This window comes from Lytechinus pictus, chromosome 7 (genome assembly GCF_037042905.1).
Source record: "Lytechinus pictus isolate F3 Inbred chromosome 7, Lp3.0, whole genome shotgun sequence".
NCBI lineage: Eukaryota > Metazoa > Echinodermata > Echinoidea > Temnopleuroida > Toxopneustidae > Lytechinus > Lytechinus pictus.
This window is the reverse complement of record NC_087251.1, coordinates 8,898,200-8,970,288: the sequence shown is the minus strand read 5'-3', so window position 1 is coordinate 8,970,288 and position 72,089 is coordinate 8,898,200. Positions and strand designations below refer to the sequence as shown.

The following is a 72,089-nucleotide window of genomic DNA, read 5'->3' as shown; positions in this document are numbered from 1 at the left end:
CTTTTCCTTATTTATATAAATGATTTATGTTCAGCATCTTCATTCTTTACTTATGTTTTATTTGCTGATGACACTACTATTATTTCTACCCATAGCAATTTTATATATTTACTGGAAAAAACAACAGATGAATTATATAAGATTATTGATTGGTTTGATGCAAACAAACTCGTTGTCAATCATGAAAAAAACTAATTTTATGTATTTTCGAAAACCTCATTTATCCCACAATGTATCTTTTGACTTCAATATTAAAATAAGAAATGTAACTTTAGAATTATAGTAAATTCCGTAAAAATTCTTAGGATTTGTATTTGATGACAAATTGTCTTACGATGAACACCGCTTTTTTGTTAGTAATAAAATGTCAAAAAATATACGTAATAATCTTACAGAAAAACATTTGCTTATGCTCTACAATTCTTTATTGCTTCCTTATATTTATTATGGTAATATCACTTGGGCAAGTTGTGGCACTACAAAACTAAACCCCATACACATACTCCAAAAAAACGGCTTTACGTATTTGTTCTAACTCCCACTACCTAGCTCCGTCACGCCCATTATTTTTTTAGATTAAACACGCTGACAGTTTTTGATATACATAAAATTCAAATTGCAATTCTAATGTACTACGTAAATCACAACTTAGCACCCCTTAATATGATTAATCTATTTAAACATAATAAAGACTACCATCAATACAATACTCGTTCCCATTCTAAATTTCATTATCATGTAGCATTCAATCAGTCAACCCTTTATTCATTTAAATCCACTGGTCCTCGAATATGGAATTCCCTCCCTTCCAATGTAATTTTTCTAGCACAAATGTTACTGCATTTAAAACAAATATCAAAAGTTCACTTGTAATTATGTATGCCAATTAATCACTTAATTCATTTCCACACACTTTTCCTGACCCCCACCCCCACTCCCCTGTAGCTTTAAAGTCTTATTTCTTATGTATTGTTTGTATTTATTATTGTTACCTTTTCACTTTTATGTACGTTTATATATATATGTTTTGGGTGTCCCACTGATCAAGTTTTTGCTTTTAGGGGCACCCTAATCATTTAAACTAGTATATATTCATGTATGATTTTTCTATATATTTTGGTTTGTATATTGATTTTTTAAATGATTGAATAAAATGAATTGAATTGAAAAATTGTTATGCATGTGTCATCAAACTGTGCATGCTTTAAGACATAGTTTATCGAACAAAACATCGACCATAAAAAACATTTCGGGATATACACAGGAAAAAAACTTTATATGCAACCTTGTTTACTGTTCAGAATTGATTAAACATTGTTCAAGTTCTAGTCAGCATTGCTCAATTTAAAGAGGATTCATAATTTATAACGTTGTTTGAACTCTGAAAATAAACCGGTTTAGTTTATGTTAACCAGGTTCTACAATGTTGTTAGATTTATTTTCAATGTGTAGATTTAATCTGCCAACACTAAATAATGAGTAGAAGTATAGGCCTAGTGTTGTTTACTCCTTTAAGCTATATAGGCCGACCCACATTCATTTTATCTAGAAATAGCCGCAAAAAAAAACTGCTGTTACATGGACACTGAATTCATGAAGCATAGGGATATTTAAATTTGGTCCTAAAAGTCAAATTATAAATTATGTTGACCAAAACTTGATCGATACAATATGCACATTTACATTTTAGGTCAGATTTAAATGAATATCTAACCTCTGATTTCCTATGCATAGTTTCAGAATTGTAAGTACGCTTTTGGATGTCCATTAATGACACATAATGGTCATCTAACATTATAGTTACAGTTTTGAAATTTTCTTGTAAAAAATAGATATGCATAGGAAATCTAAGGTATATCGGCCTGTTAAAATCAATACAAAAAAGTCATATTTACGCCTGGATTCGTGGATTTTATCATCAACCTGTATCATTCAATAATCAATTGGTATTTTCAGCGGAGGTCAAAAATGGTTTCACCGTCGCAAGCTACTCACTCCAACCTTTCATTTCTCCATCCTACATACTTTCATGGAGGTGTTTAATGAGCAGAGCTTCATATTGGCCAAGAAACTCGAAAAGTTAGCGGCGGAAACTGAGACAATCAACATCTTTCCTCTGGTCACTCAGTGCGTGTTGGATATCATTTGTGGTATTTTTCTGTAACTGTTATTTCTAAAAATCTTTTGTCATCGCTTTTTCTTGTCTCCAATAGATGAAAAAGACACCCCCGTAAAAATACATGGAATTTATTTCTGACAATTTGTTGCACAAATTCGCCATAGTGAAAGTAGTTTTATAGGTTTTTAAAAGTCGGTAGAACTATATCAGACGATTAATTTTCAAGTATTATTTGAAGATTTCTTTTCTGCCCAAAGCATGTGTTGTAATGAAGACAATTCGGTACAATTAAAACTATAATGAATTTTTTTACAGATATTTATTCAAAATGTAAGCAATGCCTTGTGGCAACAGCGCTATCATGCTCGATTCGAATTTTAACGTATAAGTTTAAGATTTATGAAATCAAGAGAACTTCAGGAACTTATCCCGAAGGGTATGTTTCAGGGCGGTGTGAATGCAGGAATAATTAATGGGTATTTTTCAGCCTAAAAAAGTTCTCGTAATTTAACGGGGATTCTTGTGATCGAGGCGGTTTGAAACCACCTATAGGCTGAAAAATACCCATTAATTATTCCTGCATTCACACCGCCCTGAAACATTACCCTTCGGGATAAGTTCCTGAAGTTACGAGCATGCGCAGTATGGTCTGATAAGCAGCAAGGCGCGAAATTCAAAATCACTAGCCCAGCAGCAACCCATGCACGGCGCCGCACCCAACGACACGCTGGGCTAAAAGTTCCCGTAATTTGCTTTCAGACCGCCAAAATACCCACGACCTTGGAAAAATCCCTGCGAAAGTTCTCGTAATTTCGCCAAGTACCTAATATTTATCGGGTATTTTCTTTCGGGGATATTACGCGTAGTTTGCTTTCACACCGCCAAAATACCTGGTATTTTCTGATCGGGGTAAATTTCCCGATCAGAGAATACCTGGAACTGGGGAACTTCGAGGCGGTCTGAAACCACCTTATGAATATATCGACCACGTCCCTGATCTGAGAACATTGTTTAGGAGGAACAGTATAATGTATTTCAGTAATTATACTTCTAAACGTTAACACATAATGAAATATTAATTAGTAGAAATAAACACTTTTATTAATATTTGAATAATGTGTTTTCAGTGTCTCAATAAATCGTGATCTTAGATATCTGCATGTGATTTTTATGACTTGATGATATTCACAGAAAATTGCGTGTAGAGACGCTTCTGCCTTCGAATTAATCGCAGGAAAATCGATAACTCATGAAGAATTTCGGCATGTTTCAAAAATGTTGTCTTCTAAGATATTTCTTGTCTTAATTGTATACGGAAGGAAGATAATTTAAAAAAAAGACAAATCTCTTTGAAATCTATCATAGGTAAATCTGAGCGACCTGTCACATCAGATGACCTCAAATGTCATACGTAAATTGTGTTGTCAAGGAATCCCTTCGTCTAATGCCAACTGTCCCAGGTATTGTTAGAAACCTCGAAGATGATATCATCGTGGGTAAGTGTACTTCTGGTTGCTTTCACAAACTTTTTCATTATATACGAAGGCATTATTTACTTCATATATTTTTTTTCATTTGATTAATAATTAATCAATCAATCAATAGGATTTTATTTGCAGTCGAGATGGCAGTTTCCTGCATGTATTTCCATTTCTGACTGTAAGTAGCAGAAAATCCTCTCCTATCCACTGCAATTACCTTGATCTATTGCAGATGGAAAAGTAGTCCCAAAAGGAACATCCATCTTTGTGAATATCGTTGGCGTACATCGTGACCCGGAACAGTTTCCTGACCCAGCTCGGTTTGACCCTGATCGATTCTTACCAGATAATTCGGCTAAGCGACATCCTTTTGCATTCATTCCGTTCTCTGCAGGACCAAGAAACTGCATTGGTATGAAAATAGATATATAAGATAATGAATGAATAATTGATAAATATATAGATTAATAAATAATTCTAATAGCAACCTTTCCTAACGATTCTATAATGACTGATCCATGATTGTATGTTTTTGTGTTTGTTGTATTTTTAATATCTGAATGTTTGAAGATTAGATTAAGTTATTTTTGGGAGATTAAATCGTAGCATTGCATAAATTGTAATCAAGAACAATATGAGAGATAAACGGATAGTATATGGAGCATATCAGATTCACACGTTCACAATAAAAATATATAAATTTCATCCATCGGCAATAATAGAACGAAAAACAAACAAAACATACAGCTACATGGAAGAAGTTATGGTTTGCGTAGCATAAGTAAATAAATAAATTCTTCAAAATCAATATTGTAGAGCTATTCAAATAGAATAAAAATTGAATGTACAGAATTAATATATAAATACAATTGTAAAGAGTGATCAAAATTAAAATTTGATTGAACTTGAATTGAAATGGAGACTAACGAATGATAGGTTTTAGACAATTTTAAGACTGAATATGATTTTATTTGAATCTACTCAATGTAGGCCTATAAAGTGTGGTAATGCACTCTTATTAAAACGATCTGTTTTGCATTTCAACTGCAAAAACTTTAGAATACTTTTTAGTGGAATTAAAACGTTTACCTTTTCGGCAGCCAGTTTGCAATGAGTATGTTTTAAAGTGACTTTGCAAATTTAGTACATAATTTTTTTCGTCTTGTTTCTGAATATTGTAATCAACACTGTGTCGATACAATTTGGTAGTTTACATAATTTATACTAAGAATAATTTTCTATGTACTTTTTATTTTCTCTAAATATTATGCAGGTCAAAGGTTTGCAATGATGGAGGTCAAAGTTATCATTCGAAAGTTCTCTATCAAATCACTTCAGACTCTGGATGAGGCCAAACCAGGAGCACAAATTACCATCAAACCTACAGATGGCACTATTCTTGTTAAATTAATTCAAAGAATGTAGTACAGGCAATGATAGACATTCGGTAGTTTTACATATATAAGTTGCATTTTCTAATGATCCTTCAGTTTCAGTGAGGTCACGCGTAATAGTTTGATATATTCCAAAGCCTATAGAAAGCGGGTAGGAATTTTTTTCCTCTTTCTGCACGAGTGCGAAAGAAAATCATCAGTTTAATGGAATTTGAAAGTGAATAAAGATATATTATACTTACACATGGGTGGAAATCCCGGGGGTCGCCCCCCCCCCAACTTTTTGGAAAGGGGGGCACAATATCAAATGCCCCCCACTTTTTGTGGAAGGAGCGGAAAAAAGAGAGGAGAAAAAAAAGGAAGGAAAATAAGACGATGAAGACGAGGGAATAAGATAAGGTGAGGGGAAGTCATCTTTCATGTCACTATATGAATTTTTCTTTCACGTTTCGTCATGTTCGTGCTCGCATTGCCTGTTCTATATATGGGATTCATAACTTGCTCAATAGGCTGATATGGAGCTTAAAATATAAAGATTTGAAGTCAATGTACAAAACTTTTCTCGGACATCGAGCTTTCATTATTTTGTTTGATTTACAAATTGATTTTTTTAAATGTTCTGTAAAATGACCGTTTTATGGTCTGAATATGATTTTCAGCGTTGCGTGCCATTATTTGATTTGTCAAGTATCTATTCTTTTCGTGTATTCCAACCCTTTTCAGGTCTGATTGTCAAAACGTATAGGCTAGCGCTGCATGCTCGCATTTTGATTGGTGAGTCATGTATACTGTATTGTACGGAGCCTTTAAAGTGCCATCGACTTGATGACTTGGCGAGATACTTGCGAGATACGTTATCTCGCCAAGTCGACTTATAAAAAGTTGTATGTCAACATGGCGAGATACGGTATCTTGCCAAGTTGACTTATAAAACGTTATATGTCAACATGGCAAGATATGAAGTGTCCAGGCCCGGTGAGAGTCCAAATATCTCCCAAGTTGACATATAACTTTTTATAAGTCGACTTGGCAAGACAAAATATCTCGATGTTGACATATAACTTTTTATAAGTCAACTTGGCAAGATAACGTATCTCGCCATGTCGACATATAACATTTATAAGTCGACTTGGCGAGATAACGTATCTCGCCATGTCGACATAATAAGGTTATTATGTCGACATGGCAAGATAAAGTATCTCGCCAAGTCGTCAAGTCGATGGCACTTTAAAGGCTCCGTAATATTGATTCTAACAAACTACTGAAAATCCCCCTTTCATGACAGTTTATCAAGAATTTCGGCTCGCGATTTGCGCTAGCATTATTTTTGTTAAAAATATATCAACCCATGCATCCTATTCATAATTACAAAAATGCTTAAAATGTTCCGTTTTTTGGCCTTAATATCAACAAATTTCGCGCTCTCATATATATATATCGTGTACTTACATGATATTTACTTATAGCGTGATAAAGATTATAATTTCGAAAACATGATTTATTTTATAGCACTATCTCGTTAGTGCATTATTTTATCCTAAGGCAATACCTACGACACGTTTACATCTTATTCTCTCTAATTTCCTTCTTGTTTCATCATTAATCATCCGACCATTTGAAAATCCCAAAGGGCAGCCTTCCACTGCACTAAATTGAATTTATAGCCGTCCAAATTATTCATCTTTCGAATTTTCTCGTATGAGTTCTATCGAAGTATTTTAACCCATAACAACCGTCATTTCGACTGTGTCGAAAATGTCGAATTTGTAACCATTCCCGTTCAAGAAACCGATTACAGCTGACACTTTCACGATAGTATCGAAAACAAAATGTTAAATTACCAAAATATTACCGAGAAATGTTATGTATTTGGTCTGATATGAATATTTTTATTAAAAAAGATACAAATAGTAAAAGAAATGAAATTTTCTTTAATAATAAGTGTATTTTGAAGAAAGGAAAAACGTTTTTTCATGAAAATCTGTTCCTCAAAAATATTTTTAAATTTCATCACATTACAGATGTTAAGGGGGCACTTAAGCCGGATAATTATTTCAGATGTATGGGATTGGACGAGGAGGAAGTATCAGTTATTCAAGAAATATTTGCACATACCCCCAGAGAATGGAAATACAGATTAAGAAGGAATACTTCAGTGGACGGCTTGAATATTGAATTTGTCTTTTATGAGAAAAAAATTCAATTCGACTCGGTTACTTCCAAAAATCTATATAGAGGGTGTATAAAACAAATTGCTGAACAACCAGTCAGTTTTCATAACTTAGCATTATTATATAATCTGTCAAATAAAGAAATTGAGAAAACATTTTATCGTCCTAGATTTAGTACGTTGGATAACAAATTGAGAGAATTTCAATTTAAAATGTTATACAATATCATCTTTCTGAATCATCACTTATACAGATTTCATTTTATAGCAAGTGATAAATGTTCCTTCTGTAGAAAATACGAAGAAACATATAAGCATTTATTTTTTGAATGTGAAAAAGTAGGAGATTTGTGGGTACGGAGTAGTAATTTGTTTGGCCTTCCAATTCTAAAAAAACTAAGCTGGATGGAAATCCATATTGGTCTCGAGGAAACAACCGAAAACATACAATTACTTAATCATATCATTTTGCTAATCAAATATTTAATATATCAAGGGAGAGGGAAGGGTAAACCACCAACTCCTGAAGAGATAAAGGAAAAGTTACTTATTAGCAAAGAAGAAGAAAAGAAAATTTCATTAGAGCGTAATACGTTAACGCGACACTATAAAAAATGGGAATATTTAAAGGTTTTATAAACATTAACCAAAATAAAAAGGATGGGGAAGGGAGGGGTGCCCCTCGTCTGCCTGTGCATGGAATCGATCGATCACTGTCGCTGTAAACTGACCTCTGTCCTGTCTGTTATTGGTTCGTGTTTTTTTTTTTTTTTTTTTTTTTTTTTTTTTTTTTAATCCTTTTAATTGTTCCTGTCCTGTCCTTTGCTTTTTTATTTTTTATTTTTATTTTTTTTTTTTTCTTCTCTCTCTTCGTTATGTGTATGGTGTTTTTTTTCTGTCTTTTTCTCCCGTTTCTTGTTGTTGGTGTGTTTGTTCAGCTTTGGGGTCTGATAGGGGGGGGCTCATGGGACGGGAGAATGCTCATATACATTCATTCTTTAAATTTGCGTAGTTGTTACGTCTTTGTTTTATTATTTGCTTTATAGCTGCATACATAAGTTGTTGAAATTTTATTTTTGCATGAGTTCGGATTATGTCTCTTTTCTGATACAATTTGCCTGCTATGTTTATTACACTGTTATTTAATTTGTGTATTGCACTGCTGCAATTATCAATTTGTTCTATATTTTCTTGATTATGTATGTATGAAATTTATTTGAATGAATAATAAAGATCACTACAAAACAAAAAAATATAAACGAAAATGTAAAATTTCAATGATAAGCTCGCTACAGGTACGTGTATTTAGTGAAGGAACTTATTATAATTGATGATTCATACTTGTATGTATAGGCTAACATTTAAGTTCCTCATTCGCCTTACAACCATCCACTAGGTCATGCCAGATACACCTCACCTTCCAGACCAATTCTTTGCAATCTGCTGATCTTCTGTCTCACCCCCTCCCACAATAGTTTATCAGTTTGCATCGCCAAATACTACCCCCCCCCCTTCCCAGCCACTATTGATCATGCTAATTATCTACACCATTATTGACATGTTGTTTCCTATATACTAATCAACTTCTTGTATTTTACTTTGCATTGATTAAATGATTCGTAACTTTTGATTTCTGAGAAATTATGTCCTTCCTTATGTCGTTGTTGTGCTGTTTACATTATAATATGTATTTCCTATATCTTCGAAACAATAAATATGCGGCATGAGAAATTAAATGAACTGGTTACGGTGTTGACAATTACCATCACGTATAGGAGTTTTGCCCAGAATATAAATAATATATCTGTCTGTCTATCTCTATCTATTTATCTATATATCTATCTATCTATCTCCCTCTCTCTCTCTCTCTTCATCTCCCCCCTTCTCTCCCCCTCCCTCCCCTCACTCCCTCACTCTCTCTCTCCCACTCTCTGATCTCTCTAACGATATATATTATATACTTGTATATATATATATATATATATATATATATATACAGTGCGTATCAAAAAAAAAGTTTACACTCAGAAAAAATCCTGTAAAATTATACATTGGTAATATCCTGGTGATTTTTCCACATTTTAACATTGGTACAGATCCATTTAAGCAAATGACGATATAACTGTCGAAAAATATTTCCGCTTGAGTGAGCACCACTTAGTTTGGAAAAGTTAGTGAAAAATGATTTGCGCAGAACTTTGAAATAGTTATGCGAATAAAAGTATACCTTAATCATGAAGAACATGTGGAATTTAGCTAGTAAAATTGATTTGAAGATATCTTTTACCTGTTTAACTTGTTTCCTTGCTCAAAACAGTGCATTGCGAACCACCCCGCTCCCCCACACACCGAGGCCATCGTGACGATAATTGCTTTACACTGAGCTGTGATTTACATGAAATGGCTTAGGCACGATTTTCATTTTGTTAATCATTGTCAAGCTTGGGAAAAGTGTGGAGAAACAAGTATTAAATAAAAAATGAAATGTAAACCCACTTTAAATGATAAAAACTTAGTAAAAAAAAGGCTGGAGATGTCTGATATAAACTTTTGTTCAGATTCAGTTATGTCCTTAGATCCAGCTGGCACAAAAAGGGTAAAGGTTGAGCTTACTAAGTGTTGAAATTTCAGTTTAGGTGGCAAAATTGTTACAAAATGCTTGAATGTATTCGTTCTATATCAGTTGACTAAAGTACAAGGGAAATGTATGAGAAATGTTTCGCAGGGTAAGTTTGATTTCACCCTTTCCCATTGACACAGCGTGAAAACGAGCATTTCTGCGAGCTTTACAAAAATGGACAGTGCTCACTCAAGTGTAACATTCTGTCAAAACTTTTACTTCCATTGGATAGATGAGACCCAAACCCAAGAATATATGTGAAAAAACTTACCCACATTTTGTATATTTTTCGATTCCCAGGGGTTTTTCAAAGTTTAAACTTTTTTTTTGATACGCACTGTATATATATATTCAACAATTTATCCATCTATCGTCATGTTCTTTTTCATTCATATCCGACTTATATAGGTCAAGCAAATATATTCCATTTACACATGTTTACCTTTCGCATCACAATCAGTACAAGTTTAAACAATTTTAATTTACATACGGTGCTATACGTCATGTAAAGCGTAAGTCATCAGATGAGAGAAAATTTATTTTTAATCAATCATGTTATTCCTTAGAATTTTATGTATTACACAATTTTGTTTGACTGATCTTGATATTTTTATGATGTTTATATTGATATATTCATTCAATACGTATAACATTTCAATGGAGGTTGAGGTAATTTGGTAATATCCTCATTAAGTTCGGCATTTTTTCCGCGAACCTGGATCGGTTTTTTTAATAAACCAAATTGAATAATTCATACCCGTTTTCTCACCCCTCAACAATCAACGATTTTAAGGCCCAAAACAGATTATTTTCTCTATTCATTGCAATATTCGTCGTCTAAAACTTATCCTGGGTTGCACTTCTACATGACATAAAACTGCTTTTGTGAACACATTGAAGATTATTGGATTTGTCATATCAATCACGCGATATCAATATACAATGTGCAGTCTGATAGGGGGTCCATTATCGATTTGCCTGCATGAGCACACTAAAAACCTGTCATGCATATTTGCACAGTCATCCGCAATTTATTCTCTTTGCTCTATACTTTTACAATGTCATATAGAAAGTAGGACACAGTCAGTATTCGTGATTCTGTATTTATGTGAGAGACGGAAAACGAAACTTGCTTTCTCTTTTCATAAATCAGTGTGGGAAAAACGGGGAGGGGTTGGGGGTTCGCACCCCCTTCCAATAAAAAAAAAAGATGTGATTATTCATGATTGTTTGAGGAGAAAATGTTCAATGGTTTTGTGACGCACCTGGAATGATAAAACATGATATTCATGATATTTGTTTTTATATTATGTTGCTTGACAGGGCGTTATCATGATAACGATTATTATCAATTCGGGAGTCTTCCTTTGTGGCGGGGAATTGCAACAAAATGAATGTTTTCACAGACACAAGAAAAATTGTAAGGTAGATGCGGAGGCCTATACGCAACACCAACTTTTTTGTAAGTTGTAGATTTAAGCCTACTGTACTGCAACACCATTAAATATATACAGAAAGGGACGGAGGGTTAAATATAGAGATAGACAGAGAGAGGGGATTGAATTTGAGCCTGAAACATGTAGGCCTACCTTACAGAATAAATATCTCTTAGGGCCTATATACGCTCTTTTCTATTTTGCTACCCTGGTCCAACGCCTCTTTATTTGACGCCCCATGTGACTTTGTTTATGGCTGACCTAGATTTCAGTGTAGCTTATCCAGGGTAAATACTACGAGGGGCGACTGAAAGGTTTTGAGCCTAACATATAGAAAGGATTGAGCCATCAGGACCAAATTTACTCCATAAAATCTTTTTGTTCTCAGTCCTACTCACCAAATTTCTTGGTCATAGTAATTTCTAATCTGATTTTACAGGTTCCTGTATCATATAGTGTCTGATGAAAAATTGACAAACTTGAGTTGGCCTTCTTTGGAGTTGATGACATGAGATGCTTCCATTATTATCAGACTACTACTTGATCTCAGGCTGATAGTGAAGAACCCAAGTGTCATCAATAGTTACGAATCGTTCCAAGAAATGGATGGGTTAAAGGCCAAGTCTCTGCTGGTTCCACGCCTTTCTCATGCAACGATACTTAGGTTTGTCCATTCTTCATGAGACATCTCATCGATACAGAGATTTGGGGAACCTGTAAAATGACAGTAGATACTGCTGTGATCAAGAAATTTGGTGAATAGGATTGAGGAATGTGAAAGATTTTATTTTCCAAATGTGGTTTTCACATCCGCGTATACAGGAAGGAGGAAATAAAAATTAGCTTGATGAAGAATTAACTTGCGTATGGTTGAACTTGAATGTTGGCCATTCTTCTGCATTGCAGTCCTTTGAACCAGTGAATTTTGATCTGCGCTGTGCATTCCCTGGATGTGCATGCTTGCTATTGCCTCATACTTAGCTGAAATATTTTCATCTTTGCCATCATGGGGGAACATCTCTCTATCTACTAAACTGTAAGTGTATAATTGCTCTATTTTCATATAATTATTGTCTACCATTATTATATAGTAAATGTTAATATATATTTCCCCTGCTTTTTACTTCTTCTCGGGTCACCATACAAATCCTTTCCAGTGGAGGGTACACGATCTTGCTTTTGGGTTAAAACACTCCATTATATTAAGCAGTGCACGGCTCTGGTAGGAGGGGGCAGACCAAAAGGTGTTGCATCGTCTGACCCCCCCCCCCCCCCAACACGGCGTAAATCCGGGGAGAATGGGGGATACATCCCCCCACTTTTCGGAGAGGGGGTCGGCATGTACAATCATCCCCCTCGCCACTTTTCAAGAAAGCAACAACATAATTGTCAAATAATTGATACTACTATTAATGCGTGGATTCATTTAAATGCGGTCAAGGTGCTAAATTGCCCAATTTTGCATTTAAAAAATGCAAAATCTTTTGCGCGGCCGCTCCGGCGTTCCCGCGCTCAATCTAATCTGACAAGATTTTGCCAATGACAAATCCCTTCGTTTAGCATATTGCAAATGTTATATCACCTGCATCATATTAGAGTATGGTTATAATACGTCTATTTATGAATTATATGATACTAATATATTTAAAATATGGTTATAACTTTGATCATAAACCAATCAAAGCATCTTTTGAATACACTGGTGTGAATGTATGTGTGTGTGTGTGTGTGTGGGGGGGGGTCATGTTATCTGGAAGCAGAGGATATTTGTACAAAATTATATAGGTATACTTTATACTTCAAGATAAGAGTACGATGAGTTACCAATGACATAGACAAAATCATTGCCGTTAATGAGACATAAAGGCAAGTTAGGACAGTATTATTCACAATTTCATCCGTTTATAAGAGACTTTAAATCACATTAATTCCATAACAATCTAATAAATATTTCAAATACAAACTCATTCTGGAATCATAATATCTGTTTATCAAGGCCTAACTCATTTATAGTATAATAGTCATTTTCTTTCGGCGAATAAAACTAAATTTCATTAATGTGTACGAGTTTCTGTAAGAAGGCGAGAACGGAGAAACTAAAATAATAACACTGATGAAAAAATTGTGGAATAGTCTTTTAAACTACAATATACTGAATGTAACAAAACTAAATTATTTGCATGGTTATCACATCACTTCGAATAAAGAATGAAATAGACATAAGATAAGGGTTTTGTTTTACTTTACTATTTTACCCCTTCCCTAACAAATTGCAAAATAACCTATAATATATGCGTGTTATGTTTTCGATGAATATACTTCGTTCAATCATTCAGTAAGTCTGAATTGAATTTATTCAAACCAGTCAAAGGAGAACAAAATACAAACAAAATAAATGGTTACATTATAAAGAACTAAAACAAATGACAGGTTTGGGACCCCAAAGAAGCACAGCTTGTAATCAGGGGCCCCTGCATAAGATATTTTACTCAAACATGGAATAACTACGAAAAGAAGAAAAAAAAATACAAGGTATTTAAAGATCACAACAGGAACACTACCCACACGCAAGCATACACACACTCACACAGACAAACACACACATTCACACTCCAAACATGTCACCCCCAGGTGCAACTAACAACTGGTCTTAAATTTATCAAGTAGGTATTTATGACATAATTTCTTAAACCGAGACAGGGTACTGCTACTTCTTATATCAGCAGGACACATATTCCATTCTTTAACGCAAATTGTTCTGAAGGATTTCAATGTAGCATTAATTCTAGCATAGGGTTGGTGAATAAGATGTCTCTGACGTGTGTTATAATTATGAATCTTAGAATTAACCACAAAAGTTTCTTGTAAAAAAGAACAATGCAGGGATTGGTATTTAAACATGAAAATAACACAATTCAGCGAGACCATTTCATTAAATGGTAACATATTCAACTGCAAAAAGAGCGGGGAACTTGGAGCCAGATAATTTGAATTTGTTACATACTAAGTAGAATTTCAGTAGCCTTAAACATCTTGGAATATCAATTTGAAAAATATACATCAAATACCTAAACATGCTAAAGTACAGCTTGGGGTAGCCAATCAAAGAGACACGCACGTACACACCCAGACACAAACACACACAAAAAGAAACATAAAGGAGCACCAACATATGTAGATGAGTAAATATATACTGTACAATGAAAGGTAAATATAGCACACAAAAGTAACAAACATTGAGTTTGTATTACAAAACACCAAGAAAAAGTGATGAATGATTATTCAAGGTAAAAGAAAAAAAAAAGTAATACAAGGAGAAAACAATGAGTTTACCCTCTGGGAGACTTTAAGAAAGATTATTAGCAGTTTATAGCTACTAACATGTAGTGAAGTAAATATGATCTCAAGAAACAGTTTACAAGGCAGTAACTTGTTGCAGAGATGTAAAGACCTTCTTAACTTGTTATTTCTCTCCCCTTGCTTCATTTTCCCCTGCGCGCCATCCCCAGTGATCGCGCTATCCCCTCTTTCACGAGGGTAGGAAATCGTGGGGCTGTTTTCATTTCGGGCGTAGAGGTCGAGGATTGTGTTATTGATCAACTGAAAAGCAGAACAGTCCTGGCAAAGGACTAGTCATAATTATGCAAAGAATACCACAAATGCCCCCTCTCCTCCCTCTATGACACACGGATAGATAAGATAATCAAATATCAATTTTTGATCTATCAGAGATAACTTTTCGTAATATTTTACTGGATTAATCAATTGTGTTTGCAATAATGTTTGTTTCATTGATCCAATAAATTTTGGCATGATTCTTTTTTTTCAGAAAAACTTATTTTCAAGATGGCGGCTGAGCTACCCGCTGGAATTGGTGTTACTGTGTGCCTTGTAGCCCTCTCTGTATTCTTGGCTTACTACATCGCAAAGTTCTTTCGTATTTACTTCCTCATCTCCAAATTTGAGGGCCCTCCCGCAGTGCCAATCTTCGGCAATTTACTATTATTTAAGAGTGATGCTAGAGGTAGGTCAACAGCTTTGATTTGTGTAATGATACGTATATCAGAGAAACCAAGGTATTTTGATAGTGGGGCAAGATGACATAAAAAAAATTAGATCATTTTTTATTTAATGAAATGAAAAATAAAGGTGTATTAGAGGGTTTTGTAACCTTTAACAATTCTTTCTTTACTTTCATACATTTTGGAGTATACATATTTTGGGGTAATCAAGTGAAAGAAAGAGGAGCGATATACGGAGCCAGATGAAATTAGATTGTTCACATCTGCTTTCATTTCATATAAAATAGCGTAAAATAGTTGGTCCAGACCACATTACCGTTACCACATCGTATAGAGTCTAATAAAAAAAAATTTTACATTGCTTATTATTTTTGCAGAAAATTACTTGCTCGGGAGGAAAATACAAGAGCAATATCGCCAAAAATCTGGAGGCTTAATAAGGGTATGGTATGGACCATCACCTGCTGTTTTGATCATCAGTAGCAAGCACAGCGAGGTCGGTGTTCTCTCTTGCATTTTTATTCCACGATACTTACACTCCCCCTATTATTATCGAGATGAAAGTGACAAATGGCCTGTATATTTTCTACATTTCTCTGAGTACCATAAAAAGGGGAATCACCTTGGTCCGCCATGACGAAGATGCCCAGTGTATCTACCTCCCATTGACCCCATGCAATGCCCCTCTTTTTGCTAGGTCCTTTGTCCTCAACTAAAAAGGAAAGATTCGAATAAAATTGTTTAATTAATTGGATCCATCGCAATTTTATTATTCAGGCCATGGAATAGATAAGGCGGGGGGGGGGTACTCAGGGGCCGCGGAAACGGGGGATTGGCTGGGTGGGCTTCAGCCCCCCCCCCCCACTTTTACAAAACTGGGAACAAAAACGTAAAACTTGCCATCTGACCGTGATTTTTGCATGGTCAGCCCCTCCCCCCCCCCCCATTTTCAAACCCCCTATTGCTGTCATTATACCCATAACGCCCCTGTGATTCGATGGTAATGGGGTTGATAACTTTCTTTTTAATCATGTTAATTGGTCCGTTCATTCATATCCACACTGCAGTTGTTAATGAATAGCAGCCACCACATTGGTAAAGGAGTCCAGTACAAATGCTTGGAACCATGGCTAGGACAGGGTCTTCTTACCAGGTAAGATATTACTAAGGATCTAGGAATCACTATATTAGAATTATATATCACTTACATCGCTCAATACTAAATGTAAGCCGTGTGTATTATTGTAAGCATGACTTTGTGGACGGCATGAATTTTACAAGCAAGTGTGTTTCGATATCATTTTTATATCTTGATTAACAGCAAGTTAGCGATAACCAAATATACTTCTAAGGCACATTTTCGTGTTAGATTCATTATTTTTTACAAATATATCCACTTTAAAGCATATTTGTTGAAATATTATGTGAAATTCTTGGACTTTATCTATGACGCTTTATCTCAAACTCTTGCGTAAGTTTGAAACTAGCCCTTGCACTATAACTGGTCCTGTTTTCGATGCATTTTACACCGGGCTTTTTTTATGATCATTTACGTTATTGTTCCTAAATACTGGGGGGTTTTTTCAAAAAGAATTTTTGAAAATTCTGTCTGTCATGAAAATATCGTCCCCGGATAATGTTGTGACCGATACAAGGGCCTAAGGTCATCAGTTGTGATTTGTCTTGTGATTTTGAGGACCATTTTTCATGATTTTTTTTTTTAACATAGCCTATCAGCTTATACTATAACCATGTATATCATATAGTTTATATACAAATTTGTAACATGCAGCTCAGGGAAGAAGTGGGCATATCGACGAAAGTTACTCACTCCAACCTTTCATTTCTCCATCCTACAATCTTTCGTGGAGGTATTTAATGAGCAGAGCTTCATATTGGTCAAGAAACTCGAAAAATTAGCAACGGATTCCGAGACAATCAACATCTTTCCTCTGGTCACGAATTGCGTGTTGGATATCATATGTGGTAATTCGACTGAGCTTCTTTCTTTTTTTCAGCATAGTACCATTGTCATGAATAGTGATCCAAACAAGTTGATTGATGGGTAAAAAAATCACACACACGTAACGATTAGAATTTCATCAAAATCGGATGTGAAAAAGGAAAGTAATGACATTTTAGCGTTCTTTTTTTTCTGAGAAATCAAAGTCATATTTTAACGACATCCTTGGAGGATGGAGTAGCCAGATTAAGTCAATATTTATTTATTTGTTTAATCTATACAGATTAACGATATAGAAACTTTCAACTAAAATACAATAAACATTATAAGTGATAAAAGATGGTGATTTTATTTGTTACTCTATGAATCAAACCAAAATTTACCCTTGATAATGGAGGTAAACTGTAAATATCTAATAAAAAGATATTAAATTATTAGATACGAAAGATTTGCGTACCACCCTTGAAGTACATTTTGTGAAAAATAGGTGAAACGTAAAACTGCCGCATGCCCGCATCGCCTTATGCAGGTTTACGATCCGATTTTTATGATTTTTTTAGTGTAATGCTTGTTTGGTTTTCTGCATGTAAAATTATCGATTTGTTTGCGAGATGGAATTGACCTTTCATAATCTTCATAAAGTTTGTGTGGATATCTTGATAATTTTTTTGTAAATTGCTATAATGATATGAAGTTTCATCATCCATTATGTTATAAAACTCGTCTCGTGCAGGATCAAGACAAAGCGGGGATATGACCAGGGCCCTGTCTTACAAAGACTTATGATTGATCCAATCAATCGTAACTCTATGGAAATCCATCAGTGTCATAATTTTTTCTACAGGAAATTTGCACAATGTCCTTTGTAAACAAAAAGAAGCACAGTGAATTTTCATGAAAACAATGAATGCATGAATATACATCATATAGTTGGAAAATATTTTGAAAAACATGCATAATAGATGTCGACGTTGCTGGCTGTCCATAGTTGTGATTGATCGGATCAATCGCAACTCTTTGTAAGACAGGGCCCATCAGGATTTCGTAAATGAAGGGGCATGAAGAGTAGGTCAATAATTCATTCAAATTTTCTTTGATAAGAGAAGTATTGTTTAGCGGCACGTTGCACCCACTCTTGGTCATAACTAGGGGTGGGCAAATAATACCTTTTGGGGGAAATTCAATTTCAAACGAGTGGATTCTGTTGCCATTTTGGCTGCTGAGCACAATTCCAATGAGTATTTTTGTTTTAGAATACGTCTGATATTGGTTCCAAGCGATTTTTTAAAATGGCCGCCCAATTCCTCCCATATCAGTGTTTTCATGTGTAAATCCTTGAATATCGATACAAATAGGGCTTGTAATGTGTCTAACTAAATGTTTTCATGGTCACTGAGCACAAAAATACGTGAATCAGATAAGATAGGTCATTTAAAATGATGCTTTTGGTTGAAAAACAGCATTTTTGGGTCATTTTTGGTAAAAAAATTGCCCCCAAATTGCAATTTTTGTGCATAAGACCTTAATTATTCATTCATCTGAAGTTTGTATATGTCTAAATATATGATTTCATGGCCACTGAGTCCAACAATAGATAAAACAGACATGTTTGGTCATTAATACTGTCTATTTTCTGTGAAAAATCACAATTTTTGGTAAAAATGACTGAAAATAGACTGCAAATATTCATGCAACAAGGCTTGTAATTTGTCTAACCATGTCTTTTTTGGTGATTTGGTAAGACAAATTCAAATATATCGGTTGTACTGTTAGAATTTAAAGAACCTGTATTTTAATGGATTTTTTGCCAAATATTACCCACCCCCCTCCCCCCCCCAAAAAAAAAATCTTTCTATGCAGGATATCAGACGCATATAGGTCTTGAAACTATTACTAAAATCACTGTATGTATAGGATATTTTCAGTGCTTCGGAGAGTAGCTGCATTAAAACAGAATGAATAACAGAAAATATCAGAGGATGTTGTCAAACTTTAGGAAAATCAATGTACATTTTTCATAAATATTGTTAGATCTTAAGGGTTTTCATAAAATGTATGTTTTGCCATGCATTCTACTTGTAGTTTTACTCATTTGCATAATCTACACTATAGAGCGCTGATGTCATCAGTGATATACTATCTTTTAATATAGGTGTGTTTCATGGTGACCCTTTCAGGCCCTTCACAGATTTCTTCAACTTTAAACAGAATTTAATCTACAGCTTTCACATTCCTTATCTAAACAATATAATGGAGCTACATGTATCACGGGCCAAAGATTAACAATTTCATCCGAGAGCACTTTTTTAAAGAGCATTGCTAATATTGATATTTTTCAGTCAGTGGGGAATATGATCAGATACTTAAAGATTTTCCTCCTTCTTGTATAGTGCTATTTCGTTAATACATGTTCAACAGTACAGTTGCAAGAAAGTCTAATTCTATATACCAGTACTGCATTCTCCTCTTCAGAACAGTGAGCCAAACATTTCTAGATCCCATATCTCCTGGCTTTCAAATTCACTACTTGTCAAGCAGATTGTTCCTGGAAATAGATCCATCGGTAACTTTAATAATGTAGCCTAGCTTTTAAAAAATTACGATTCATACCCAAAGTTATAATACACGGAGGAGCGTTGTGCCATTGTCATGATCATTGTGTGATTTTCTGAAAAAGTCAGTCTTGGGCATCTGCCTCTTTTAACTGCTTCAATATCATTTTTGTCTCGCCTGCATAGCAGAGCGAGACTTTCCGACGGCGACGGCGGCGGTGGCGGCGGCGTCAACATCAAATCTTAACCTAAGGTTAAGTTTTTGAAATGACATCATAACTTAGAAAGTATATGGACCTAGTTCATGAAACTTGGACATAAGGTTAATCAAGTATTACTAAATATCTTGCCTGAGTTTCAGGTCACATGATTAAGGTCAAAGGTCATTTAGGGTCAATGAACTTAGACCATGTTGGGAGAATTATTTTCAAAATCTTAACCGAAGGTTAAGTTTTTGAAATGACATCATAACTTAAAAATTATATGGACCTAATTCATGAAACTTGAACATAAGGTTAATCAAGTATCAGTGAACATCCTGCTTGAGTTTCAGGTTACATTACTAAGGTCAAAGGTCATTTAGGGTCAATGAACTTTGGCCAAGTTGGGAGTAATTGTTAAATTACCATCCTAACTCTGAAAGTTTATGGATCTAGTTCATAAAACTTGGACATAAGAGTAATCAAGTATCACTGAACATCCTGTACGAGTTTCAGGTTACATGACCACGGTCAAAGGTCAGTTAAGGTCAATGAACATGTATATGCATGTTATCCAATAAAACTCTGTTCTAACATAACTTTTCATTAGGCATTTATATACTACTTGTCTTTTAAAGAAGGAAAAAGTGAAAATATATTGCATTAATTAATACAATATCAGATGATAATGTTGTTGGCTTGCAGATAGATAAATCATTGCTGTCTTGTGCATAACTGTAATTCATAACAGTAAATAATGATCACCATTCCCATTCAGACTACAAGCTCAAATTATGTATTTTCTGTAATATTTTTCCTTAAATTTTTAGTTTTTTTCTATATCACCATAATAATGTTTCTAATCTTTTAGATATGCTTATATTTGAACTCAGCACCCGTGAAAATATATAAAAGAAATACTGCACACCCCTTTTATGCCGTTTGATGTGAAAATAGGGCAAAAATGCCATTTTCCCGCCATTTTTCACAAAAATGGCAGGAACCAATATATAAAACTACATCGTAGGTCAAAATGGTTGTCGGCTTTGTGTTCAGTAGCCAAAATCGCCATAGAATCCACCCGTTTCGAAAAAAAATTTGTTATTTGCCCACCCCTAATATAACATGGATAATTAAAAGGGACGCGATTGCCCCCTAAATCTGGCAAATGAAAAGGGGATATCAATCCGAAAGGGAGGTTGCCCTTGAAATTGGTAATGAGTATGCCAATGGAGACTTCAAATTGGTCACACTGGTGATGTAGTCTGATGTAAGGCACAAGTATTCTTTACACTCCAATACATAAAATGGCTAAAATAGTATTTTTTCAAACGTTTTACTTCAAATCATATTTTTGCTTTCATGAGGAAATAAAACATCATGCTATCTGTTTTATAATTTAATAACGACCCTAGGGGAATCGGTACTTAGTAGAAAACCACAAATCATTGATAACTAAGTCATGGCCAATGGGAAAGTTGTCCCTATCAGTTGTCATAACTTACTTACCCAGTTGCCAATTTGAATTTTATGATCTTAATTTTAAAACAACTTTCGTATTGCTTTTCCGATTTTTTTCAAATTTTCACTATTCTGTTTAACTTATTTTCATCTCTCACACGACATTTTATGACCAAGGTTGGATTTCCCTTTAAATCTTCGTATGCTAAATTAACTTATCAAAGGAATAATTAATTCGTTGAGTGATGACAAGTATAATAAGATATTCATTTTGTCCAACAATACCACAAAGGTATAGTGGGTAACGCTGCTATAACGCAGCAACTGCTGTGTGAAGTCTGCCTAAGAAAATTCATAGGCAGGCCACTAACCACTAGACGACTGGAGTGCCTTCAGCGAATTAATTATTCCTTTGATTTGATATAAATTTCAGTGTTTCAGTGTCAATGTTTGACTCTTTATGTCCATTTTCTAAGTTATATTTTGTATGTTCAATGACATTTAAAAATGCAAATTTCCATTTATATAAAATATTCATTTCGACAATAAATAGTACCTTATGAATCCTTGTGAACTTTACGATAGCTTGAAGTCAAATCACTAAGGACACCCCGGTGCTCTTGTGGTTATGACTCTGGTTTAGTAATATAATATTATGTGAAATCAATACAATATCTGTGTTTGTATAAATTGTATTGTATTCAAATGTAAATCTTGTAAATTTGTATGTACATGTATATGTAAATCTTGTAAATTTGTTAATTTGTATGTATGAATTGTATCTTTTTATCGAATGGAATGAATAAATCTTGAATCTTGAATCTTGTTGCATGTGTTACCCTTGCGGTATTGTTGGAGAACAATGATTATCTTATTACTTGATTAGATTAATTTGTTGAAAGCCATTTTCAGAAAGGAAATCAACGAAAAAAATAATGGCACCCAAAGTACTCGTTGCATAAAACATGAAATAATAATTCCCTTCTTATATCTTTGATATTTAGATACAGCCATGGGGAAGCGGACCAATGCACAAGAAAACAGTGAGAATGAATACGTTCGAGCCGTTGATAAGTACGTAACATGATTCAACACTTACTAATACCATGGTAATAGAAATTTTCCGACAATAAAAGACCAAGGGGTTCAGAGTGGCCGTGAGTTACATGAAAAACTTCATGAAACCATACTGAGGGTCCCATCCAAATGAAATTCCTAAACATACTGATCATAATGTTTTCATCAAGAAAAAGTTCAATAATACTAATACAGAAGATGCTACCATACTTCATTCACAATGCATATACTGTCCATTTACCATCAAGTAAAGACGCCACCGTCATCATTATCGTTATGATCATTTTCGCTATAATCATTATATTTGTATCATTTTGATGTACCGTAAGGGCACTAGTATTCAACCCGTTTGGAGAGTTTCCTCAAATATATAGAAATATAGAATTTACCTGAATTTCAGACCCGTCTTATTTCCAAGAGCAAATGCTGGTTATTCTTTTTCCGTTATTTTTTTCTTCAACCAGTTGACTGTGTGCGCGGGCGATCGAATTATACGGCGACGGATTTTGGTACTAGTATTCAACCCGTCGGTACTAGTATTCAACCTAGCGATAAAAGATGGCCCTGTCTCTCAATCTGCCCTTGTCCCATCCGACTATGGACTACACCATTTGAGATGAGACCAAACAGGGAATTAATCAAAGCCAGAGACTTACATAGATCTAGATCTAATTTAGCAATCTAAACCCTTTTGAGATTTGCTATCAATCCTCACTAGGTTGAATACTAGTACCATTCAGTGCAAAAGGCCATCGCCGCATAATTCGATCCTCCGCGCATACAGTCGACAGATTGACAAAGAAAATATCGACAACAGATTACCCTGGAAATAACAAAAGTATGAAATTAAGATAAATTCCCTATTTCTAAATATTTTGGGGAATATGTCAAAATCTTTGAATTATGCCGGGTTGAATACTAGTACCCATACGGTACACCGAGTCTTCAAATGACCCTATGAAAAAGTCTTCCAAAATTAATGATTGAAAACTGCTCCCTCCATTTGAATGGGAAAATGATTGTTTTCATGATTTATTGTTTTCCCCTCTTGAGCAGTATGAGTCGTCTTGTTGTTCGTCGAATGAGGAATCCATTGTGGTGGTCAGACTGGCTTTATAACAAACTAGGAGTAGGGAAGGAGCATGATAAATCATTAAAAGTCCTTCATAAAGTAACCAAAGAGGTAATTATCAAATAATATACATAAATTATACTTACCAAAAAGTTGTGATATTACACCATAAGTTTTTTAAGGCACTTATATCTTAACTTGCGATTCCGCGTAACTTGTGTTTCACCAATATTCAGAAAGATTCACAGAAAATGTGTATATTAGCACAACTTGAAATGCACTCATTTATTATCGTGCCAGATTAGAATTCCATCTAACCGTTGGATAATTATTTCTGTCTCCCCCCCCCCCAAAAAAAAAAAAAATGAAGTAAAATAGAAATAGTTTTTGTTATTTCTGTTCATTCTACTTCTTTTTTTTTGTTACATCTTTAGATGATTCAGGAGAGACTCCATCAAATCCCTTCAAATATAAGTGAAACGGACCAAAGCGAGTCAATCACTGGAAAACGCAGAAGAATCGCATTCCTAGATCTTCTTCTTCAGATGCACCGTGAAGATCCCAGCTTTACTCTTGATGACATCAGAGAGGAAGTAGACACATTCATGTTTGAGGTGAGGAATTGTACAGCTGGGATATAAATGTGTTTGCGATTCAAATATATTTTTTTAAGGGTAAAAACTGTTGCAATTACAGCCCCAAAGGTGATCTTTACAAAAGACGATTAGAATATCACTCACAGACATTTATTCCCTAACAAACCCCTATTTGTAGATGTTTTTTTGCAGATCTTGGCCACAAATAATAGGCGTACTAACGAAATTGACATTTATAATAAAATAAGAAGATTCACACAAGACGGTGCTTGCGTCATAATTAAAGTCTTCTACCTAAAACGCACGAATACTATTTCTGATCTTTTCCCATAGGGTCATGACACAACATCTGCAGCAGTTAGTTGGTCTATCTTGCATATTGGACAGCATCCAGAGATTCAAGCTCGTCTGTATGACGAAATAGATGAAGTCTTTGGTACGTCACTCCAAAGAATATTGTACTTTCCATCCTATTTTATTTCATTTGCGTATTTTGTACATAACCACATGCATCTCTCTTTTTGAAGACGGATTGTTACTCTTTTAAAGCAGTTTCAGATAATTTTTCCTGGAAACACAATAAGTTATATAGCTAGCCGTTGAATTATGGGACTATTGATACGACGAAAGTTCTAGATATTCTGAAATGCAAAAGTGAAAGTAAGAATGCTTGCTAAAATAAATTCATCTTATTAAACCCCTTACACAAAATATATTATGTAACCATGTCCGTCCATCCAGTCTCACTGATCGCCATATTATATATATATATATATATATATATATATATATATATATATATATATATATATATAAACATGATACCCCGATCTATCTCAGATCGGAGAAAAGTTTGCTTTAGATGTAAAAAAAAAATAAGATGAGAGTGATGTGAGTATACCACATCGTTTTGTAAACTTATTCTCTTTCAAAATTCTATATAAAACTTCTGGCGGAGAGATCTACATCTCATATCGGAGAAAAGTTTGCTTTAGATGTTAAAAAAAATAAGATGAGAGTGATGTAAGTATATATATATATATATATATTGTAAAGAAATGGATGAAGAGAACAATGTTAGGCGTAGCTTAAATCAAGGTTCCCCAGAGCTATCTACTCTTTGGAAAAATTGGTGATGCCGAAAAAATGTATCTGCCGTAAATCGAACCCGGGCCCCCAGCTTTGAACACCGGTGCCTTAACCACTAGACCACAGAGACAGGTTAGTGGCTAGGGCGACCCCGATCCGACTGACCGTTAGATTTTCGACACTATACCAATTATAATTTCCTTTGTCGGGTGGAGGTGGGTTTCGAATATTATAAATTATAATTGGTAAAGTGTCGAAAATCTGTCTATCTGACGGTCAATATATATATATATATATATATATATATATATATATATATATATATATAAATACAGCTGTTGCAGTTGTATTTTCATTTCTACGACTTATCGAGATCATTGGATTTTGAAGCCTATATTACAGAATATATACTGCGACCAAAATGATTTGCAAAAGGTTGCACGGACAATTGCTAAAGAAGCTGATTTAACATTCATTTTCATTTTGATATCGATGAAATGAAACGAAATTTGAAATTTAACTTTCCACAAGAAACTAGCCATGATGTATCAACAACCGTGATAATATGTAGGCCTACTTGTTAATTCAAAGGTAAATCTGATCGACCAGTGACTTCAGATGACCTCTCTAAACTACCATACTTAAGTCGTGTTGTTAAGGAGACACTCCGTATCACCCCACCTGTGCCTGGAATTGCAAGGGAACTTGACGATGACATAGTCATAGGTAAGGGTGTATTCGTTTCAGATTGGGATCTACATCTCAGATCGGAGAAAAGTTTGCTTTAGATGTAAAAAAAAAAATAAGATGAGAGTGATGTAAGTATACCACAACGTTTTGTAAACTTATTCTCTTTCAAAATTCTATATAAAACTTCTGGTGGAGAGATCTACATCTCAGATCGGAGAAAAGTTTGCTTTAGATGTAAAAAAATAATAAGATGAGAGTGATGTAAGTACACCACAACGTTTTGTAAACTTATTCTCTTTCAAAATTCTATATAAAACTTCTGGCAGAGACAGGTCCTTATTATATCGGGGTATCATGATTACACTATTCAGGTATAAGAAAAATGTAGATGATGGAGGGGTGAGCTGTATCCTAACCCATCATACGCTACACCCTTCATTCAACTCTTCTGATATTTAGAAGAAAAAAAATACAATAAGATTTAAATTATTGTAATAGAAAAATAAAATAACTTGTCAAACAAAATAAACAGTGTATTGATCTGGCATTTACACCCCCTTCTCTCTCTTAACAAATCAGTTTTCAAGTCAATTGATTCATATTTTTCTAGATACTTATATCTTCGTCATTGCCCTTTGATTTGATATAGATGGTAAAGTAATACCCAAAGAAGCGGCAATCTTTCTCATTATCAATGCCCTCCATCGTGACCCGGAACAGTTTCCTGATCCAGCTCGGTTTGACCCAGATCGATTTTTACCTGAGAATTCGGCTAAACGACATCCATTTTCCTTCATCCCTTTCTCTGCAGGACCAAGAAACTGCATTGGTATGAAAATGAATAAAAATATAAATATATAAAAACAATGCCCCATAATTACCATACACTTCTTCCCTGAAACATTGATTAAATATGCTAGAATGACTGGTGGACTACTGTATTATATTTTTAATTTTTTAAAAGTGTTTTGATATCTGAATGTTGGTATTAAAGAGAAAAGGGCGGGACGTTGGAAAGTTCAGGATGTAAATAATCGAAAATATCAAAATTCTAATTGGAGAAGCAGGAAAATAAACAGCAAGTGAGATAAAAGAAAATATAGAGAGGTTGTTGGAGCTCTTCACTGATGTAATATTTAAAGAGGAAATGGTACACATGATATCGAGATATGATTAGGATTTTACCTTCGGTTTCCCTAAATCAACAGGTCAAAAGTTTGCAATGATGGAGGACAAGGTTATCCTGATCAACATCCTTCGGAGGTTCTCTATCAAATCACTCCAGACTCTGGAAGAGGCCAAACCAGCCGGAATGTTAATCTTGCGACCATCAGAGGGCACTATACTTGTTAATCTCAGTTTGAGGAAGTAGTTCAGGCGAAAACCAATTATAACAAAATTATTCAAAATATTTCAAATATCGAAAAAAAAAGAAGTTTGGTTACTTTCCGAGACAATTTACTTCAAATTTAATTGCCACAATATTAAGTAAAATGAAGTGGTGTGATATACTCCACTGTATTTATGTACATGTTTCGAATAGCCAGGACATTTTATTTTGTTTAACATTTAAGTAATTATGTTTATACTTCAAATTGACTTTGATATGTTTCTCACATATTGAAGAATCTGTTTACCTTTTATGTATAAAAACTGCAATTAAAAAAACTCTAAATCTGAACACTTTATATCACAGAACCGAGTATTCTAGATTAATTACCCTTTTATGGTATATTGATGACAACAAATTATGTTCTTTATTATCACCTGCCAAACAATCATCTCTAATGTCTGCGATCGTCTTAACACGGAAAATTTCCACTACGATTCTGATCAAGCACCGATCCTGTATTCCCCATGCAAGATATGTTTTGGGATCTGAGTTTAAACCAACTACCTATACTAACAAAAAACAATTATGTATTCCCCATGCAAGATATGCTTTGTGATCTGAGTTTAAACCAACTACCTATACTAACAAATTGATACTTGCCCCCCCCCCTCCCCCCCCCCCCCCCATGAATGGATCGAGTCTAACCAAGGGCAGCACCAGGATAGGGGGAAAGACGAACTAATGGTGATGATTTTTTTTTTCTCAGTTTAATAACAGAGGTAATTATAGAGATGCAAATACTCTTTTTTTTTCTTGGATTGTCATAGGGGTGGTCGCCTCTTGCCCCCCCCCCCCCCCCGTATCACACCCTGTGTCAAGCAAATCCTACCCTAGACCATGGATTGTCGATTACAACCATGCCTATAGACCTTTCCTATACATTTTATTGGTGCATTTAGAAGATTTGATTTATCTCTGAAAATTATAGGTATTGTGACAGTAATGAAATTGGCTACGTATAACATCTATATTCTCAAGTCTGTTGAATTCGTCTACCTCTTTCCTTTTTTAGCACATGAAAGTACTATTATCCAAAACAATGATGTTGAACCTGACTTCCAATTCTTTACTGAAAGTTCAAATGACTCTCGATACTACAGTTCTGAGGAATTCAATGAAATATTTGGGAATGTAGATGTTCCGAGCAGTGGAAAATTTTCCAGCGTTCACTTCAATGCTAGAAGTCTTTTAAATTCTTTTGATGACATTACAACCTGTCTTGACTCTTTGGACTTAACATTTGATATAATTCCCATTTCCGAAACCTGGCTAAGATTCGAAAGTCCCCTGGCATATATGCCCAACTACACGTTCGTTTGTAACAATAGGAAATATTCCAGAGGCGGTGGAGTTGGAATGTATGTCCACGAATCTTTTAATTTCTTAGAACGCAATGACCTTAATTTAAGCGAAGCAACATGTGACTCTTTATTTGTCGAACTGGAACAGTGCGCAGGGAAAAATATAATTGTAGGAACCTTGTATAGAGCCCCATCTTTGGACATTAATAAATTTATCGAGGAGTTTGATAGCCTTTTGATTCGTCTTTCCAGGGAAAACAAACGGATATTTTTTTATGGGTGATCTAAATATAGATATTTTAAAGCATAACTCTAGTTCTCAAATTAAAAACTTTGTTAACTGTCTTTTTAGTAATTTTATTCTCCCTATAATTCATCGGCCCACCAGAATTACACAAACAAGTGCTACCCTTTTAGATAATGTTTTGACAAATCAATTTGATTTACATACCTTAGGTGGACTGTTATACTCCGACGTGTCAGATCACTTACCAATATTTCATGTAACCGACATGAATGTTATCAAAATTAAATCGAAGATCACGCGGTACCTCGTAGGGCTTTACGACAGTAAATATTGCGAAATTTAAAAATGAAATTGAAAATTCAAATTGGGGTGACATTTTAGATATGCAAGATGCGAATCAAGCATATATGAAAGATTCATAACCGAATTCCGTGCAATGTATGATAGCAGTTTCCCATTGAAAAAACATCTAGAAAGAAAATTAAACTTAAATGCTGGATGACCGATGGCTTGCTTCAATCTATTTGTTATAAAAACAGTCTTTATAAAATATATATCCATAAACCAACAGTTCGAAATGAAATTAAATACAAAGACTCTTAAAAACGTTAACTATTTGAAACGACAGGCTAAAAAATGTTATTATAAATGTAAATTTTAAGAATATAAAAATAATATAAACCGTACGTGGCAATTGATCAAATCAATATTGAATTAAAAAAAAGAAAAACCACCCCAACTCTTTAGTTTGTGATGGAAGTGTATCGACAGACCCACTCCAAATAGCAAATACTTTTAATGATTTTTTTGTTGAAATAGGTCCTAGGCTAGCTAACACCACTCCTCAAAATTAAACAGATTTCAAAACGCGTCTATCTTAACCAAATTCTAAATCATTGTTTTTCAGTCCGGTAACCCAACGTGAAATATGTAATATTGTCATGCGTTTTGGTAACAACAAGGCCCCGGGGTCTAGATGATTGCTCTCCTAAGATTGTCAAACTTGTAATCGAATTAATAAGCGAACCTTTGTGTCATATATTCAATCTATCACTTGCCTCTGGGATATTTCCAGATAAAATGAAAACTGCAAGAATTTCTCCAATTTTTAAAACCAGTAATAAAGAACAGGTTAATAATTACAGGCTCATATCAGTCCTCTCTATTTTTCTTAAATATTGGAAAAGGTTATTTATAAAAGGACCTATAACTTTCTCAAAAAAAATAATTGTCTTTTTAAATCTCAATACGGTTTCCGTAGTGACAATTCAACAGAACTGGCTCTCCTTGAATTAACTAATAAAATTACTGACTCTATTGAACGCGATTCATTCGCGATTGGAATATTTATTGACCTGTCAAAAGCGTTTGACACGATTGATCATACTATACTTTTATCAAAACTAAATAACTATGGTATTCGTGGGACTGCCCTTGATCTTTTCTCTCGTTACCTCTTAAATCGTAAGCAATAACTCTGTTAAGTCCGAATATATGACTATCACATGCGGAGTTCCACAGGGGTCATTACTTGGCCCGCTCTTATTTATTTTATTTATCAATTACATATATCGTTCATCAAACCTTCTTTCCTTTATCATGTACGCTGACGATACAAACAGAGTTTATTCTGATAAAAATCTTTACCACTTGTGTGAAACTGTTAATACCGAATTGAGTAATGTCTGTAAATGGTTCTGTGCAAATAAACCCACAATCAATTGTAAAAAAATGCAATTACATTATATTCCGTAACTCTACAAGGCATATAGATTTTAATCATGTTGAAGTTAGGCTTAATAACCAAATTATTCTCAGAGTTGAAAATACAAATGTCTTGGTATTATCATTGACAGTAATTTAACTTGGTCACATCACATAAATGAAATTGAAAACAAGGTAGCGAAAAATATCGGAATTATATATATCGCCTAAGTAAGCTTTTATCTTCCAAAACCGGTCCTACGTACATTATATTGCTCTCTAATCCTGCCATATTTTTATTATTGTAATTTGGTCTGGGCTTACACATACCAAACCCATCTTAAAAAAATATGTTTCCTTCAAAATAAAATTGTACGTATAATTTCTGAGAACGACATCATACCACCAACAGACACAAAATCTTTATTTCATTCCCAGAAACTGCTGAAATTAAACGACATCAATAAACTTCAGCAATGTAATTTTATGTACAGGTGTTTAAATTCTCAAATTTCAGAAAATTTTCGTAATTTCTTTACGCATGTATCAAATATACATCATTTTGATACCCGAACAAATAACCAAATATATATTCCTAACATAGAAAGATTATCTTTCAACCCAACATCCGTTATTCTGGCCCGAAAATATGGAATGATCTTCCGGACTACATAAAAAATCCTTGTCAGCATTAAAAAAAAGATTAAAAAATGATTTTATCATCCTATGCTTGAATATCCTCATACCTTATATTCCTTTTGACCTTTTTTATCTCTCCCTCTCTCCATCATACATTGTTGTACGCTCTATTTGCTCGGTACTCGGTACTCATGCCCGCCTTCCTGCTCACTTCTCCCTCTCTCGTTTTCTTCCCATTTTCTTCCCTTCTTCTCTTCTCTTTTTCTAGCCCTTCTTATCTTTGTATTGTATTTTGTGTATTGTATATATTTATATGTCCACAGGCGTATCCCGCCACAAGCATGTGCTTCTAGGGACCTACGCCTTTCTCTGTACACATAAGATGTATATATTTATATTCTTTATGGAAATTGATTTCATATGAATTCTTGTTAACAATAATGAAGAAATTTTGTAAAATGGAGGAAAATTAATGTTTATTTGAAATGAAATGAAAATGAAAATGTTGGTGAAGAAGGTAGAATTGAAATTTTCAGTGCTTTCTTTACCCTCAGAAATGATTCAAGTCTCTCATGTGTGCACAAAAAGTAATATGCAAACAGCACATCATTCGTAATCATTATATAAATGAGGGGACCAATAACGTATACCAATATTTGTTTCTATTTTTATAAATATGAAATATGTATTGCCCTTCTCAATTTGATTCCCCATAGAACATAATATCATTTGTGTATGATTTCATTCACCATTATCATCAATTACGTTGATAGTAGAGATCCTCTTCCATGTATTCATGACCAAATTCTATAAGAAATAAAATTCTCTCTATTTCATGTCGGTCTAATATAACAAAATTAGTGAGTGTGTGAAATCATTAGCTTCCTCGTATCGAACCTGATGTGCGCATAAATGAAACGATTTCTTTATCTATCATCCAATTTTTATCAAAAAATTAAGTGCCATGTGTATATTGTCCAAATCAATGCGTTGCTGGGGTTGACTTGGCACGCTCTGTTTCCAACCCAACAGGTTTATAGGGCCTATAATTTAATGCTAGTTCGTATATAAGCTCTAAATTTATGTAAGGGCTAATCTTAATTGACAAATTTGAGACAAACCAATATGATTATGCTCAACTTGAGGCATTGATAATACGAATTAACGTTATTTCTATAGCGCTTATCACAAAACATGATGTCGCTGAGAGGAAAAAATAGAAGGAATTTCAGCACAAAAAATAAAGTAATTGTATAGTTTACTGTAGACAGTTAAGTGGTTTCATATGCGAAGGTAAAGGGTTTTTAACAAAAAAAAAAAGGATTTTAATATGGATTTGAATTTCTCTGTTGAATCTGCTTGTTTTATACTTTGATATATATGCCTAACCCTTGTTATCATGGACTATTATGTAGCTATATAACAGTTACCTCAAACTGCTCGAGCTTCTTTAAAGAAAGTATGGCATGATAGCAGAACTAATTATTGATTCGCAGCTCACGCTCTTATATCGAGCTAGTATCATACCTCATTTTTCAGGAAGTTGGCAAATTGCATAATGGAAAAATATGATATGATGGACATCAGCAGTGTTTGAATATTTCTATAGGGTGAAGGACCTGATAGACTTCATTGCATTAGGACACTCTATTCTTTAAAAAAAAACAGCTTTATGACTGAATTATTAAGTCACATGATACAATTTGTAAGAGATTATCTCAGTTTTGTATTGTACGTTTTCTTTATTGTTTAATGTTCAGCATGTTAAGCGTTACAAACATCTCTTAATAAAAATTTTATCAATCTCAATGACACATGAATGTCATCTGCGATATCATTTTTCTTGGGGTGGGGAGGATCAACATTAAAACATGATGTGATTTCATATTTTTATGCAAGCGGGTAGAAAGGGCAAGACCGGGGAGAAGGAGAAAGAAAAAGCGGTAAGAGAATGAGAGGGTCAAAAGTTTTGTTGATTGGTAAAAATATCAAAATATTGTAGGATACGGTTGAAAATGGAGCACAAGTGAGAAAGGCAGGGGACAGGTAGAAAATAGCAGAAAATTAGAAGAAAATATTTGTGCATGCAGCTGAGATGAAAATCCACCAAAGAATATCGATTGTTATTTAATGTTTTATGTGACGTCATATGCGAGCAACTCCCCAATATTCCATTTTTAATAGAACACGATGAATAAAAATACATTTATTACAGATTATTTTTAATAGAACATGATAAATAAAAATACATTCACTACAGAAGGTGTATGAAAAGGTGTGTTTAATGATACGGTATAATTACGCCCATGGCACAAATGAACATCACTTTCATTTTTTTTTACTAAATAGCATTTTGAGGAGTTTATATTACACATCACAATAGAGAAGATGAGTGTCTGTTACTACACAAAATCAGAATTATCAAAAATATTATTACTCCATTATATTGTCTTTAACGGATTTTTTAAAATCAAACCTTCACCATTATTTTTTCTTAATTCTGCTTTCATTTAAACCAATTACCTTCAAGATGAACTTTCCTTTAATCTGTAACACATTTCCATTCATTCTGATGGGAGTGGAGAGGAAATGGAGAGTTACTGGGAATGATTTCAAACTATCAAACAAAGTAAGTGATCTCCAAACTTGACAAAAAAATCACAAGAATTTAACTTCAATCAATAAAAAGTAATTAAGCAGAGCTTTTCTTTTTCATTTCCCCCTCTTTCTTTATCTTTTCATTTTGACGTTGAAGTCTTCGTATGATTGAGTGTGAATGTGTTTTGGGGTATATAGTTATGGATGCTTGTTGTAGTTATAGTAATGCACAGATGTAAGTGTATCGGTAGGTTTTGTGAGCATGAGGTAACTTGGGAGTGTTAAACACTAGTTTCCCATTTACACGTAGTCCTACCGATGCACGAAGAAACCTGTGTATCATTTGTTTTATAGAATGGTGGAATTTTTTGACGAAAAATCAATTTTTTTACAACCATACATAAGTAATTACCGGACACAATTGCAAGTTTACCGGATGCAGGGCTGGCCATGCGCCATGATTCGGTAGTGTCTGATGACCATTCTATGATTATGGTTAATGACTAATTTATAGCTCAGTAAAAAAATTCAAACTTGATAAATGTTTATGAAAGTCGAAAAATAAGAAATCAGTAAAAGCAAATAATGAACATAGGGCCTAATTCTGGCAACGAATGAAAACGGTTGGTAAAAACTGAGATCAAAGACTATTTTAAACTGGCAATTAGCTTTGCAGATTGTGACAAGAGGCACCCGCGAACATTTTTTTTTAATTATGGTGCACATTATGAACATGATGAATTTGTGATTTTCTACTATTATAACGATGATCAAAATATAAACATAAATCGTTATAAATTTACATGTTATAGGTATCGTTTCATCATAATTTTATCCTCATGAATTTTTTTTCCTGGGGAAAAAATGTGACATTTTAGTAATTTTGTGTAATTAAAGGGAACAAATGAAAAGGTTTTTTTTTATTATTGCTCACGCAGGGGCCGCAGAAGCGAGGGGGGGGGCCTTCAGCCCCCCCCCCCTTCCACACTGATTTACAAAAACGTAAAAATAACCGTATAATTGTGATTTTTTTGCATGGTCAGCCCCCCCCCCCCCCTTTGAAAACCGTTCCGAGGCCCCTGACACGCACGCGGCCAATTACAATTCCAAATATTTGTAACTCAGAACCACTTCCTTTTTTTGCGCTCGATCACACAAAACAACCAAACTCACTCACACACACATAGGCCTATATATATATATATATATATATATATATATATATATATATATATATATATAAATATATATAAACCCCTCAAAAAAAGTTTGGAAATCTGTGTTTGGCCATTAATTTCTCCCAACTCCCAATTTTACACAATGCATAATTGACATCATCCAAAAGATTATGATCATGCCATCACGAAAAGAGCAGGATTCAAAAGTGTTGGATGAGGTCTGAATTGAAAAGCTGCAAAACGAGCAAAAAAGGTTTGGAAATCTGAGTTTGGCCATTAATTTCTCCCAACCCAAAATTTTACACAATGCATAATTGACATCATCCAAAAGATTATGATCATGCCATCACGAAAAGAGCAGGATTCAAAAGTGTTGGATGAGGTCTGAATTGAAAAGCTGCAAAACGAGCAGAAATAGTCATGAAGGGTCAATACAGAACATGATTCTTTTGTCTGTGTCAATAGAGATGAAAATCCATTCAAATCAAGCCCCTGCTTCTGTAGTGATGGTTCTGTGAGATAACATGGTTTGAGTCGTGGTTTGATATACCCATGCATGTTTGTTTGTTATGTGTTTGCTTGTGCAGAGGTGTGTTTGATTCCATATTAATGTTGATGTTAAGGTGCATGAAAATAATTAAAAGAAACCGCTGAGAAACTCACTCATCACCACTGAAAAAGAACAGTGACTTTTTACTTTTACTTGCAACTTTTGAATTTTGACCTTGCCCCACATTTCAAGGCACTGCACCTCCATATGAACGATAATCACATCATGTGGGGTATCATTTTAAAGAAAATTAAATGATCTATTTATTGATATTAAATACACATTGATATTTACTAAAACCCATGAGGAATTATCGATCAAAGTCAAAAGAACCGCTGAGAAACTCACTCATCACCAAGGAAAAAAGAACAGTGACTTTCGATATTGTGTCATTTTGCAGCTTTTGAATTTTGACCTTGCCCCACATTTCAAGGCACTGCACCTCCATGTGAACTATAATCATATCATGTAGGGCATCATTTTAAAGAAAATTAAATGTTCTATTCATTGATGTCAATTACACATTGATATTTACTAAAACCGAGGAGAAATTATCGATCAAAGTCAGATTTCCAAACTTTTTTTGAGGAGTTTATATATATATATATATATATATATATATATATATATATATATATATATATATAATAAATACAAGTTCACAAGGTTGACTGGAGGTTCATCAACTTTAATTGCAACTCGGAGTTTCACGCAAACTCCCGAAGTATATATACATATATATATATATACATATATATATATATATATATATATATATATATATATATATATATATATATATATATATAGATATATAAATGTTACCATGCAGGCATCTACTCTTTGACATGACTACTGTGTCTTGCACCAAATACTTAGGCGAAAAAAAATGACAAGACCAAGACATATATATTTATGTGACTCATGAGAATGAGACACATATCTCACCAACAAATTAATGCGAGTGCGAAGCGCGAGCCGAATTTTTTTAGCGTACTGACATGAAAACAGGCAAAGGTACCTGTCATCTGTTTGCAGTGACTCATGACTCATGAGGAGAGGATACATACCCCACTACACATATAATGCGAGTGACCAAAGCGAGCTGAAATTGCTTTATATTCTGACCTGAAAGCTTGATATTCGAGCATTTTTGGTACCAATGATTACGGATGGGTATTTAAAAGAACGCAAGAACGATAGATGCGAGTGCGAAGCGCACAAGCTGAAAAATTTTGATATTTCGATCTGGAAAAAAATGACACTTAATGGACGTTTTTAATAAAGAACGCAATATATATAGACCTATCCAATAAACGATTATTGCATATCGAAGGGGGGGTTCTTTTGAGGTTTATTCTATTCACCCATTTAATCATGAAAAGTATGGGTGTTTGCTAAAGATATGATGCGAGCTGAAAGTTTTTTATATTCTTATCTGAAAAGCGGACATTTTGAGCACGATTTTAAATAAAGAACGAGTTCGATCATGAAAGTTCATCTGTGTTGGTAAAGAACGAGTTGTATATCTCATGCAATCTCGCTTGCCGATTTCTGTGTAACATCACAATCTTGTTTTATTTTTTGCACATCCGGAATTATATTGGGGGGCAAAACGATATGTTCCCCCTCATATTTTCATCAGTGGTGGGGCGATCGCCCCTCCCCCCCCCCCCCCCCCGATCCTCTGCCTGTATTTTTTTTGCCTAAATGAGAGGATTACATGCAAAAGCCCCTAAAGCAAACCACAAACAAGCTATAGGCCCGGAAAACATTCGGAACTGAATTCGAATTTGATAGCCTCGGGATTTTATTGTTCCTCTAAGTATGCCTGCAGCCAGACATATACCCTGTTAGTTATAGGCTAGTTGGGATTTTTTTATTTCATAATTTTAAAGATTTTTTCCTCATTTGAATCTCGAATCTCTCGCTTTCAAACTTGAAGTGAAAAATAACTTCTTTGGTAAAGTAAAAGAAAAATAAAACTAGAGAAAAGGGGTTATACGAAAGGAAAAGAAAAGTAAATTAATATTTTTTAAAACTTAGTATACATGTCTGGTTCTGTAACTCTAATAACATCTCAAATTTTTATCTTATAATTGATATCATGTTGGATATTGAGACAACGCTCAAGCCAGTGCACTGACCTGAACGGATTTGTTATAAACGTTGACACCCCTGTTTTCTTATTTTTTCCTTACCTTAAACTTAACTCCACCATACTTTATTTTTATGTCTCGTTGACTATCTCGTACAGCTGCGATGAATTCTCGAATCTCGTAACGACATGTAAACAACCGGTACCTGTAGCTTTGCCTGCAAACTGCACTCGCACAATTGCCATTGATAAATTCCACAATTTTTCTTTCTTTTCACCATATGAAGGTATGTCAGGCAAAAGCTAGGATCCAGTACAGACATGTTTTGAATACTAACAAGTAAGTAGATCTAATTGACGTTCGAAAGAGAAGAGCATGACTTCCAAATTAACATCTGGCGCTGCTGATGACAAGAGCGACGACGAGAATGACAATGGCACTGGAGGAAGTGGGGGAGTTCTGTTTTACGTCAATAAAGATGGTTTTCCCATGACTCACCAAACATTTGAAAAAATGTTTAATCATTGTGCAAGGATTCATCCAGATAAAGAAAAGATGGTGGAAAAGATTCAAGGCAACAAAAACTTACCGAAGGTGAGAACTAAGTAAAAAAAAAAAACTAAGGCTAAACACTAAACAGTAAACTGCTAAGTAAACTGTAATTGTAAAGGCAAGCTGTCGCGCAGTCTATTTAAACTTGTTTTAATGTTACTGTTAGTCCTTAGTTTTAGTCTCAGTCACATACTGACATAGCTATTTAGCTCCAGTGATAATTGAATTAGGATGGGGGTCGGGTGTCCGGACACTTTATATTTTTGAAGCCTTCTTTTTTGTCTTTGGATTACACTAAAAATATGAATTCAATACTTTAGTTGGATTTTTTTAATCATCTTCTATTTTGATCTCTATAAATATTTCCTTACATTTTGTATTAAATATTGATGAAACTTCGCATGTAAATTTTTCTATTCTAAATAACTTTCTAAAATTGATCGTCCGGACTCACAACAACTGGGTATAGCAGACCTGCCAACCAGTACGTTTTAGTACGTTTTTGCAACCAAAATATGGCAGTACAGGTACGTTTTTCTTTAAAAAATACGTTTTTTTTTTTTTTTTTTTTAATTATGATGGTGGGCCCCAAGTCTGCGCAACTAACAATTTGGGTTAAGATTTAACATGAATTTCTTATTTCACAAAATCTTTTAATTAATAATGTTCCTTAGCTACATTATTAAGAGTATACCCAGTTGTTGTGTGTCCGGACAGGTTGTGTGTCCGGACGATCAATTTTAGAAAGTCATTTGGAAAAATTTACAAGCGAAGTTTCATCAATTTTTAGTGCAAAATGTAAGGAAATATTATAGAGAACAAAATGGAAGATGATTACAACTATTGAATTCATATTTTTAGTCTAATCCAAAGACAAAAAAGAAGGCTTCAAAAATATAAAGTGTCCGGACACCCGACCCCCCATCCTACCGTAAGTGTATGGTCAGTTCCCCCATGTCTGCGCGGTCTCCCAAGTCTGCGCACCCGCGTATCTGCGCGATTCTAGTAAAAGAGGATACGCAACGAGCACGAACTTTACACATGCAATACATAGACAGGTATTCATAAAAAAATCCGACTCAAAATGGTGAAAAAATAATGAATTCAGGGCATTTCATGTGACGGCCTCAAAATACAGCCTTTCTCATCAAAATCTCCGAATCGTGTGCAAAGTGAATGAGTGCGCAGACATGGGGTACCATTTTTTTTTTCAATCTGAAAATGACTGCCCAAGGTTTTTTCAAGAAAATCCTATATTTTCTTTCATTTTTTAATGAGAAATTTGGTATACTTACTCTCAATAATATAAGGAACATTATTATCCAAAAGATTTTGTGAAATAAGAAGAAATTCATGTTAAATCTTAACTCAAATTGTTAGGTGCGCAGACTTAGGGCCCACCATCATACTAAATTTCTCATTATAAAATGAAAGAAAATATAGGATTTTCTTGAAAAACCTCGGGCAGTCATTTTCAGATTGAAAAAAAAATGATACCCCATGTCTGCGCACGCATTCACTTTGCACACGATTCCGGGATTTTGATGCCGTCACATGAAATGCCCTAAATTCATTATTTTTCCACCATTTTGAGTCAGATTTTTTTATGAATACCTGTCTATGTATTGCATGTTTAAAGTTTGTGCTCGTTGCGTATCTTCTTTTATTAGAATCGCGCAGATACGCGTGTGCGCAGACAAGGGGGACTGCGCAGACTTGGGGGAACTTGCCATACAAAATCGTAATTTTATTGAGAAAAATCATCTCTATATGTCTCTATTTCATAAAACGTACACAAATATGGTATGTAATTTCAGGTACGGTAACTTGCTTTTTTTTTTCAATCATTTTGTAAAAACCAGGGTGAGATATACACAAGTTTCAATGGTTTTTTTTTTTCCATCTGTAAGAGCAGTGCGCATTTTAGCTTGCATGCAGCTTGAGCGCCGTGATGGGCGAGTGCGCAAAGCATTTTATTATGAAATACACTTTTTTGGGAAAAAATACAAAATATTAATCTCACACGGTAAAAATACTGATTTTTTGTCAAAATACTGATTTTGGGGATAAGAATACTGAAAATGCAAAATACAACTTGGCAGCTCTGGTATAGGGTACTATATCACAAAAATGGGTGATCCTCATGAATGTGTGGGAATAAATTACACGCATCTTTAATTGACATTGAGATCGTAACCCAGGGAGCTCCGGCCCGCGAAGCAGGTCGGAGCCCAGGACTCGTCCGTGTAATATTTGGCAGAGGATACTCTCCAAAATGGGGTAGAATGGTGTCACATCTCAACCTTAATTAAACCACGGGTTAGATGGATAACAATTCAGTCCATATATATTACAAGCATTACTGGTTTATTGCTCCATACTTATGACTGTCCGATCGCTTACATCGCGCACATGCGAATTGACCTCGGGGTCAACCAGTTCATTTGCATATTATTCATGACAAATGGGGTCGCAATAGCACCCCAAATAAAAGGGGAAAAAATGATGCACTTACCTCGATTATATGGATGAAGGTCTATCGTGACACAGAATCCTGACATCGAGGCACAAACTCCTTCTTTCAAAATTGAAAACAAAATGGCCGATCGCTACCAAGAACGAACGCGACATAGAGGTCTAACTTTTCCTTTTTTGAGGGTCCAGTTTGTGCCTTGATGTCAGGATTCTGTGTCACGATAGACCTTCATCGATATATAATTGAGGTAAGTGCATAATTTTTTTTCCCCTTTTATTTGGAGTGCTATTGTGACCCCATTCTGCCCCATTTTGGAGAGTACCCATGTCTGCCGAATATTACACGGACGAGTCCTGGCCCTCCGTTTGCGGGCCGGAGCTCCCTGGGTTAGGTAGATCGTAGACCTAATCCTGGGTTTTAGGGGACTAAATTATTTGCACTGATAAAAAATAACTAACTGCTTACTAGTACACCAAACTTATCACACTGACCCACTGTCATTTATTGATAGCCCATAACCAGATTCAGAGGGGAGAGATGGGACTGACAGTGTCCGCAGGAATGGGGGAGGGCTATTCATCATTCAAATGATTTTACAGTGTATAGTGCCTGGGATGAGTTGGGTGAAGTTATCTACCATTTTTAAGTGCAAATTAGTCCCCTAAAACCCAGGCTTCCTATGTGACAATTTAACCTAACGTTAGATAATATGTGTGAGTGTGCATGGATTTTTTTTTTTTACATAGGGTCTACATAATGTTAGACCCTATTGCCTTTTTGTCTTGATCTGGGACAAGATCAAAGTTACACCAAAAGTTTCAGTCTAAGGAATGCCATGTGGGAAATTCATGTTTATTCTTTTAAATTTTCAGATGCGCAGTCTGCACTCTGCAGACATGGGACCCCCCCCCCTTCATAATTAATGTATGCCCAGCTGTGGCATGGGTTGTTTATCTGGACAAGATAGTGATTTCAGGACTAGATCTACATAATATGTTCTTCTAGATACATGTAGAATATTTATAAGGGGGAATTGTCATGAATTAATTAATGAATTCCCAGAACAGACAATTATCCCTGTCTACAATCTAGGTTGACACTAAGGCCTGTATTCTGATCTTTTTAATTCACTTGTTCACTGCAACCACCCTGCCTTTGGGAAATCTAAATGTAGATCTATGGTATGCCAATGCAGTACACAGCACGCACTTTAAAACATTCATTAAAATATCACTTTTGTGACCAAAAATACTCATTTCCATACAGTTGCAATCTATTTTTCATTAGTAACTTGGGAATCATTTTTTGTACACGTATTCACCAGAGCGCTCCAAAACTTGACTTTTTGGCATAGTTTTGTGTATGCCCTCTATTGGTGGAAAGTAAAATGGCAAGAAAATTTTCATTTTTCAATCTCTATTTTTAATTTAGAATAAATAAAAGAATTCAATTTACTTCAGAGACAATTTATATGATTAATGGCTGTAATGGAAACTGACAGTGTAAAAAAAACCAAGAACAAGAGAAAATAAGCCAAATATTGCCAACCTTATTTCACCACACAGGGAATAGTAACAGAACAATGTCATATCATGACCTTGTTCATTGAATGAGTGGTTTAATCTAAACTTTTGTCTAAACTGGTGGTTTAACTATGGATAGCCAAATGGGACACGGATCTTTAATAGTACAGTTTTGATTTCTAAGCCCATCTATTACGCAGGTCATTCATTTTCGGCTTCCAAAAATTTTAGCTCAGAGTTAGACCATGACCTAAACTTAAACTGGTCTTCAGAATACTGAAGTCTGGTTTAACTATTTTAGTTTGATCAAAAGCAATTTCAACTCTTTGCAAGACAATGATGGGCATTATATATTGTTGTTGGTTAATTGTTTTAATGGTGTATGAAACAGATTTTAAGCAGGCCTACAACTGTAGGTAAGCAGATATTTTGGCAAGCCCCTTTTCACTATTTTTCTCTCTATTTGTGACAGGTTCCCATTCCCTCAGTCCCTGCTGTGCACCTTTACCAGTCTGTTGGAGCTAGATTAGAAGCAATCCAGGACTATATGAAAGAACTACAGTATCCTTCAAGAAAATCAATGAGTTGCTGATTAAGACTGTTTTTTTACAAAGTCACTAAAATGATACCCACTTGGGCACCAAAATAATAATCTACATATAGGATACATGTAGATTTTTTTTTTGAAAGAAAAAAAAACGCTATATGGCCTATTTTTAGGAAATTGTTGAATTAATTCATTGCAAGCTTGCAAGCATAACTTTTATCAACATTCTAAAGATACCTGGATAGGTTTCAAGAACTACTTTGGCATGCCTCACTGAATAGCATGTTCTAAATAATAAAATAACAGTCAGTTTACCTCCACTACACTTTACAATGTAGGTAAATTATGATTGTGTGCCATTACATGTATGAGAAGAATTCAAAATGCAGTCATGTTATAATGAACAAGTCAAATGACATTATGTTATCAAAATTGCTTTAGTTTAATTAAAAAATTTGCTTTATTTATGCACTATAATTTAGATGTGCCCAATATATTTGAAAGTAAAATAAATGTTAAAAAACAGTTTACCAGTCATTGAAGACTAATAGCCTTGTATTTTCATACTTTTTTTTACAGCATATTGGGACATTGTAAGGTACTTAAAAAAATGATTTGCTTTCTTGCATGATGATGTCCTTTTTTATGTATTCATTTTTTTAGTTACATTCTTATAGAAAGGCAATTTTGATTGATTCAGTAGGAGAACCACTAAGTTAGCATTCAGTGCATAATTTCATTTATGTTCTATGAACATTTCATGATTTCATGGGTATAATAAAAAAAAATATGTTGTTCTGTTATAAGTAACCTTAACTGAATTATTCATTCAGATACAATCACACTGGTATGCAGTTTTATGAAATAAAAAAGAACAGGCCTTTATCTGGGTAAGTTTTACTTTCTGGTTTTACACTGATTTAAAAACATGATTCAGAAAGAAACAAAAGTAACATATGATAGTTCCTAACGGTGGTACTGTATCATTGAAAAAATGTTATGCAAATGGAATATGATAAACAATTCGTCATTTTTTGTTTGCATTTGAAGACTGCATCGTCATGAATACAGGCTTTTATTCATGAATATGTGCAGATCATTTATCAATGTAATTTGGTTATCAACATATAAGATTCTTTAGAATGAAAAGTTGGGGAATATTTTCTTGATTTACAGATTTACAATATTTATGAAATTTTATTTGAAAAATTAGATTTATTAATTTCCTTTTCTTCCTTCTTGCAGTTTAATGGATTCTGCTAAAGAAATGATCAGGGAGTCACTACCCATCAAATGTTTGGAAGCTGTAATTCTAGGAATGTATCCTTTCTATAAAATGGAAGTTTTGGTCATGATATTGAATTGTTAAGTAAAGTATAAACTGTCTCAAATTGATCAAGAAATGTTGATTATATTTACACCTAAGAATTGATGCATAATTGCATTCTGTAAGCCCTGTAAGGTTTTGTATCACCTAAATATGATCAAAACCATCTCTTATTTTTGCTGGAAAATGCTCATGGAGTAAATGTACTTATATGGGAATATACAGAAATTTGGGGCTCTAACATTTAATCTTTTTTTGGGGGGTGTCATATTTTTAGTGTTTGAAATTGAATTGTTTACTATCATATTCTCAACATGCTAAGAACTTGAGAAATCACAATGATTATTGTCAACTTTCTTACAAGAGGGGTTCCATTTTTACTCCTTATACTACAATGACTGTATGATGGCCAGTTAATTGCATTCAGGTACAAATATTTTCTCAAACAGAGTAGCAAATCTCAGTATCTATTCCATGATCACCTGTATCAGTACTACTGCAAGAAAAGTGTGATTGAAAACATACCTACTTTAGGAGTTTACATGCACAAGAAATCTAGAAATTTAAAGTCATCTGCTTTGAAGATGGACCTTCCTTGAAAGCACTATTTTCACATCTTAAAGCTTAATTAACACTTCATTTTCATTTCATTGATTTCTTTCATTTTCAACAAAATATAAATCAAATAAATACAATCATAACAAGTCAACATCATAAAAAATATACCAAGGTCATTAAATCAACTTGAAAAAGACATGTTATAAGAAAGTTACATACAAAATAATCATGTGTATAGGATTTGTGATTTATAATTTGTGAAAATGGAGGATCCCACTAAAAAGCAAAGCTTGTACATGTATAATGTGGGCTCCTCATGAGAGGAGATTAATTTCCAATGGATGTTATAATTGTTTTTTTTTTTAATTTCATGCACTCTTTGTAAGAAAGTTGCAATTTTGTGTTAGAAAATTGTTTAGTAAAAGCCCATCCCAAAGTTAATTTAAAAAAGCATAGCAATGCAGAATTGAGTGTAACCTCCAAAGGTGAAAATATGATAAACATATTCTGCTTAATTACTGTACATTGCTTTTAATACAACTTATTTAGAGAATAAATGGGAAACCTCAATGAGTGAAAACATCAATCTCCTTTCCTTAACAAAAAATCTTGAACAAATCAGCTACTTGACAAATGGAACCCCGGGATTAGAACGGTTCACAATAAGTTTTAAGACTCAATTCCATGGGAATGTTCATAGACATGTGGTACTTGGTTTGGTTCATAACTCACGCTATGGTGCTCTTGGTATGAGCAGGAGAGAAGATCTCATGGATAAACCTCTTGAATTCAAGGTATATTAATCTCTTTGAAATGCCATGTCAGAAAAATTATATAAACTTGCTTCCTAGAAAAAAAAACAATCCCATTGACAGTGTTTGATAGTGGATACCCTAGTCTGTGAATTAACAGAAGCTACACAGACAAGAATCATGCAATGATAGTCATTACTAATACATGTACAATGCATTGAAACAAAAATTGTGTTAAAATGACTTAATTTTCTAGCAATTCTAATTCCATGGTTAAATACTCTTACAAGAATCACATGATGGTTAGATATCAAAAATTTTCAGAATGAAACTGAGTCCCAGTTAACATGCCTGCAAGCTCTATAAATGTGGGTAATGGAATTACATTGATTATTTCAATTGCCCAAGAACATCAGAAGTTTTTTCTCTCTTTTGTGGTGTCTCACAATCAAACTTTCATTTGCCTTTTTTCTCTTTTAAAAACGTTCATATTCTATGTTACGTTTACTTTATCCTTTCTTTTCTTTCTTTCTTTATCCTTTCTTTTCTTGTCCACTATTCTGTCTAAGTGTTTCTCTCTCATTTCAATAATAGTTTTTGCACATTAGAAATTGTGCTTCTCCTTTCACCACTAAAATCTATAATTTTATCTATTTTTGTAGTCACTATCTGAGCTGATCTTTAGCTACCAAGATGCATATAAGAAGTGTAAGTACATGTATATCAATGAACATTGCATCATTACTGATGTATTCATTTATCTTTTTTAAAGAAAATCAATATGACAGCATATTCTATGCAGTAATAATAATTCAAATACTGTTGACACTTTCATGAGATAGATTGCTGCTGCAAAGAGTGAAAATATTGAAATATGTGATCTCTTTTATTATCACTCTATTCAAGTGTATTTTGTTGTTTAGTGTTCCATACAAACTAAGAAACTTATCGTAAAGTGTGCATTGGTATTTGAGTTGTGAAACTTTGCAATTACACCATGTAGGGTATGTAAGAAATAAATATTAACAAAAACTATCATGTTATGCTATCTTTATAATATATCATCAAGAACAATGTTGATTATTTAGGTTTTGGAAGGATTGTTTATTATCATTCATAAACTTGTTATTTTTACATGTGACAAATGATTCCTGTCATTATCAGTAGTTCTTTATGTTTGATTGAAGCTAAGCATTGATCAGTTGCATTTCGTATTTGCTCACAAAATCTCTTATTTCCAGATTGGCATGTAGTGAAGAAACTGAAGGTTGGATTACCAATCGCTCATGATCCACATAGTTTTGAACAGATACAATGGCGGGTGAGTGATTGCTTGATTGATAGAGTGATAGACTTATTCTTATTTCTCCTACCTCTGTCTTTCTTCTCCTCTTCTCTTTCCTTTTTCTTCTTAGCCTTCTATATGTATCTCCTTTCTTTTTTTCTTCCTCATTTCTTTCTACTCTCCTTCTTTTACTTCTCATTCGCATTCTCCTTTCTTTTTCTTGTTTTTTATTCTTCTTTTACTCCTCTTCCTTTTCCTTCTCTTTCTTCTTCTCCATCTCCCCCTCCTCCTCCCCATTCTCCTTCTCATTATCCTTCTCCTCTTCATTCCCCTTATTGTTGTTTTACTCCCCCTCCCCTAGCTCCTTCTTCTTTTCTTTATAAAAATAATAATAAAGGAATATTTACAGAGGGTATTATTATTACCTCAGCTTTAGCTGGGCTGCCTAGGCACTCAAGCATAACCCATTCAGCACAATGTGGGTGAATATCTTGCTGATTTAAAACATAACATGGCTTGGAATCGAACCCACATCCCCCAGATTGAAAGAGAAGAGTCACAACTACTAGACCACAACACCCCTTTTACTTTTTAGCCAATCTGCACTTACAAAATAAACCCATCTCTGGGAAATGGGGAAAGGTTGAGATGACATATGTATCTAGATAAGTCCAGTAGCTACTCTGTAAGATGAGATAATTGTATTCTTTTATTCTTCATTTGTAGCATCTGTCTCTTAACATGTGGAAAATGACTCGCACTGAAGCAAGCAAGGAGATTGACAAATATGCAAAAGATATGAGAGCATGTGTAAGTTTTAATCGTATATCATTACTAATGTATACAAGTGAAGTAACCCAAAATACTTTTTATTAGGTATGCTTATATGAAGGCAAAAAGTACATTTTGGTTGATGTACAGCTTTAAGAAATTGTTGAGAATTCTTTTGTAAAGATTTCAAACGTGATCAAGTTTTGTACAGGATGTCATTTGGTTTGAGAAGAGCCTTTTTTTTTTGGGGGGGGGGTGGCAATCAGCTATCATCACTTACATTTTATATAAAAAGAATATCATGTTCATCAGTTTTAGCTCATCCGGCCCGAAGGGCCAGATGGGCTTATGCCGTGGCGTGGCGTCTGTCGTCTGTCGTCCGTCCACAATTTCAAAATGCTTCTTCTTCGCCATTTCAAGTCCGATTTCAATTCTGTTTGCTTTATATGATAGCACTAGGTGGGGGATTCAAAACTTGTACACAGAATTTTGAAACTCATTAAATGTGCTAATTTATGCGCATTTTTCAAAATTCACAAATAATGCTTCTTTATTTGTTGACCGATTTTGAATTTTTTGCTTCCATCTGGTAGAGCTTCATGAGGTTCACCAAACTTCTACACAGAATTTTGAAATTTTGACTAAGACAATTTTTATGCTAATTTATGCAAAACTAATTTATGCATATTTTTAAAAATTCACATGTATTGCTTCTTCTTTATTTGTTGACCGATTTTGATTTTTTTTCTTCCATCTGGTAGAGCTTCATGAGGTTCACCAAACTTCTACACAGAATTTGAAATTTGGAGTAGAAAATTATTTAGGCTAATTTATGCGAAATTCATAAATCACAGAAAATTTATTTTATTTGTTGACTGAATTTCAAAATGCTTCTTCGTCATTTCAAGTCCAATTTCAATTTTGTGTGCTTTATATGATAGCATTAGGTGGGGGATTCAAAACTTGTACACAGAATTTTGAAACTCATTAAATATGCTAATTTATGCATATTTTTAAAAATTCACATAAAATGCTTCTTCTTTAATTGTTGACTGATTTTGATTTTTTTCTTTCATCTGGTAGAACTTCATGAGGTTCACCAAACTTCTTCACAGAAGTTTGAAATTTTCATTAGAAAATTATGTATGCTAATTTATGCAAAATTTATTCATAAATCACAGAAAATGCTTTTTCTTTATTTGTAGACCGATTTTGATTTTTTTTCTTCCATCTGGTAGAGCTGCATGAGGTTCACCAAACTTGTACACAAAATTTTGAAATTTTGTCTAGAAAATTATTTATGCTAATTTATGCAAAATTTATTCATAAATCACAAAAAATGTTTTTTTCTCCTTCATTTGTTGATCAATTTCAATTTTGTTTGCTTTATATGATAGCTCTAGGTGGTGATACAAAATTTCAACACAGAATTTTGAAACACATTAAATATGCTAATTCATATATTTTCAAAACTCACAAAAATACTGTTTATTTGTTGATTGATTTTGATTATTTTTGTACCATCTGAGAGCTACATGAGGTTCACCACTTAGGTTCTACACAGATTTTAGAAATTTTTACTAGAAAATTATTTATGCTTAATTTATATGAAATGTTTTCATAGCTCACAAAATATGCTTCTTTGTCATTTCTTTATCAATTTCAATTCTATATCCTCAATTTATGTCACCAATATAGTTCACTACAGTGTCAACTGGGCTGAAATTAAAATTGTGTTAAATTTTGTTGCGAGATGCTGGATGAGCTCCACATCATTGATGTGCTAGTTCTTGTTAAAATACAAATTTAGATAGTACCATCTGAGCAAGTATAAACAAATATCCCGATGTTCAAATATAGATTGATCTTCCTTTCTCTCTTTTTGTATGATACTTTTTTGTGATGTTTTTGTACAGTTTACCTGCTGTTTTTCCAAATATTTAAGCAGTTTGAATGAATAAATACAAAATTGAAATTTAATTGAATAGAGTACTGCATATATCAGTGTTTCCACTTTGAAAGAGATTTCCAGTATTCCAGGAAATTTTGGAAAGTCCTAAATTTTAGAATGTACACAATATTTTAATATAACTATTTTCAGTATTCATCATGATAGTGGTCACTATTACAGGCCAACATCGGACATGCTGTTTTCATCTTCTGAAGTTTGTTTGAAAATCAAATTTGAAGATTTAAAAAAAAATGGCAATGCTTTCAGACAATTCTGGATGCGGTTTCAGGAAAGAAAAGTTGTAGAAGCAGTGCAACATGTACATTTGCCTCCAGTCAATCGATGTGAGCATGATGTTGAATCTCTTTCATCACTATTGTCCTTTTACAGTACAAATCAAGTCGCTCAGGGCAGTCCAACTATCAGTTTGTCCAAGAAACCAACCCTTACAACTCACCTCGTAGGAATCCTATTCCTAGTACTCCTAGGGTTCATAGATCATCCTCTCCTATCGTTGTCAGGGTAACACAAGCTGGAGCTGATGGTAGTGATGATGATGGACCAGTGGTAGAAAAAAGGTTAACAGGTGGTGGATACGAAATCAGAATATAATACCGATATTAATCACTAATCCGTTGCCTAATGGAGCACAAGATAAGTACTATATCTGTGGGAATTACAAAAATCATCTGTCAATTGGTTAATTGTCTTTTATTACAGGGGCCTGCTTTATAAAGACTTCTTAGTAATGCATAGTTTCTATCACAATTTTATGATCAGCCAATCAGGTTGAATAATGTCAGTAGCTTTTAACTGTTATTGCAAATTTGTTATAGTAACAAGTTTTATGAAATGACCTTCTGATCTATGTAGAAACATGATATAGAGTTTTTAAGGTATTTATCATCTGTAAATGAAAAAAAAATGTTTTATAATTGTCAGTGACTGTATCGAAAAGTAATCATGTGGTTCAGTTGTTGTTTGTATTATGAGAGAGCAAGGCAGGTCTATGTTAGAAGGAGTGAGAGAGAAAGATAAGAGAGAGAAAGATAAGAGAAAGAAAGAAGAGGAAGACAGAGAAGGGGTCGGGTGCATGGTAGAGGTTCTAAAAAAACTAAAGAAGATTTTTTGTGTGTGAAAATGGTGAAACATTTAAGAAAGAGAGATGGGGGAGAAACTTTTAAGAGAAAGCAGTGCAATGGCCAGAGACATTGGTAGAAGGGAAACTGAGAGATGGTAAAATAGAAGGCCAAATGAGAAAGCAAAAAGAAAGTAAAAAAAAAGATTAAGAGAGGGGGTTGGGGGAGACATAAGAGCATGAAGAACAGAATAAATGCTTTAATGTGTTTTTTTGCATTTTGCCAAATAAAAATCTACATTTCCAAGGATTCAAATGTGATTAGTTGTGCATTTAGATATCACATCGATCCTAATGTTTGTCTTTCAATCCCAATAGCTGCTTTGAAAGAATATAACCAATAACCATTCATTTTTTTAAATAAGTTTTATAAGTTCAGGGCATCACAGGAAATCTTAATGAAGATTCAAAGACTTTTTTTATCTTCCTTGTTAAAATTTGATACCTAAATATTTGTTGTTAGTATTTATGTTGTATATTATTTATTTAGTATTTATTTGTATTCTTTGTAAAATTAGTTATACATGTTAAGTACTTTGATATATTTTTTTACAAAATCACCAATTTGGCTCTTTACTACTTTTTCAGTCTTTCATATTGAATAGTTTAAAGGCATGTCACGAGCCAATTTTGTCTCTGCAATTTGTTTCCGTCCGATGTTTACTGTTCCATCCATTATTGTTTGAATAGGTAATTGAATGCAGAATATTAGTGCATTGATTCTCACTTCCTTGCTTTAATACTAGCTCAGACCCTTTACCAGGGGGCCACTTAACTATATTGATCTAACATGAAGAACTTAATCAGGAAAACGGGATTTGGGTGGTTGAAATGCAAAAGTGAATTGTACGTGATGTATTAGTGTGTTGAGAATACAACAATAACAGAGAAGAAATGTAAGAGATCTATGCAAAAAAAAATGAATGTGTTTCTGAGTTTATCATATTGCTAATGGGATATTTTTTCCTCCATATCAGTTGGATTTTTGTGCCACCTAGGATTCCGTGATAAAGGGCATTCTATATAAGCCAGTTTGTAGTTCCACTCTGCGCATGATCAGAGGAAGGTCATTTGTACTAAAGTGACATGGTGGTTTAAAATTTAATGAGATAAGCACCAACTTCGATGTCTTGATTATTCATATATTCTTTTGAATTGTGTTTTTCATACACATCCACAAAAAACAATGCGTCCATGAATGACTGGTTTATTTCACAGTTTGCCAAGTACATTGTACAACATCCTCTGATATACATTCAAAGTAGTAATGCAACAAATACCTTCATAGAGTGTTCATTGATGTGCTATTCTAGTCACCTGGTCTATTCAAATACTTCTTCGCGCTATGTAAGGCATGCATACGTAATATCTTGCTTTGAAATCTGCCTATCTTAATGAAAGAAATGAAAGGTCATTTGACCAAAATTGTCCACGGAGTAACTACAAACTGGTCTATTGGCATTACAGTTGTGGGGGGGGGGGGGTTACAATTTAAATGAAACGTGAATAAAGTATAAATTTGACCTATAAAATGCATTTAGGGAGTCATTTTTATTTTTGAACACCTGTGGTCATGCATGTGTACAGCATTGTGGTTAAGTGGCCCAAGGTTTGATTTGTTTAAGGAGAATTTGAGGCTCTTTGATCATTATGAATTGACTTTCCACCATTTAGATGATGTCTGAATTTGGAGGTTGATAAACCCAACTTTAAATTGTGTTAATTTGTACCAATTACATTGGATACTACTCACACAAACCACACATTTTATATTTGTATACTTGTTATATGAATACTTCCATTAATAGTTCCGTCCAAATTCATACCAAAAAAAAAATAGTACCGTCCAAACTTTGTGTCACCTTGTGAACTTCAGAATATGATATTATGCAAGATATTTCATCATGACTTCTATGAATTTTTTAGTATTGATTTCATTATTGCAAGAAATTGGTGGATGAAATTTAACGTATTTGTTGAACTGAAATAAAGATTTAAAGCATAATATATCTGCCTTCTTTCTTTGATGAATGTGTGAAAGGTTATTCAGTTCTTTCAGCTAGTTTCCAATGTGTATCAGTGAGAAGAATTATGATTCAATGTGATAATTGAGGGTGTTTTGTTTGCATGCTTGATGTGTTTAAATAATTAATTTGACTCCTAATGAATCCAAATTTCATTTTAATCGTGAGCTCAATGCCAAAAGGATTTTAATCATTATTTTGAAAGAAAAGAGTTGTTAATAAAAGAATATTGTTTAGTTGCATATAGTTAGGGGCGTTTTCAGAAGTTAATCTCTTGATTTTCAACCAACCATATACCAATCAACATGAAGATTAATTGAATGTTTGAAATACATTTTATACGATTGATTGGTCGGGGTAACGCTATTTTTCACCAGCTGTGTCTCCTAAAACATAAGAAATTTAGTCAATCCTCTAGCAACTTTTAAGTTGCTGGAGGATTGACTGCGAACACATTGAAAACGATCTTATCATTAATTTTATTTTTTATTAATATGAAAGAAAGAAGACCTTTTTTGAAAGTAAATTTATAATACGAAAATGCTTTATTTTGCCATTTATGTCTCAGAAAAATAAATACAATGATTTAATATCTAAACATGTCTTCTTAATGTAACATACATATTTCATTACGATGATAGACCATTATGTGCTTTTTAGAGTGACAGTTTTTCAAAATGAAATCACATATTTAAAAAAATTCATTTACAGATAAGTGTTACTTCAGGACATCAATGGAAAAAAGGGTAGATGCGTGCATTCATTGGAGCAAAAGAGAAAAGGACATTTAAATAAAAAATTTCGTCATAAGTGAAGTATATCATGTCATGATTGTCATTATGTTAAGGGGGAAAATATCTCATTTTGATAATTTGGGAATTGGTTCAGGGGGTCTTAATCAACGAGTCACCTTCATATTGAGAAGGCCTGATATGTGTATACAGCGCGTCCCCCCCCCCCCAAAAAAAAAAAATGTCCCTCTGACATAGGGCTGAATTAATTCTAAAATATGGTAGTATTCTCAAATAAATGTTCATGAGTAGAAAGCTCATTTCATGATCTAACTTCTATGAAAATTTCATTGGCCGTGCTTCAGCATTGGTGCATTTCAGCCTATTCCAAGTTTGCAGCATTTCTGCATTGTCTATGGCTATAACCCCCATTTTTACATCCAGGATCTGAGTAGGGTCATTTCTCTAATCATATCCAGGCTCATCAAATCATTAACTTGGGCATGTTCAGAAGGACAAGAAACATTAAAAAAATAAGTTTGTTTGATGATTGATAAGGGAATCAGTGCACCAACTTGACATAAAATGTGAATGATGGATGAGTAAAATAAGCTGAAAAATAAAGGGGAATCCACAAGTTAATCACCCTTTGCAAAAAGGAACTTTACCAGAGAAAATTTTGACTTTTTTCTTTTAAAATGTAACATTAAATTAATTTGACCTCAGTAGCTTATCAACTAAAAAAAAGTACATAAAAAAATGCAGTATTGTTGGAATTAGGCATGAAACAGATATGACCTGTTGTCTCAATCATTGTGCATCTCTCGTTATCAAACATGAAATGAACTGTCTGTTTTTGCCCTCCTGAACTCATATGCTCAAGGTTGTGATTTGATGAGCCTGGATAGATCATGGAGATTTCCCTGGTCAGATCAGAAAATTCCTTCGTCAGAATGGTCAAAGGGGGTTGATCAAGGGTGGATCCAGGATTTTTCCAAAAGGGGGGCACATTTTTCCGAGGAATAATTTGACAAGCAAAAAAAAAAGGGTTTTAACAAAAAATCAAGGATATTGCGTACCCGAAAAAAGATAAACCAAAAGAAAGTCTTCACTTTCAAGGGGGGGGGGGCACAGCCGACCCGTGCCCCCACCCCCTGGACCCACCAGTGGGGTTGATATACTAGAAAGTGCAGAACACAGTGCTGCATGCATGCATATTTGGAATGGGATGAAAAGCACCACTGTAACATAATAGACTGTGTTTTCAAAATCACTGAAGCGAGACCAATGAAATTTTTATAGAAGTTAGAACAATTTATTGAAAACAATTTTTATTTTGAAAGTAATTTAGCTGCATATCAGAGGGAATTTTTTTGGGGGGACGCACTGTATATATTTAATCATTTATTTTTCGCGTCTGCAATTTACATCGCAAAATTGAAATCCAGGTTTTTTTTTCTTTCCACGAGAAAGAATCAATCGACAAGGATTTACATTGATAACTCACATAAGGTGAAGAGAGAAAATGTGAAAGAAGTAAGGTTTGCCGAAAATCAAGCTTGCCTAAGTAGAGACCTCGGAAAATGCATTTAGTATTAATTTGAAATGAAACGAGGTATGAATTATTCATATATTAGCTAACTGAATGAAAATAACTCATCGTAACCGACATGATCATGATGATAGAGATCTTTGTCTGAGTCCCCCCCCCCACAAAACAACTAAATAAATTGAAATTAGGTACAATAAATTCAATTAAGCGTAAATGTAATTATATGACAAAACATCGAAAAAAAATCTTCAATTCATTGTAAATACTAATTTTTATATTACACCCCCCCCCCCCGTTCTGACTGAGCTGAAGTACATTTCCAAAGCAAATTGTAACATTTTATTTAACCTCATAACATGCATGGTATAGCTTTTCTGATTTCGTCAATTAATGTATTTCATTGAAATAGGCATGCCCGAGATCCTTACAGCCGACATAAAAAGTTTATCATCAGAAAGTTTACCGGTAAACTCCTGCTAGATTGCGATGCTGTAAGTTTCTTCAGACTTTAGTTGTAGAAGACGCTGTTGCATCTATTACGAATCTCCTATAAAACTTTTACAGCATATAGTACAACATCGCGAGTAAAGTAAAAGCTTCCACAAAAAACTACGAGTTCATGCATCTAAATCATTAATAGACAAAAATTCCTGCGAAATGAGCACACGATTTTATAACTTCTTATAATCCATAAGAAGCAAGAAATTGTCGCCATGACATTTTTTTTCGTTAGATACTGATTGTCTCTTAAAAATTCATAGATGTCAATATAAAAGAACCTCTTTGTGTATGCTATAGAATCACAATTATTTCATTATCTTAAATCTTAATCTTTCTCGTCCTGGCTGGATGACGGATCATCTCCTTTTGTTTTACGTTTCTTGTAAGTACCTATCGTCTTTGCAAAGATATTCAGCATCTTTTCATTATTTTCTCTATGTTCCCGCTCATGCTGGACAAGATCATAATCACATTCAAGCTTTACTCCACAATAACGACATATATGAAGCTGTTTTGCGTGATTACGCTCGTGGCGCCTCAAGTGAACTTTGAGATGAAATACTTCATTACAGAATCGACAGTGATGATCCTTGTCTGTTCGATGGCTTCTTTCGTGATTTTTTAGGGAAATGTTCTGATCGAATTCCTTGTAACAAGTAGAGCATTGGAAGGTAACACGACTAGCGAGATTGTCACTTTTTGTTTTGGGCTTATTATTTGTTTTTGATTGATTCCCTTGATGATGCAGTGATTCTTCAGATTCGAATACATTCTCACTTTGAGGGATGGCAATGGCGGCATTCAAAGAGACAAATTGTGATTGTATCTGTCGTACACCTAAACCCGGACTGGGTAGACCCATGTTGCTGTTGTTGTTTGCTTCCCATGAAGGAGAAACATCAGATTGAGGTGAGTGTAGTCCTTGACCGGGGGACGTTGTTGAGAAAGACACATGCACATCGGTGCTATTGTTTAGTGTTGCTTCGTGTGCAGTAAACATTTGCTGGTCATTTAACAAGTCTACAAATGAGAAAGTGCGGTCATTCTGCTTGGAATCCGCCGACTGATCATTGGGCGAAAGTTCAGTGATATGCATGTGTGAGCTGGGGAAATATGTAGGATCTTGGAATGATGTTGTACTTGTGGACCTTGTCAAAGGAAAACCAGAGAGTGGTGGTTGTAAGGGGTTGCAAGGAGAAGTTGGTGACTGGTTATAAGGATGTAGATCCTTATCATCTTGGGGGGTGAATTGAAAAACTTTAAGTGGTGCATCCATATTGACTGGGGATACGTGTGAAGAGGGTGGGGACATTCGTAATGTGGAAAAATTCAATACAGTTGTCGGGGACACTTTTGAAGAGGGATCTGTCATTTTCGGAAATAGATGTATAGGGGGTACACTAGACTTGTTGACAGTGATATCTCCAGGAATCATTGTTTGTTGTGCATATGACGACTGTTTCCTGAATATATCACTTGGGGTAGGATTGAGAAATGATGGGGAAGACATCTTTGCAAGAGGTGGCAATTGCGATTTGGCGATGTTCTCTGTTTGCATATACGAAGATGGTCTATTGACATCAGTAGGTGATGGCCCAGTACTTGGCATGGGAACAGCAAACAGCAATTCTGGCAGTGACGGTTGTACTAAAGTCAATTGACTTGCAAGAGGTGATGCGTCGGAATCGCAGGACGTTTGTAAACCATGGTAGTCTGGTGATGTCTTATGACGCTTGTGGCTTCCGGTCTTTTTACTTTCATTTTCAGAGGTTGGAATACTGTTGCTTTTGTCAGTTGGGGAATGAATGTCACCTGAAAGGGGGATGACAAATCGTATCGGCCTTATAGGGGGTGACAATGGTCTTTCTAGCACAGAGCATTGAGGAAGCGATTGATGATTGATGATAGATATCGGAGCACCCATGTTTAAGGTAATAGCTTGATTTTTACGTGTGGCTGAACTGGCAAGCGTTTCCTTGCTATCGCGATGAAGATTTAACATCACAGGGCGTTGTTTTCGGATATTTAATGATTCGTCATTATCCAGCCTCGGAGCATTGTCTGATTTGAGAATCATCTGCTCCTTTGGTAGAATCACCCGTTGCTTTGGTAAAGAATTTACCGTCAGGTTTGTGGCCGCCGATACCATAACAGTAGCCGGCAGCATTTGGCTGTGTTGTTCTTGAGGAATTGGCATATTTGATGATCGGAAAAATGTCGCTGCATCTTCTTTTTCCGGTTCATGGCCTATAGAGAGAATTGCCTTCAATGTATTTCTCGCATGATGTTGCGATTTTTGTAGTTCATTAGTTTTAATCATACCACGATGATAATTCGAAATAATTTCATTAGTCTGATTAAACCCCTCCTCATTGTCAATACAAGTGGGTGAACTAGCTGTCAGATTATCCTGCACAGTGAGGTTCCTAGGTTGAACCGTATTGACTGAGTTTGGTACTTCACTGACAGTTTTCGTTTCACTGTCCTGAGATGACATCGTACCACTCCGTTCGCCAGTCACTCGCCTTCGTTGCGGTCCCAAAGTCGTTTCCCTGTAAAGTCACATTTACATCAACTCGTTCGTCAATCCCTTTTCAACTTGATCGCCTATTATCTCATCACAATATTATTTGTATTATTTTCCCTGTTATCGCGCACATTCGTCAACAGTCAACAAGTTCGTCATCCGCTTGTCAACCCCACCGTTCGTCACCCCCACTTTGGATCGTCGCTTTTCTCGTCCAAATGTCTTTTTTTAGTTCGTGTCACTATCGTCACGGACCCTTTCGTCAACCCGTTCGTCACCAGCTTGGCAACGTGCAGTTCGTCACCCAGCTTACTTTCCTGTCCGTCACACTCTCTTCGACCAAAATCGTCACCCCTTCTCGAATGGAAATGCCACTTTTTCTCGTTACACAGTTCTGTGTAGATTTTGTTTAGAGGATCGTCGCTACTTTGCCATTCCGTTCGCCGTCATCTTGTCAAAACTGATGTTAATCACCCTGCTTCTATATCTGTTCGTCACCCTTTCATCATACCCGTTTAAAGTGAGTTGTCACTTTCTTCGTCAAAACGACTTGTGTACTGTTTATCCCCGGTCGTCACCATATCGTCATTCCATTCGCTACAAGTTTGTCAACCCTTCCATGCTTTCGCCAACGTGCCATTCGTCACCCCTTCGTCAATCCGATCGCCACCTCTTCATCAACCTGTTCGTCGACTCTTCGACAACCCGATCGCCACGCTTCCTCAATCTGTTCGTCACCCCTTTTGAACTCTTCGTCACCCCTTCGTCAACCTTTTCGTCACCCCTTCGTCAACCTGTTCATAACCCATTCGTCAACCTGATCGCTACTTTTCGTCAACCTGCATATCACCCTTTTGTTAACCTAGTCGAGCTATTCTTCAACCCAGCCTTCTTCATTGCTAATCAAAGACTTTGTCGACTCAAATGTTTCTACTTTTCAACTAGACTGTCTCGTTTCTCTTCACACCGTGGTAATAATTTTTCGTCTGACCATCACCATTTTGTTAACCTGTTTTTTAACCCCTTGCCGATCTTTTGTTCGGTCCCTGCATGTTTCCACTTTCAACAAACTTCGTAAACGTGCTCGTCACGCTGTTAGTCACTCGCTCGTCATATTAATCTCCACTATTCCCTTACTAACAATTGTCTCATTGCTTGCCCCCCGAGATTGTAATCCACTCCGTTCATCACCTTTGCAGATTATGGCATAAATCCCTTCGGCAGAAATATACCCTTTTCATTTGTCTTTGCAAACCAATTGTTTATGGCTACTGAAGATCCCGAGCTAATAACAAGCTCATTGCATACTGGATAATTGGCGCTACTTCGATCCTGGCGGTTCGACTCTGATGGATTGTCAATCAAATTCTTTTGATTCCATCAGACACGCCATTCAGTTCCACTTTACTGGATGATTGTGACCTAATGCAAAGATACAAATCAAGAAAATGTGTTTGAAGTATTTATTCTTAATTTTATAAATTTATACGAAGTAGGTAAACACTGCTATCAATTTTATTACTTGAAAAAAAAATACTGTTGACAATGATACCACCGGCCATTTAGCAGTATTCATATATTTTTTCCCACAAGGAGTCTTGGGATAAGAAGGTTTATTTCATCATGTAGGGTATAGATCTTGATGACATCGATACATTCATTACAGCTCAATAAAAGTAATATAAACACAGGAACTTCTTATTGATTATTTAAATAAAAGACGGCTCACTTTCCACCCTCCTTATATTGTTGCAATTCTATATGATAGAACATTACAAATCTGAATGTTTTCTTAATGAGTTAAATGTCTCGGAACCTCAACTAAAGAATGAAGAACCCGGCGATGATTTTGTGAATCTCCTATAGGCATTAAATTCAGGGTATCTTCGTTCCTCTCCAAATAGCTTAAACTGCTGTCTTTTATCAGTGTTATGTTAAAAAATCCCCATATCGTGTATACATGAGTGGCATGTAAATATGGTTTGCTAATGAAAATAATGTTAACAAATTTCCAGTTTAAAGTGTTAATCTTCTTTGTAAATTGATACTTCTCTTTAGGGGCGTCGATCCATTTTTCAGATGAGGGTGGCAAAATCATGAATCAACGTTCCAAAGGCGCTCGATCACACAAAACAAAGAAGCACACATACTCACACACAAACACATAGGCATGTATATATATATATATATTTACAGTGGCGGATACAGGGGGCGCGCGCACCCCTAATATTCGGCGCCGCCTGAAAAAAATAAAAATAAAGGAAAGAAAAGAAAAGACGCCGCTTAAAAAAATTATACACTGATATAATATTAGCAACAGTAAAAGTAAAGGAAAGGCTATCCCCCAGCAAAGCATAATCATATCATTTTCCTTATCTTTTTCTTTTAACTACCCTTTTCCCCAACAACTTCGCCGGTTGAAAATAATTAGCAGTGCGCTGCCTGCATATAACTGGCGCCGATCAAGAATAATCAGCGCCACCTAAATCTAAATCGGCGCCGGTCAAGAATAATCAGCGCCATTTGGTTATAAATCGGCGCCAGTCAAGAAAAATCGGCACTGCCAGAGTCTTAACCGGCGCCGATCAAGGATAATAATCAGCGCCACCTAAATCAAAATCGGCACCGGACAAGAATAATCGACGCCATCTGGTTATAAATCGGCACCGGTAAAGAAAAATCGACGCTGCCTGAGTTCTTAACCGGCGCCGATCAAGGATAATCAGCGCCACCTAAATCTAAATCGGCACCGGACAAGAATAATCGGCGCCATCTGGTTATAAATCGGCGCCGGTAAAGAAAAATCGACGCTGCCTGAGTTCTTAACCGGCGCCGATCAAGGATAATCAGCGCCACCTAAATCTAAATCGGGGCCGGACACGAATAATCAGCGCCATCTGGTTATAAATCGGCGCTGCCTGAGTCTTAACCGACGCCGATCAAGAATAATCAGCCCCACCTAAATCTAAATCGGCGCCGGACAAGAATAATCAGCACCACCTGGCTAAAAATCGGCGCCAGTCAAAAATAATCGGCGCCTCCTGGTTCTAAATCGGCGCCAGTCGATTATGAATTGCCGCTGCCTGAATCTTACGTGACGTCGGTAAAATAATCAGCACTACTTGTTCTAAATCGGCGCCGGTCAAGACGAATCGGTGCTGCCTTTGTCTTAACCGGCGCCACCTAAATTTAATTCGGCGCCGGTCAAGAATAATCAGCGCCCCTGGTTCCAATAAATAGGCGCCGGTACAATAATGAAGAAGGGCCTATTGCCAACCAAATCTAGATCGGCGCCGGTCAAGAATGATCAGCGGCACCTGGTTATACATTGTATTGTTGAATGGTCATAACGAATAACAAAGCTTATCGCATGCCCTTACAGAGTGGACTGAGGCGGGGCAGTTGCCCACAGATGTCATGAAATCTTTAATTTGTTATTTTAAAAATCCCAGAATCATACAAAAGTGTAAAGTAAATCCTTTAATTTTGATCTTATTTTCCAATGCTTTAATAAAAAAAGGTCAGTCACTTTTCTTTTTACACATTCCACATTGTGCCACCTCTATGGCCTTTAGTGTAAGACAGCTACTATCATGACTATAGTGTTTTATGAAGATGATTCGATATTTTAGTCCAAAACTTTGCTAAAACCCGTTGCTAATACCGGGAGTGTATAATTACGCAACCAGACGTATATTCGTTAGACCTTAAACCACTGAATATCATTTTCAAAGTATTAATACAGTTTGTCAATACCTTTGTTTTAACGTTTAAATGTTTACGCCACGAAATTTGATTTATTTTCATCTTCCATTAAGTTAAATATTATTCATCTGATCACTCAGGAAGAAGTAAAAAAAAGATAACGATACCTGTAAAACTGGAGAACTATTTCCAAAGATCTGTCTTGAAGGATCTCTTTCTGAATTCAGGTCATAAGCATTATATCCAGTTTCATCAAAGTAATTAGATAAAAATTACTCATCGTTACAAATTGCATTATATTTAGTGAAAAGCATCACAATAATTATGTATATATAAATACCAAATCTGTATACAGGCCTATACATCATGTACATGAAAATTGAATGGTAATATATAAACCTGGATTGTGATGTATTCCAAATGATTCATGATGTAGTATCATTGTATATACAGAGGCGTCGATCCTGGGGGGGGGGGGGGCAGGAGGGGGCGATCGCCCCACCAATGAAAATATTGGGGGGCAAACATATCGTTTTGGCCCCCCCCCCCATGATTCCGCATGTGCAAAAATAAAATAAGATGGTAATGTTACACAGAAATCAGCAAGCGAGATTGAGCTACACAACTCGTTCTTTATTTAAAATCATGCTCAAATTGGCCGCTTTTCAGATTGGAATATAAACATTTTCAGCCCGCGCTTCGCGCTCGCATCATTTCTGTAGCAAAACCCATACTTTCCATAATTTAATAGGTGAATAGAATGTCCCGTTTTCATTTCTAAACCTCAAATGAACTCCCGCTTCGATTTGCAATAATCTTTTGTTGGATATAATCCTGTTCTTTATTAAAAAACTTCAATTAAACTGTCATTTTTTTTCAGATCGAAATTTCAAAATTTTAAGCTCGCGCTTCGCGCTCGCATCTATTGTTTTTTTAGATACCCATCTTAATCATTGGTACCAAAAATGCTTAGAATATCAAGCTTTCTGGTCAGAATATAAAGAAATTTCAGCTCGCCCTCGGCACTCGCATTATCTGTGTAGTGAGATATGTATCCTCCTCATGAGTTACTACAAACAGTCCTAAACAGGCACCTTTTTCCTGTTTTCAGGTCAGTATACTAAAAAATTTCAGCTCGCGCTCGCATTAATTTGTTGGTGAGATATGTGTCTCTATCTCATGAGTCATAAATAAATAAATATATATACTGTATATATGCATATGTGTGTGTGCGTGTTTGTGTTTGTGTGTGAGTTTGTTTGTTTTGTGTGATCGAGCGCCTTTGGAAAGTTGATTCATGATTTTGCCCCCCCCCCCACCTGAAAAAAGGATCGACGCCCCTGTGTATATATATATAGTAAAAAAAATTGTATCTCAATTAATATACAAAAGTATTGGCCTCATCGCAATAAAAAGGTTAGTACACGAGATTTTGAAATCGCACATAACATGCATAATTTGTGTTACTTTTTGCTTGTTTCTTTCTTTAATAAGTTTTTCAATCTCTCTCTATATGGCCTATATGTTTTAGAAAGATTATATGTTTAAATTGATGTATATTTTCTGTTATAATGAGATATGTTTAAGTGGACTTCAGGGAATGGTCGTACGCAGCAAGGGGGAGAATGGGGGGGGGGGGCAAATTCCCGATCAGCTGATGTGAAAACACATTTTTTTTCCTTAACATTTTATGAAAACTATGAAAAATGTGCAAATGTGAGATGTGCACCAAATACTTTTATTACACTTGTAAAAAAAAATCGCCCCATTGAGCAGCTCGGTCCGTTTACTCTATCGTTTTTATTTTATTTTTTAAAATAAGTTCGAGTCTTGCCCCCCCCCCCCCCCCCCGGAAATATTATCTGCGTGTGGTCAATCAAAATGGCATGACTGGAAATCCTACATTCTGAAAAGAGCATTTGACTGAGTCAGACTTTACCCCTTTTTCAACATTTTCTTTTATGGCGCCGGTGAAGTGCAAAAATATGTGCGCCGCTCGGCAGTGCGCCCCCCCCCCTTTCGCCAAAAGCTGGATCCGCCTATGATATATGACTCATGAGAAAGTGACACATCTCACCAACAAATCATTTTTAGTATACTGAACTGAAAACAGGAAAAAGGTACCTGGTTAGGACTGTTTGTAGTGACTCATGAGGAGGATATATCTCACTACACAGATAATGCGAGTACCGAGAGCGAGCTGAAATTTCTTTATATTCTGACCTGCAAAGCTTGATATTCTAAGTATTTTTGGTACCAATGATTAAGATGGGTATCTAAAAAGAACAATAGATGCGAGCGCGAAGCGCACGAGCTGAAAATTTTGACATTTCGATCTGAAAAAATTGACAGATTAATGGAAGTTTTTAATAAAGAACAAGATTTATATTGAAAATCGAAGCGAACCTCTTTTGAGGTTTAGAACTGAAAACGGGACATTATGTTCGCCTATTTAATCATGAAAAGTATGGGTTTTTGCTAAAAAAAAATGATGCGGGTGCGAAGCGCGAGCTGAAAATTGTCATATTCCAATCTCAAAAGAAGTCATTTTGAGCACGATTTTAAATAAAGAACGAGTTGTGTATCTCAATCTCGCTTGCCGATTTCTGTGTAACATTACAATCTTGTTTTATTTTTGCACTTCCGGAATTATGGGGGGGGGAAACAATACGTTTGCCTCCCAGTATTTGCATTGGTGGGGGCGATCGCCCCCCTGCCCCCCCCCCCCCCCCGGGACTGACGCCTCTGCTTCTCTTATCACTACATAATATTCTGATTGTAGTGATCCATCCGATCCGTCGTATGATCAAGCACATTTGAAAACCAAAGGCCAAATTGATGCCCCCGGGGGGTTGCAGTCAAATATATAACTTTACACATGACTTTGTGTGACCCCCCCCCCAAAAAAAAAAGTGCACTCGTTAAGGGTATCAAAAACACTGATTTTCAAGAAAAAGGATGGTTTTGAAAGACTGGTCAATGGTCAATTGCGGGGTCATACGTATTCAGGGTATGTTTTTTTCCAAAGCTTTTTTTAAAGACTAACCAAACATTTTTAGGGTATGTTTTCCTCAAGCTTCTTTCCCGAGGTCATATTCTGGCGACAAACTTGTTTAGGGGCCAAATTGTGTAAACAAAGCCCGCGAAAAACTTGTTTAGGGGGTTATTTTGAACACAGAGAAAAAACTCGCTTAGGGGGTGTTTGGAAATAATTTGGTCGCGCATGTGTACAGGAATACATTTGACTGCACCCCCCCCCCCGATTGATGCCTCTGGTAAAGATAAACAACACAACTACTCCCCCTAACAACAGTAACAAGTCAACAATACGAAGATTGACGACATTATCGATCAGTGGCGTTTGTAGAGGACTGAAAGGGGCACGTGCTGCAAAAGCCGGGTTCCAAAAGTGAAAAAGTGAGGAGAAAGAAAAAAGGATCGAGTAGAATGTCCCGATCCATCAAGTTGCATGGCTACCTATCTCATCACATCGGAAAGGGCATGAAGGGAGTGATTTTGGCGCTGTCAGGCAGAGCCTTGTGGTTCTTTTATAGGCCTGTTGGTAATCCCCTTGAAATCCATGTTTTATAAGGATTATCTATTAAAACTGATAGTTGTCTATTTGTCTTTATGTTAATTACTGCTTACTTTTTCGGCAAACATTTATACTTTCCTCTGAAGTTCAACATGTTAGGGCCTATGTTATTCACTTTCAAATGAGGTTGAAAAGGTATATCATCCATGCATGCGTATAGGCCTAGCTACTTGCACTGGCGACGATTCGAGCAATTAACGAACTTTTTTCATTTTTAGTACATATATAGGTCCCGCTATGATATAGGCTGTGTTAATGGGTCAATATCTTGCTTAACATTTATATTAGTCAAAACCATTTGACCTATGCTGACAAAACAAAACAAAAATTCAATTGCAAGTCAAATGATATCAGAATCAAGTATCCATTAGTTGGAGGATGATTTATTTTAAAAAGTATAATTAAAAATGAATATACCGGTACATTGGGTCTACTTTTCTTGCGTGTGGATCATCGGCCTGACTGTATTGTAGGCCTAATCTATAGGCATATAGAATACACAGGGGCCGCGCGGAACCGGGGGTCCGGGGGGGGGGGGGGGGGGCTTTTTTCCAAAACCGTGTACAAAAACGTAAAAATGACCATATGATTGTGATTTTTAGCATGGTCAGCCCACCCCCCCACTTTTGGCTCAGCCCCCCCCCCCCCCACTTTGAAAACCGTTCCGCGCCCCCTGATACATGTAGGTGGCTATATAATGGGCCTATAATTAGAAGATGTTACAGGCGGCACTGTTCATCGATATTAAAGTTGTAATGCAAATTTTCTAAAGTTCTATTTTTTTTAAGTGAGTAACATGATTCTGTTGTTATATAGGCCTATCCCTATAAATGCCGGAGAAGTTATATAGGACCTACATAGCGTACGTAGGAACTACTTGATTGAAGACGAAGTAAGAATAAAGCTTCCATAGGTCACACTTTCGGCATTACCAACAGGAGTTTGGTGATAAATAATGCAAACATTTTATTTCGGTAGCTGCTCAATCCAATCTGCTCCGCTCCATATTACACAGGCACTTATACCGGGTATATGTTATTGTTTTCAAAGGGCGCGCTCTCACTGCCTTGCCGATATCCGCATTCGTAGCACATCTCGGATCCATACGACAATACCCATCGACACATTTACCACAATATTTACTATTTAAGACCCGATGTCTTGATCTGAACGACACTGGGAATCAATAGAAGATCAATATGGCAGCAACATACATATTAAGCTTGAAAAGGCTTAATCAGTTAGGAAATGCTGTAAATTCATTTAATAACACGGCGATTCGAAGCTCCGTTGTCTATGGATCCATGAGGAGTCCAAGTAGCCTGAACTTCAGGGGACCTGATGTAAGATCGTTCCGCTCTACAGCAGCTGTTCGTGCGATGCAAGTTTCATCAACCAACATCCCAGAACTGAACGATTTTGAAGCGCTGGGTTATTCTTTTGACTCACACGAAGAATTGTATAAGTTTTCACTTAATGAGCCAGAGACCTTCTGGGGAACTCTAGCAAGGACTAGATTGCGGTGGTACAGAAAGTTTGATGAAGTGATGGACTGCAATCTTCAAGAGGGTAAAATTGCTTGGTTTCAAGGAGGAAAAATAAATGTATCAGGTAAATAAATATATAAATCTTCAGTTCCATGTAGTGTCTATGTTACAGATTCAAAATCTTGTTTCTTTGTGCTTGACCTTTTGTTGCTTTTTTGTGTGTTTAACTTAATTTATCCAATTTTTAATTAAATCAAAGGTTGCATTTTATTTAAACTGCCACTAATCACTAGTTTAGCCTAGGTCACTCACACGTATTGCGAGGTTAGTATTAGTATACTACTACTAGGTACATGTACCAGGACTAGACCAAAAGCTTCGATCTCTGTTAAAGGGGAATCCAACCCAAATAAAAACTTGTTTTATAAGGAAAAGAAAAATCAGACAAGTTGATAAAGTTGTAAATATTGGTAATCACTATACCCATGGAGACTTCAAATTGGCCGCATATGGGATGTCATAGTGATGTAAGGCAAGGACTACTCTTCCATGTACTCCAATACATATTATGGCTGAAATGTCATTTTTCCCAAAAGTTTTATTTCAAATTATATTTTTCTTTCATGAGGACATAAAACAATATAGTACCTGGGTTATATTTAGATTACTGCCCCAGGGGAATGGGTACTTAGAAGAAAACCACAAATCCCTGATAATAAAGTAGGCCTACATGGCCTATGGGAAAGTTGTCCTTGCCCCTTGTCATAATTTACAGTACCTACCCAGTTGCCAATTTGAAATCTATATAGTATTAGTGATCTCAATTTTAAAGCAGCTATAACTTTCTTATGGCTTGTCTGATTTCTTTCAAACTCTCACTATTGTGTTTAATTTATTTTTCTCCTTCCCAACACAACATTTTATAGCCAAGGCTGGATTCCCCTTTAAATTGGTTGTTCCACTGAACTCCGTTGGCTCCACTAACCAAATACAGAGACCGAAGTTCGAACTTGATCTGTACAGGGACTCAACCCGGGGGGGGCACTCGACCAAAAAAGTGGTAGGGGTGTGCCGCGGGCGAGACAAAAAACGGGGGCCTTGGAGCGGGCTTATTGTAAAAAGGAGGGTCCTCGGAACGGGCTTCGGAACTCAAATTTTGTGAAAACGGGGGTCCTTGGAACGGATCGCCAGCGTGCGAGTACGTGCGTATGTACCCTTATGGAACGGGCATGCGTGCATGATGCAGCTATACGCGGCCTCCGCTGGGTGCGCTAGCGCAGAGACGATGGTCGGACAGCGCTCGGCGGCCGCTTTTCACCAAAATTGCAGCAGATCAATGCGACCGGAACGGCGTAACGAAAAATATGCGAAGCTTTGGAGCGGATTTCTTTCTTTTTTTTTCTCGATAAGAACAAAGTGCTATGCCTTGGAGCGGCTTTCTTTGTTTTTTGTCTCGATAAGACAAAAATGCTATGCCTCGGAACGAAAATTTGAGTGTGAAAATGGGGGTCCCCTCCGCGGCACATACCCACTATGCATTATATACTGAGTGCCCCCCCCCGGGGGACTCAATGGCCATATGTTTATGTATGATATGTTCAGATAAAGCAAGGAAGTGAAGTTGCACGACAGCTGAAGTAAATCACTATTTTTGTCGTTTCAAGTTTATTTTTTTCCTGTTTTGGTGCATTTCAGGCCAAGATGGAATAATAATCTTTATTTTGGTCCAGTTCTTTTTACATATTTTTATGAATATAAAGACAAAAATCGATGAGCCCCGTCAGGGGGATTTTGCATTGTTAATCCCCTAATGGCGGCTGGACGATCGCGAGCCGTCTGTGTACAAGGAGAAAAAAAAAAAACTAAAATGTTAAAAAAACTCCTCGAAACAGACGGCTGCCAGCTGTCTAATGTAGGACCTACATGTACTAGGCTACTTGTTCACTGCAACCATCCTGCCTGTGGGGAATCTACATGTACATGTAGATCTAGTTCTATGGTATGCCAATGCAGTACACAGCACACACTTTAAAAAAGTTCATTAAAATATCACTTTTGTATTAAAAACCAAACATACTACTAGTAGGACTGTATAGCGCTGTACAAAGGTCTTAGCATGTTAGGAAAAACAAGAAAAGCTCGTAGGATGAGGAAAAGCTGAGCTGGTAATGCTTTCATATTACTATTATCAGTTCAATAAATATATGTTTTCAATGCAGATTTAAATTGCCCGAATTGTATCAACTTGCCTTAAATTGTGTGGGATTCCCAAACAATTTAAGGCAAGTTGAAAAATTGGGCAATTAGGATACATGTACTAATCCAGAGTTCCGGCGCTGCGTGCTCAAACCCCTGTTCACCATAAAACTTTGTTTTAACAACAGGCACATTATATAAATCCTTATGAAGACTTGAAGTGATCTAAGATTTCGAACAGGTTCATATTTTACAAGTAAATCAGACAGATAAGATGGTTGTCAAAAACACTGAAATGAGAGTAGTAAGATTCATCCATCCATACAGTCATGACAGTTGCAATTTAACTTTCATTCATTAACTTGGGGATAGTTTTAATTCACCAGAGCACTCGAAAACTTAAATTTTGAGCATTTTTTTGTGTACACCCTATATTGGTGGAAAGTAAAATTGCAAGAAAATTGTCATTTTTAAATGACAATTTACTTTATAAGAGCCATGTTATATGATAAATTGCTGTAGTGGAAACTGACAGTGTCAAAAAATCAAGCATTGTCCCCAAGAACAAGAGAAAATAAGCCAAACATTGAATGCAGTTGGAAAGCACTTAGTCCTTCTGAAAGAATGCTGATGTTGGAGCTGTGTAGAGAGTCACAACCTACATGTACATGTATGCACGTTAAAATCAATGTAAAAGAAAAGGGTGATCACAGCACCTGTCGATTCATATATTTTCATCGCTTGCCAGCTGAGTATTTTACTTGAAACTCAACTATCAGACTTCTAAGATAAGATATATTGTGCTTTTCACTAGCATCAAGGCAAGCCCTTTTCTGCATGTGCATGGTGCATACAATGAAATTGGAATCAAATTGCCAAAATCAGGAAAAAATTATTTATGTAATATGAGTGTCGTGTAATTTGCATCTTGAAAGCAGGGAAGATTGTCAATTGATGTAATTTGAAAGAGCATTTTGCTGTGCATGAAATTACATTGTCATGTTTCCAGATACCACTTTTGTATCTGACAACAGAGTATGTTAGATTGAACTTTGAAACTCTTTTATGACTGCACTCACTGCAGAGTAGTTTATGTACTGTACAGAAAGAAGGGAGCATACATACTGTACATGATACACTACTGTTCTTCACAGGGGAAAAAAAAGAAATTAAGACAGGTTAGTGTTCTACATGTACATACAAAATGCGATTCATGAGATCCCTGTCTGACAAATTCAGTCAGTCCGCAGCCCGTCTGAAAGTGCTCCATTTTATTCAGCGGTATGCATAGCCGACCATGGTTATGCATATCGGTGTTTTTTGCTCTTAGAATCGTTTATTCCTCACAAAATTGGTCTTATTTTATAGATAAAACTTTGAAATTTCTGATCAGTTCAATAAAATGCACATTTAACGTATTTTGAAGACCGATATTTAGCTTCGAAAAAATGATTTTTTTTCAAGAAATATATATGTGAATAAACAGAGCGTATTTTTGCATCGAAATCACACTTGCGTCAAATTGATATTATAATCAATATAAAGCGTAGACATTCTTCTTTACAACTGAAAAAGAATTATGAAATTTCATGATGTAGCAAAGTCAGGAACCACAAAACACCACGGCAATGTCCATCGCAAAATGATTGGAATTGCAGTAGAATTGCCGACGCGTTCTGATTGGTCATCAGCGGCGCACAGACTTACAACATTTCATATAGCTTAAAAAACCTGGAAGTAGTATGAAAAGGATCTATGGCGAATTGCGTAAGAGCAATGTTTTGACGTGTGCAAGGACCATGGTTCAAACCCGCCGGATTGATTTTTTTTGGGGGGGTGATGGGGATATATTTTTGCTTTTTCTTTACATCATATTCCTTCATCGTTCCTATCCAGCTTTATTCTCTTTTTACTTTCATGGGAATTTCTATTTAGGCCTGTATTTATTAAATCATGGAGCTATTAATCGCTCTGTGATTAAATCTTACTTCTTCTTAATCACTGCTTTTGATTTTGAAGTTCTTGATTACACTTATTTGAGCAGGGGTGGGAAGGGAAGTGAGTTAAAGGTCAAGTGCACATCAACAACATATTATTTGAATAAATACAGAAATTTCCCTTTTTTAACACAAAACAGTTACATGTATATACACAAAACAATGGTATGCAAATAGAGTTGATTATGTTACTCACATCACATTACTTTTTAAATTTTTGTTGCATTTTATTATATCAATTTTAGCAAATTTGATCTAAAAACTCTTCATCGAATCACAATAGGTTACATTTATGGAAACTACGAATGTTAATGGAGGCATTAAAATCCCTCTCAAAATTTGTTAAAGAAAATTAAAATAATATATACATGTCATGTACATGTATCAAACAAAAAATACACAAGAAATTAGAGTGCGTGTGACATAATCGGTTCTGTAATTTGCACATTGAGCATATAATTTTTTTATAAAATTAGGCAAATTTCTCAATGTCCGATAGTAATTTTTTGAATTTTGAATCATAGTTTTTATGAAATTTTCTGCAATACTTCATTTTTCTTTAAATTCAAATTAATTTTTTGGTGGGGTGGACTTCTCCTTTACTCTTTGCATGGAATATAGGGAATGCACATTAATATTTATCCATGAACAAAATTGTCTAAACATATGCAAATCAGTAATTGGACACATGCTCACTTTCCTTTCATCCAGGCCACTCCCTCACATCCACCAGGTTTACAGTCTTATAACAAAAATTATGAATTAATTATAATACCATCACACCATAGCTCCATGATCACACAACATTCATACAGTGCTTCACAACAAATATTTCACTTCTGTTCATATATGCAAAAATAATTACTGTGGAAAACAAAAACAAGGCGTAACCACATTCGAATACCGTTTAAAAGGACAAATATATTATACCTTTCGAAAAAAAATTGTGAACATACATGGCACTCAACCTTCAGCACATTAGATAACATATATAACAGAGTTGCTTGAGAACAAAATATGATTATGGGGCATTGCAAGAAACTTATGTTCAATTGCAAATCAACTACATGTTTGTGTTTAATCAAAGGACTTACCCTTAATTTTGGAATGTGTGATTGAGTAGAAAGTTTCTTGCAATACACTATTAGTAACATTAAAAATTTCTTTGGTTTTGAATTGTGAATTTTTATTTTTGTCAAGCTGTATTCCTGTCCAAGTCAGTATTCTTAGTCCTCCCCAAAAC

At 35.2% G+C, this 72,089-nt stretch overlaps 2 protein-coding genes across 3 annotated transcripts; both read left to right on the top strand.

Annotated features, from left to right (window-relative positions):
- The first annotated feature begins 11,525 nt into the window (after positions 1 to 11,525).
- LOC129266044 (cytochrome P450 4V2-like) lies at positions 11,526 to 29,585 on the top strand. Of its 2 annotated transcripts, XM_064101867.1 has the most exons (13): positions 11,534 to 11,629; positions 12,043 to 12,256; positions 15,050 to 15,244; positions 15,620 to 15,738; positions 16,310 to 16,395; positions 17,035 to 17,228; positions 22,423 to 22,492; positions 23,552 to 23,678; positions 24,002 to 24,181; positions 24,497 to 24,599; positions 25,844 to 25,978; positions 26,592 to 26,771; positions 27,151 to 29,585. In XM_064101867.1, the coding sequence occupies exons 3-13, from the start codon at positions 15,067 to 15,069 to the stop codon at positions 27,312 to 27,314; spliced, it is 1,536 nt and encodes a 511-aa protein (XP_063957937.1). In that variant the 5' UTR covers positions 11,534 to 11,629; positions 12,043 to 12,256; positions 15,050 to 15,066; the 3' UTR covers positions 27,315 to 29,585. The 2 variants fall into 2 exon arrangements, with proteins under 2 accessions (XP_054759900.2, XP_063957937.1); XM_054903925.2 differs by having other exon boundaries at positions 11,526 to 12,256.
- Positions 29,586 to 37,766: 8,181 nt separating this feature from the next.
- Positions 37,767 to 52,538, top strand: LOC129265019 (tubulinyl-Tyr carboxypeptidase 2-like). The gene is made up of 9 exons (XM_054902998.2): positions 37,767 to 38,245; positions 42,675 to 42,763; positions 43,583 to 43,639; positions 43,995 to 44,069; positions 45,257 to 45,428; positions 46,049 to 46,094; positions 46,628 to 46,707; positions 47,398 to 47,481; positions 49,784 to 52,538. Exons 1-9 carry the CDS (start codon positions 38,027 to 38,029, stop codon positions 50,003 to 50,005), a joined length of 1,044 nt encoding a protein of 347 aa, XP_054758973.2. The 5' UTR covers positions 37,767 to 38,026; the 3' UTR covers positions 50,006 to 52,538.
- Positions 52,539 to 72,089: the final 19,551 nt, after the last annotated feature.

Bases quoted from the DNA above. Each gene is read 5' to 3' on its own strand.
- LOC129266044 (XM_054903925.2), top strand. From the start codon at position 15,067: ATGGCGGCTGAGCTACCCGCTGGAATTGGTGTTACTGTGTGCCTTGTA. The intron at 15,245-15,619 runs GTAGGTCAACAG...TTATTTTTGCAG, and splicing joins ATTTAAGAGTGATGCTAGAG to AAAATTACTTGCTCGGGAGG. The intron at 15,739-16,309 runs GTCGGTGTTCTC...TCCACACTGCAG, and splicing joins TCAGTAGCAAGCACAGCGAG to TTGTTAATGAATAGCAGCCA.
- LOC129265019 (XM_054902998.2), top strand. From the start codon at position 38,027: ATGACTTCCAAATTAACATCTGGCGCTGCTGATGACAAGAGCGACGAC. The intron at 42,764-43,582 runs GTATCCTTCAAG...TTATTCATTCAG, and splicing joins GACTATATGAAAGAACTACA to ATACAATCACACTGGTATGC. The intron at 43,640-43,994 runs GTAAGTTTTACT...TCCTTCTTGCAG, and splicing joins AAGAACAGGCCTTTATCTGG to TTTAATGGATTCTGCTAAAG.